The 70,435-nt window shown below is 38.4% G+C and overlaps 5 protein-coding genes across 15 annotated transcripts; all 5 read left to right on the top strand.

Annotated features, from left to right (window-relative positions):
* The first annotated feature begins 2,879 nt into the window (after nt 1–2,879).
* LOC115726034 (diaminopimelate decarboxylase 2, chloroplastic-like) lies at nt 2,880–8,374 on the top strand. The gene is made up of 8 exons (XM_030655746.2): nt 2,880–3,477; nt 4,927–5,101; nt 5,290–5,439; nt 5,663–5,824; nt 6,230–6,415; nt 6,956–7,078; nt 7,163–7,252; nt 8,278–8,374. The coding sequence occupies exons 1-8, from the start codon at nt 2,963–2,965 to the stop codon at nt 8,356–8,358; spliced, it is 1,482 nt and encodes a 493-aa protein (XP_030511606.1). The 5' UTR covers nt 2,880–2,962; the 3' UTR covers nt 8,359–8,374.
* Nucleotides 8,375–11,759: 3,385 nt separating this feature from the next.
* Nucleotides 11,760–15,239, top strand: LOC115726026 (non-specific phospholipase C3-like). The gene is made up of 5 exons (XM_030655732.2): nt 11,760–12,385; nt 13,723–14,132; nt 14,529–14,699; nt 14,793–15,148; nt 15,179–15,239. Exons 1-4 carry the CDS (start codon nt 11,760–11,762, stop codon nt 15,125–15,127), a joined length of 1,542 nt encoding a protein of 513 aa, XP_030511592.1. The 3' UTR covers nt 15,128–15,148; nt 15,179–15,239.
* A 2,100-nt stretch (nt 15,240–17,339) lies between these two features.
* LOC115726023 (putative acyl-activating enzyme 19) lies at nt 17,340–38,808 on the top strand. 2 transcript variants are annotated; one of them, XM_030655728.2, is made up of 17 exons: nt 17,340–17,857; nt 18,098–18,571; nt 21,667–21,863; nt 22,852–23,055; nt 23,717–24,424; nt 24,514–25,178; nt 25,717–25,792; nt 25,885–25,971; nt 28,306–28,349; nt 31,275–31,383; nt 31,917–31,976; nt 34,021–34,105; nt 34,194–34,258; nt 36,929–36,988; nt 37,366–37,410; nt 38,053–38,144; nt 38,209–38,808. In XM_030655728.2, exons 1-17 carry the CDS (start codon nt 17,518–17,520, stop codon nt 38,444–38,446), a joined length of 3,549 nt encoding a protein of 1,182 aa, XP_030511588.1. In that variant the 5' UTR covers nt 17,340–17,517; the 3' UTR covers nt 38,447–38,808. The 2 variants fall into 2 exon arrangements, 1 of the variants encoding a protein (XP_030511588.1); XR_007199688.1 differs by lacking the exons at nt 37,366–37,410; nt 38,053–38,144; nt 38,209–38,808 and adding an exon at nt 36,164–36,257 and having other exon boundaries at nt 36,929–36,982.
* Nucleotides 38,809–43,333: 4,525 nt separating this feature from the next.
* On the top strand, nt 43,334–48,631 carry LOC115726029 (glutathionyl-hydroquinone reductase YqjG-like). 6 transcript variants are annotated; one of them, XM_048285428.1, is made up of 7 exons: nt 43,464–43,479; nt 44,880–44,970; nt 45,060–45,284; nt 45,357–45,533; nt 45,662–45,886; nt 47,463–47,591; nt 48,158–48,631. In XM_048285428.1, exons 3-7 carry the CDS (start codon nt 45,072–45,074, stop codon nt 48,386–48,388), a joined length of 975 nt encoding a protein of 324 aa, XP_048141385.1. In that variant the 5' UTR covers nt 43,464–43,479; nt 44,880–44,970; nt 45,060–45,071; the 3' UTR covers nt 48,389–48,631. The 6 variants fall into 6 exon arrangements, with proteins under 6 accessions (XP_030511596.1, XP_030511597.1, XP_048141385.1 ...); XM_030655736.2 differs by lacking the exon at nt 44,880–44,970 and having other exon boundaries at nt 43,334–43,479; XM_030655737.2 differs by lacking the exon at nt 44,880–44,970 and having other exon boundaries at nt 43,354–43,479; nt 45,065–45,284.
* A 3,669-nt stretch (nt 48,632–52,300) lies between these two features.
* LOC115726032 lies at nt 52,301–55,415 on the top strand. 5 transcript variants are annotated; one of them, XM_048285784.1, is made up of 3 exons: nt 52,301–52,802; nt 53,122–53,214; nt 55,068–55,415. In XM_048285784.1, the coding sequence occupies exon 1, from the start codon at nt 52,504–52,506 to the stop codon at nt 52,762–52,764; it is 261 nt and encodes an 86-aa protein (XP_048141741.1). In that variant the 5' UTR covers nt 52,301–52,503; the 3' UTR covers nt 52,765–52,802; nt 53,122–53,214; nt 55,068–55,415. The 5 variants fall into 5 exon arrangements, with proteins under 5 accessions (XP_048141741.1, XP_048141743.1, XP_048141740.1 ...); XM_048285786.1 differs by lacking the exon at nt 55,068–55,415 and adding an exon at nt 54,597–54,927; XM_048285783.1 differs by having other exon boundaries at nt 52,304–52,802; nt 53,105–53,214; nt 55,256–55,415.
* The last annotated feature ends 15,020 nt before the right edge of the window (nt 55,416–70,435 follow it).

Genomic DNA, 70,435 nt, shown 5'->3' with positions numbered 1-70,435 from the left:
GCGTAGTTCGTGCGTTTCAATCGAAAAACACGTGCAACAAAGGGGTTTAACGGATTACCTCTTGAAGCGTGCTTGAAACGAAATAGGTTTAGATGTTCTTCGATCCGAGCCCCACAAGTGTCGGGCCTCTAGTTCAGACACACCACCAATCGCAATGTCAAACGGAAGAACGAACTTGCGAGAATCACCACTTGAATTGTGCTAGCAATATTGTGGAATCAATTCTCACAACTCTCAAAATTTCTGGTCTTTCGTTCAATGCAAGAAAAAATGTGCAGAGAGAAATTTCTGGTTTTTTCTCATGCCTTTTACGCACGCCAGTGCACACTTTCTCTTCGTTCTCGTTAATGGGCGCCGCACGTTGAGTGTTTTGCCGATCGTGTCACACGAGCACACGATCAGCAAAACCTGTTGTCCACGTTCGTCTCATGCACACGTTGCAGATCGTGCGAACAAGGCACACGATCTGTTCGTGGGCAAAACAGCACACGGTTAGCAACTTTTGCTGACCGTGTGCTTGCACTATTATTACCATTTTCTTTTTTTTTTTTAAATAAGAAATAAAACACATGGTCAGCACTTGTTGTGCTGACCATGTACGTTGCACGCACATCAATATGTGCGTGCAACATAAATTATATATAAATATATATATAACAATTATATATATATACATATAATTTAATAAAAAACATAATAGTGCGATTAAATGTGTGCATTTCGGATACATCAATTTGTGTCCACTATAAGAGTGCGTGTGCATCATATGCACGTACGTCGATGACCAAAAATAAGAATTAAATTAAATCTCATTTAATTTAATTGTTCGACTAATTCGGTATACGTAATTGCAAACATATTTGCAATATTGTCTTTCCGTTCAACGTCGTCATTTATTGGTTAAGGTGTGTGACATCCCTAGGTTCATCACCGAGCTAGCAGTAAGACATGCACTAACACGTTAGTACTTCTAAGAGAATTGATTGTCCCGATCAATCTCTAGGTCCTACAAGTCATGAGTGACATCTAGCAATATATCATGACTACCCGCACAGTGTGAATGCTTTAAGAACATAATGAACCCGTCGCCTTTGACTACAGTGTAATTCAATCCCTCCGTCTTACTATATCCCGATCGAACAAAGACCATGAAATATTTGTCAAGTCACCAATTCGATCATATGCACAAATCTAATCGACATGCATTCATACGAGACATGAACATTTCATTCTCGGTTATAACCCCGGCCGAGGATTTCAATACATTGTCATAATTAAATTGCATAGGATATCATACCTTGCATGTGACAAGGAGACAGATTCCATTTTGCGCACACGTGTGACTTCGTATGTGCATGAACTATGATCATCAAGTACAGAGACGGATCGACGAACCATCAATATGCGTCCTCGTGAACCATAGCCATCCAACACACAAGTCAACACTATGCCTCAAGTCTAAGGATTATTTACACAAGACCAAAGCATGAACGATTAGACATTGACCACGCTAAAAGCTTCCATGTCGCTAATCGTTCAATGCGTGTCATGTTCAATGAACTTGTCCGATACAAGCACCTGTGTTCTAACTCGGGTATCGCAATACCCAATGACTTGTGACTCGTCATTCCCTTAAGCATCCAATGCTCAATGGTGAAGTTAAGAACACACCGGTCTCAACAGGATCATTGATATCCATTCAATGATCCATCAACCGGAACAGCTTTAAAGATTCGGTCTAACCGTGAACTCGTCACACATATTCTCAACGTCTCAAGAATAGGTCCAGCCACAACCGATCTTGTGGAATTTATTCATATAAGTAAATAATTGGACAAATGAATAAATACGTCTTTGCCATTAATTAAATAATAAATTGAAAATATAACTGAAATCCCTAACATGTAACTATTACATAGTCGCTTTAGGGCATATCTCTAACACTTGGAAGACTTAACCGGTGGCATTGGCGCTCATACCCCCACTACCCCAAGGAATAGTCCATTACACGTGGGAAACCTCGGTTACAAAAAAAAAATTTATGAAAGTGTTTATGATTTGAAAGTAATTTTGTTGAAAGTATGAGCATAGACTACTAGAGAGATAAGCAATCGGGCTAGTTCAACTCGAGAACCGAACTTACCTAACCAATTCCATACCAGTTCACATAGGAATCACGTAGGCTCCTGGGAAAAAAAAAAAACCGAGGAACCCACCATAACCTGTTCGGATCCTTACAAGGCCGGTTCTTAGGTAAACCAGCTTCGAATCGGTTTTTAGCTTTTTTTTTTTTTAAATTGATTTTTACTTTGTTGAAAAAAGATATACGATGGAATGCGTTTTAGAACTTATAAAGTCTAGCAAATCATACCTTGATCACTATGCCATAAAAGTTACACGTGGCATATCTTACTAATAGCATTATTCTGTTGCATTAGTTGATTTGATCGTAATCTTTCCTTACGTAAAATTTGTGCGATAATCTTTATTTGGATCGAATCACATTAATTTTTATTTAAATGATTTATACCTTCTAAGCATTAGATTGTCTGTTTTGAAAAACCGATAGGTGTGGTGTCGCCAACCCTCATTTGACAAACTTGTGTCAAATTTTCTTTTGCCAAACGAATCACCTGTCTTCAAAGAACTCAACAAAATGTCAATTGTCAAGGGCCATTGCAACATTCAAAAGCATTCACTTCAAAAGGGGAGACTAAATAAAATATTAGATTAGGACTAATCATCGCTTAGACCATATGACTTGGGCCGAGATAGGCCCGACCCGAACCCAATATCCGGACGGACAAAACCCCTTTCTACAAAATAGGGCCGGGTCAATCGGATCATTGACTCCGTTGACTTCATAGAAGCACATGGAAGTAAGGAACGCAGTAGTCTCCACAACGTATCAACCTTAGTCTCACATCAGTCCCTCTCTGTCTCACACCTTCACTCTCCGACAATGGCTGCTCTTCCCATCTCCCGCCTCCTCTCAAGCCCCACCCACCGCCCCAAAACACTCGCAAACCACCCGCTCTCCCAAAACCCAACCGCCAATATCACCATTTCTCCGTTCAAAGCAGCGGCAAAACCCATAAGTCGCCACCAGCTGCGAGCCGCCTTCTCCCAGAACCCGGCGGAAAGCGGCGTCCGGGACCCACAGTCGACGACGTTCGAGCACTGCTTCTCCAAGTCCCGGGATGGGTTCCTGTACTGCGAGGACGTCAAGGTCCAGGACGTCATGGACAGCGTCGAGAGAAGGCCCTTTTACCTCTACAGCAAGAAGCAGATCACGAGGAATGTGAAGGCCTATAGGGACGCGTTGGAGGGTTTGGAGGGCGCGGTCATTGGGTACGCGATCAAGGCGAACAATAACTTTAAGATTTTGGAGCATTTGAGAGGGTTGGGCTGTGGGGCTGTGTTGGTCAGTGGTAATGAGCTGAGGTTGGCCCTTTGTGCTGGGTTCGATCCCACCAGGTAAAATAGAGTTTTGGCCATTGTTGTTCTTGAAGCATAAAGTCCAGTCTTTCTGTTAGCTATTGTGTATTTGCAATGTGGTTTAGTAGATAAGTTGAAAATGGATTTGCGTGTGCTTAGAGTTGTAGAATAGTCCTTTTTTTTTTCCTTAGTTTTGAGTGTAATGTGGTTAGCGTTTGTCCCTGCACAGGAAAATTCTTGAGACAGAAGTGATTAGGAAGCTGGCGCCGAGTCGAAAATGAGATGAGAGTAATGCTTTGATTCCCTGAATTTTCGCTGGTCGAAAAAAGTTTTATACAGTATTATGGGAATTTTTTGCCTGTTGATCATCCCCAAACCTGTAAAGGGAAAAGAATACATTAGGAATAGTATTTGTGGTGCTTTTGTTTCTTTGATATAGGGAGCTGATATGTGGGATCAGCTACAATGTGAGAACAGGACGATTCAATCATGCTTGAGCCAAAAATCTTTACTTTTAACGTTGAATGCATGTTCGTTATTGATGTTAATATGTACCTCACTTACGAAGGAGGAAAGAAGAAATGCAGAGACAAAGGTGGGTAAAGGACTATCGTTGAGGGTATCAAATGTTAGGTGAGTTACTATGGATGAATCACAGAAGGGACATCTGATTTTGGATCATAATGAAGTGACTAATGTGGCGGAGGATTATGCATCTTCTGATTGTGGAGCTGAAAAAGTCCCTTTAGTGGAAACATCTCATGCTTAAACATCATGTCTGTCTGAACAGTCATGGTCTTTCATCGCAGATTCAACAGGAATAGTTGAATACTGTTTTATTGAAGTTTAGTGCAGTAATATTGTAAGTAAGTGAGGAGGGAAGAAATACAGAGAAAAAGGTGGGTAAAGGAGTATCGTCGAGGGTGTCAAATGTTAGATGAGTTACTATGGATGAATTGCAGAAGGGTCAATTGATGTTAGATTGTATTGAAGTGACTATCGTGGCAAAGGATTATTTATCTGCTGATAGTGGAGCTGAAAAAGTCCCTCCTGTGGAAACATCAAATGCTTAAACATATCTGTCTGAACAGTCATGTTCTTTCAGTGCAGATTCGATAGGAACAGTTGAATACCTTTTTATGGAAGTTTAGTGCAGTACTATTGCATTGACCTTTCCAAAAGGTGGATTGATAAGGAAAGTCTAAAAGGTGTTCAGGTTGCTATTTCATATTTGTGAAATTTTCTGCTGGATTACCTCATAAGAGTAAGTTGTTTTATCTATTAGTTTCGAACTTCGTATTGTTGATGCAGTCAACGTGTAACTGTGTTCTGTCTTTGTATCTGAATGCTTGCCTTTTCATTTGTCAACGATGATTCGTGAAGAAGAAAATTGTGGGATAGTTTTGCTTACATTGTGGTTCTGTGCAGTTGTTTACAATTTTGGACAACAAAGTGAATTTATATATTGGTTTTGGCAACTGATGATAGATGCATTTTTAACGGAAACGGAAAACTCTTGGAAGATTTGGTTCTAGCAGCACAAGAAGGTGTCTTTGTCAACGTTGACAGCGAATTCGACTTGGAGAACTTAGTTGCAGCTGCAAGGATAGCTGACAAGAAGGTTAATATCCTTCTTCGTATTAATCCAGATGTGGATCCTCAGGTAATTTTTGGTTCTTCCATTCATAAGGCCTTTACATTTCATATCTTATATGCTATTCTCTGTCCAGCTCCAGCTCATTTTGTCACAGTATTTGTTGCGAGCAGTGCATATGAACATGGGTGGTGCAGCACCGGTTCTTCCTTCTCCTGAAAAATCTCACACTAATTATGTGGGGGTTTTCAATTCAGGTCCATCCATATGTAGCCACGGGAAACAAAAACTCTAAGTTTGGCATTAGGAACGAGAAGCTGCAGTGGTTTCTTGATGCTGTAAAATCACATCCAAATGAGCTGAAGCTTGTGGGAGCCCATTGCCATCTTGGTTCCACAATTACCAAGGTATGGACATAATCTTGTCTTGAATCATATTAAAGATTACAGCAGTTAAAGCTGTTATTGTCTAACAATTAGTTTACCTTTGACTGGTTGTACCAAACCAAGTGTGAGGATCATATTAATCTATCTGCACTTCTTGTGATTTGCCCATCTACCCCTCGATTCTAATTTACATGGAAATACACGCTTGTGGTGTTGAGAGGTTCCTTTTTCTTATAATTCTCAGGTTGACATATTCAGAGATGCTGCAGTGCTCATGGTAAATTATATTAACGTAATCCGTGAACAAGGATTTGAGGTTAATTATTTGAATATTGGAGGTGGTCTTGGAATAGATTATTACCACACCGGTGCTGCCCTTCCTACACCCAGAGATCTCATTGACACAGTGAGAATCATACCTTTAATTCTTCTTGTCATGTGTGATTTGAAAGACAATTCATAATGCTATTGCAGGCTTGATGTGGATCTATTTTTGTGGAGGCAACAAAACTTTGACATATGTGATTTGAAAGACAAGTATATTTACAATCATTATTTTTGAACTCGTAATAATTGCTCGTGCTACTTTTTTAATGATCCCAACATTTTTAGGTGTTTCCAACACTTTTAGGTGTCTTTACAGGTATTATGTTTAGTTTCTGGGCAATCAGATTACTTACTGGAATAGAATTGTTCAGAATCTCTTATTTAAGAGGGTTGCTACTTTATTGTAGTAAAACAAATGTGCTGATTGTCGATTGTACTGTCATCTCATCGCGCTTAACTTACATCTGTTTATAATTGCATGCAGGTCCGTGAACTGGTCCTTTCACGGAATCTCAAGCTCATTATTGAACCAGGACGATCGCTAATCGCAAATACTTGCTGTTTGGTTAATCGCGTAATTGGAGTTAAAACTAATGGAACAAAGAATTTCATTGTTATAGATGGTAGCATGGCAGAACTTATCCGTCCGAGCCTTTATGGTGCATATCAGGTTAGTGTATCTTCATGCATGCTTCTCAAACATATTTTAATGGCTCAGCTAATGTTTTTTCTTTGATGCTGTTGAATTTCCTCACTCATCATCATACGTCACTTTTGCCTTTGTTCGAAGTTTGAAAGCCTGGTTTAAGCCTTGGTCCTTATAATTTCACCATCAATTTGTCTTAGGGTGTAGCAGAAAAACTTCACTTATAGTTGCTCAGCGGAAAACTATCAGTGATTATTGTGCATATCCACATGGGATTGCAATAGTGGCTGAGCATAGCTAGTCTTGGCATTATTGTTGCTAGGAAGATGAAATTTTTGTAACTTCTATTTTGGTTAAACTTCTCATTCTTTTCTATAGATCTTTTCTTTTGGAAATTTTTTCATTATTTTTATTGGGGTTTTGGGGTGTGAGGGGCTTGGTGAAGTAGAAAACCCATATATTTGCTTTTGTTTTTGTCACTGCGGAGGTGACAGAAAGTAACAATACTATTTGTTCCCTTGGTCGCAAGATTGTCGCAAGATTGACCTTTAATGTTGGTTGCAGCACATAGAGTTGATCTCTCCTACACCACCCGATGCTGATGTTTTGACCTTCGATGTGGTGGGTCCTGTGTGCGAGTCTGCAGATTTCTTGGGGAAGGACAGAGACCTTCCAACACCCACTAAGGTAATGTTTATAGTTTTTACCTGCTTTATGATCTGTTCAATGAATATCAACAGGTTTCTGAGCAAGACAAGCGTTGTTGTGCAGGGAGCCGGCCTTGTTGTCCATGATGCAGGTGCATACTGCATGAGCATGGCCTCGACTTACAATCTCAAGATGCGGCCCCCCGAGTACTGGGTATGCGCCCCTTGCTCATTCCTGCTTTTGAAACTTATTGACATAATCCTCTGTTTCTCCTCGATTTTGCTTGGAAAAATTTACCTGGACACCCTTCCAGTTTCTTAACCTGTGCTAATCAACCCAATAAAAGAGTTAGTTTACTTAACTTTACATTGCTTTTACCAGTAAAAACAAAATAAAATGAAGGGGCTTTCAATGGAGTACTGTCTTCTTACAGAAATCATTTACTAGGAGTATCCAGTAAATCTAACGTAGAAGCTTTTCCTATCTCATGGGGCGCCTAAAGAAAAAAAGGAAAGGCGAGACTGATCAGGATAAGGGAATCATTGTGGGTGAAAAACCAGAAGAAATGCACTTTTGCGGAAGATTTTGTCTGATGTGCACTGATAAAGAAATCTTCGCGGGACAGAACTGTTATGGACATCAGAAAAAACTAATAAAACTCCTAAATAACTAAACCCAAAACTAGCAAGACACACCGCAAACGAGAGATTGGAGCATGAAACCATAAATGCTTAAAAGCAACTAAAAGTGAGGATGGCAATTCAGATCCTTCAAGTAGTCTTTCATTGTTTTGTATGCCGAATGCACTACCCAAGACTTGGATTTTAGCAGTTAGCTCTCAAGGATTTTTGGTTTATGTGATTATGGGAAGCAGTAGTATCTGTTCTCAAGCCATGTAGAAGAGTTATGCTTTCAAATCGAAGAAGGTTGATAAATCAATTGATCGAATAACTTTGACCCTTGACAGGGCTTCTAGGTTTGGAAGTATTGACTTGAAACTATAACATGGTTCTCTTATCATGGATGGTGTCACCGTCTTTTCCTCAACGTTAATCTCATCTTCAACTATACAATGATTCTTCTTTGCTTTTGGCCAAAACTTTTTCGTCGGATCCTTTGTTAGTAATCACTCTTTAGTGACTTCCATGGCTGCTTGAGCTTGCCTTCGAAATCATCTCTATTCTGGATTGGCATTTTGTCGACGGGCTAACCTTTGGAAACTGCATTGTACACCGCAGGTTGAAGAAGATGGGTCGATCCGCACAATCCGTCATGGCGAGACTTTTGAAGACCATTTGCGGTTCTTCGAGGGCCTCTGAACTCAACGTTCACGAATTCCTCCTTTATCAATCTACTGTAATTTGATCGAGTTGAGTTCGAGTGTCTGAGTCCTGCTCGAACATTCATCGTTTGCCACAGGGACATTAAACCTCTAGAGCTAGGACCTAAGATCTCCACGGTTTCAACGTGTACATTAATAATAAATGATTTCGCTACGATTACCTAAGGGTTTAGGAGTTCGATCTGTCCAGTTGACGCGAGTCCAGTGTGATTTTAAGTGTTTGATAATTTGCAACAGTTGATTAACCGAACTTCGTGCACTTAGGTGGTAAATGACTTCCCATCACTACCTAAGACTTTGGAAAATTAACTAAAGTCGAGGCGCTCCTCAGTTTGCAAAATTCGATGTGAGACGCATAGGCCAGGGAACAGGCAAGGATTCGGCTACATGATTGTTGAATTGTGTTATAGGTCACTTGTAATTCTATCGATTTCGTTCGATTAACACATTATGAAGGAGATAGAGAGGAAACTCCAAAAGAATTTGAAAGAACTGGTTCTACGACAAAGCGAATTGGCAAAACATTTTCTCCAAGGAATCTCGAATCTTGGATTTATTGCAAAGGATGTGCTAAGTGCACTGCGAGTCATAAAACTCATCGCGAAAGTGCAATTGAGTTATAAAACTTGCAAAAAAATGTAATCGAGTCTTAAAACTTGTCAAATTGGTTTTCGTTAACTCCATCACATTTGGCTAATGAAAAGTGTTGACGTGATTTTTTATTATTATCATTTTTTTATCCTACGTGGCGATAACATCGCTAAAACAATGTCTTTTTTTTTTTTATCTAAATTTGATTTTTAATTAAAAAATCCAAATTGAAAAAAAAAAAAGAGAGAAAAGAAAAACCTGGAAGCCAAGGCTTGTAGCCATCACAGCCGGCGCCCCCACACCATTGTCGGGAAGCTAGGGTCGGCGAGGGTGGAGGATGGCCGACGGGGATCGCTAGGCCCTGGCTAGGGACCGGCAACACTTGTTGACCCTCGTCCATCGTCTCCATCCTCATGGACCCTTCCCATGCAAGGGGGTTGGGGGGAACGGTGGCGGCGAGGTTTTTTTTTTTTTTTTAATTTTCAATAAAATTTTTCTTAAAATTTATATTTAAATAAAAAACGACGCCGTTTTGGCATTATATTTCATGATTTAATCATGCCATCGCCATGTAGAAAGAGAAAGTATTAAAAAAAAGAAGCCACATCGGTATTTTCCTTTAACTAAGTTGGATGGAGTTGACGGAAAGACTGAATTGAACTAATTTGACAAATTTTAAGATTTAATTGCATTTTTTGTTGCACTTTCGTGATAAGTTTTAGGATTTTTAATGCACTTATTCCTCTTTTTTTTTTTTTTGAAGGCGTGGCCCCAAATGAAATGTGGGTTGAGCATATCGATGTGTTCGGATTAATTCATGTTTTTCAAAAGGAGAAACTAGTTATTGCCTCTAGCTTCAATGATGATCGTAGGAGCTCTAGAATCTCATTGAACCACAAAGATTTACTCTTCCAAATGTTAGATCTGTATTTGTTCAATTTGCTTTGATCGTTTCCGTACGACGATGGTGCAGAGGAAATTGAAGCTAGGTGCACATCATGAACTGGCATCGCTGCAGTTACTGGAAAAAGGAATTTTCCGACGGCTGCCCATTATTGACGAAGATACGAGATCTGGTAATTAGCCATCCATTGTTTTGCTTGACAGATCCAGTCTTGTGGAACGAACATGTGCTTAACCCTATTGGCGCTCTGTCGATCGTCCTTATTTTCTAGATTTGGCTTTGTTTCGCAGTATTTTGGGCCTTGCTCTGTTTCGATTTGCTTTTCCGTAAAGTCTATGTGCTTCTCATGTATCAATTTCGAGCTACGTCACTTGAGAGAATCCAGAGGCTTACGGGGCCGTTGAATGGATTATAGTAATCCGACGGTAACATGGACCGACTGGGGCCTTTCTTGCTCGGCTCGGAAACCGGCGACGCCCACGGCACTCATTAAACTAATGAAGGCATATGCTTTTATTCCGTTGGCATCGCTTGTTCGAATTCAAAAGGACAGAGCTTTGATTTCGACTCGTAAAGTTTCCTTCTTTTCATTATGTTTCTTTCCAAGGCATTTCCAGCTCTTGGGACGAAGGAGCACCATGTGATCGAGTAGCATTCATTGGGCAGCGATTGGCCCAACGGCTACTTTCGATTTTGTGCAAAGATGGTGTTGCGACTTTTTATACGTTATATGGCGAATCGCTCGTAATCCCGACAGCTTTTGAGATGCTGCATCACTCGGTAATGAAGTTGGTATCTAGACACCGCGATAGATTCAGCCTTTTCATATCGTTTAGAGGACGGGGTTCGTGCAATAGTGTTACTTCGATTATCTCTTTGGACGCAATAAGAGTGTGTTCCGAGATTCCAGACTCCGATGAAGGACTCTCTCGTTCAAATATGAGGCTATTCGATGGAAACATTGTCCTACTTTCACACTCATTAGTTTTTTCCTTTCTATAGGTTGCCTACCATTTACTTCAAGAGATTTAATTGGACAGGCTAAGTGATTGAAGACGCAAACAAACCCGATGGAGTAAGAGCCATCCCTTACGTTCGATAGCCGCTTCCCAAGAAACAGGAAGCGTATCTCATTGATCTTTAATGCCACGTGTAACTACGGATGAGCAAGACGGATCGATTTAGTCGGAAATTGTTTGGATCCGACCAAACTGGCCGGGGTTGGCCTAGTTCCCAAGGGCACCAGTTCGGTTCCCGGTTCCATTATGAAACCGGTGATTTTCGGACTATTTCCTAACTCCAAGGGAAATAGGACCTGACTGATCATTGTTTAATTTTTTTTTATTTCCCAAATGTAAATCTTATAATCCACCGATTATTGTTGTCCACCGGTTCCATTGGACAACTTGAGGATCGGACCAATTTGTCCAATCCGGTTCCCTGTTCTTGGGTGACACTAGACTAGACCTGGAACCGACCTCTATGTATAATGCTGAAATAATGCCTCTCATAATAATAAAATTAGAAAACTTCTCATTGGTATTGCGTAAGCAAAAATATAGAAACACGATACTTCTAGTGGCACACGATAACATGAAACGTGATACGATCGACGTGAAAGATAATTTCTGGGAATTCATGAAAGATGATTTCTTGAAATTCATGCACTTTGGATTGCGACGCCAATTAATTGCACAATCTTATAACAAGTCCCGGACGAATTAAATTCCTAAAATAATTATAAAATTTTAGTCTGATCAGATCTTAGTTCCCCAGTTCCTTCTCTAGCTTCCTTATATAAACAAATCTTTCTTGACATGATAGCCGTTATATAAAGAAGAGACGAGAGAGAACCACAGATCGACCGACCAAAACACGCGACAATGGCTTCCGCGGCGACCACCTCGTACCCCATCAAAACGGTGGTCGTTTTGGTTCAAGAGAACCGCTCCTTCGACCACATGCTGGGGTGGATGAAGTCCCTCCACCCCAAGATCGACGGCGTCACGGGCCACGAGTCCAACCCCCTGTCCACGACAGACCCGAGCTCCGGCCGCGTCACGTTCGGCGACGGGGCCGCCTACGTGGACCCCGACCCGGGCCACTCGATCCAGGCCATCTACGAGCAGGTCTTCGGCGAGCCGTGGAGCGAGGAGTCCGCCGCCAAGAAGCTGGCCCCGAGGATGGAGGGGTTCGCGCAGAACGCGGAGCGGATCGAGAAGGGGATGTCCAAGACGGTGATGAGCGGGTTCACCCCAGAGTCGGTCCCGGTCTACAAGGAGCTGGTGGGCGAGTTCGCGGTGTGCGACCGGTGGTTCGCGTCGATGCCGGCGTCGACGCAGCCGAACCGGCTGTTCGTGCACTCGGCGACGTCGCACGGCGCGACGAGCAACGACAGCCTGAAGCTCATCGAAGGGTATCCGCAGAAGACGATATTCGAGTCGATGGACGAGGCCGGGTTCACGTTCGGGATCTACTACGAGTATCCTCCGGCCACTCTCTTCTATAGGTAATTACAATTCTATACAACGATTATGATACGTAATCACTAATTGATTATTTATTAAAATCGATATCTTGTATAACTCACAAATAACAATAAATAAAAAAAAATATTTCAATGTTCGTGAAATTATTTGAACATCAATTATTATCGATAATTACCGATTTGTCGACTACGTACCCTTGATTCAAACACACCGTGCGTGAAATTATTCGAACAATAATTATCATCGATAAAAAAAAAAAAATTTTACGGAACAAGTAAAAAATTATAGTTGACTAATTTTTTTATTCACGTAAGATTACCATCATGTGACATTTTCAGAATGACTACATTTTTCTTTCGGGTGTATGATTTAAAAGAATACGATATGAAACCTAAGGCGCAGGGTGACACGCGTGGGCACACGGACACATCGTACGCATTGTTGTGTGATGGTGTTTGCTATAGGTACGCTTCAATTTCATGGTAAATGAAATGGAGGGGGGGTTCGTTTTTATTTTTAGGAAAAATTTCATGATAAAATGAAAACTCTATTCTTTAAAAAAAATTATTTATGCAGAAAATGTTTTTTTTCTTTTTTTATTAGAGAATTCATTTTTCTTTGACCGTGATCCGTAAATGGTACGTTTTCGGCTAATCATTTTCGATGAACCGAACAAGTAAAAGTTCGAGAATATGATATGTGAAATTTTCCGCTTTTCTAGCTGATTGAAGCAGGGATAGCCCCCACGTAACTAACATGGCCGTCTTGAGCAAAGCAAACTCAGCCCTACCTAGCCCTACCTAATAGGGCAACACATATAAAGAAACCCGCCAGTAGTTAAAAGAAAAGAGAATTCCTACTACTATTACAAACAAAGTAAATAGTATTAATATAACAATGAAAAATAGCATAATTGGAGGTTTTGAATAAAACGACCTTTTCCTTTATCTTCCGAAAGAGAAAAAGATATCTGAGAGCTATGTAATGCGCAAAGGATGCTAGTATGGTTGCTTACCTACCACTTGCAAAGTTTGCTTGCAATAATAACTTTCCTCATTTTTCTCTTAGCCTTTATTTGGCAAGTTGCCGTGAGTTTTCGATGAGATCTTTAATACCGTTCTAGACATGATTTATTCATTTAAAAAAAAAAGCATTTTGCTTAAGATAAACACACCCGCAAGTTCCTTTCCTCTCCAAAAACAAAGAGAGACATAGAGGGGACAAAGATCAGTTTAGATGAGTCGAAATCCACGTGTCAAAATAAGAACACGTAGACGTAGCACTATGCTATGTTTGATTAATCTTTTAAGATTTTTGTCTAAACTTCTTGATTAACCTTCCCTCCACTTAATTTCAGGAACCTCAGAAAGCTGAAGTACTTGAAGAACTTCCATCAGTTCGATCTCCACTTCAAGGCGCATTGTAAAGAAGGGAAGCTGCCAAATTACGTGGTCGTGGAGCAGAGGTACTTCGACCTGTCGATATTACCTGGGAACGACGATCACCCTTCTCATGATGTCTCCCAAGGCCAGAAATTTGTCAAGGAAGTGTACGAAGCATTGAGATCCAGCCCCCAGTGGAACGAGATCTTGTTCGTAATCACGTACGACGAGCACGGTGGTTTCTACGATCATGTCCCGACTCCGGTGGATGGAGTCCCGAGCCCGGACGGCATCGTCGGGCCCGATCCGTACAAGTTCCAGTTCGACCGCCTTGGGGTCAGGGTCCCGGCCATCCTCATTTCCCCGTGGATTGAGCGTGGAACAGGTAATGCAACGAGCTCTCAAATGTGGGATCTTCGTCGTCATGGATAGTGACCCGATAACGGCTAAATTGCTCTCGACACTAATTATAGTTTAGCGAAAATAGCTCAGGTTATGGAAAGTAAGTACTAGATATGTGTCCCGTGGAAGCCGTAAAAGACTCGGGTTGTCACGAGTTTGAATCCTAAAACCTTCTAGGAAACGTGCAATCGAGCCTAAAGTGCCGTTGGCGGGGATCTGGTGTCCGAAAACCCGACATGGCTCACATTAAATCGAGCCACATCACAGTTTCCGACATGAAAATTGAACGACAGGCTTCGTTGCACATCTCCTAGGAATTTTTTTGTGCTTTAAACTGCGAGATCTAACTTGCTATTCATGTTCTAAAACATTGCCATAGTGTTGCATAAGCCGACAGGACCACATCCCACATCACAGTACGAGCACTCCTCCATAGCAGCAACGGTGAAGAAGATCTTCAACTTGAGGAGTTTCCTCACGAAACGCGACGAATGGGCGGGCACCTTCGAGGTGGTCTTGAACAGAAGTAGCCCAAGAACAGATTGTCCAGGTAAATCTCCAAACCGCACACGAACTTCTCTTCCCGATTTTGTCGAGCACTTTCTGCCTCGACCCAGAGTCCTAAAAGCATGTACATTCACAGTCACGTTATCCGAACCCGCGAGATTGAGAGAAGCCGGGGCTAAGGAAGAGTCGAAGCTGAACGATTTCCAGCAAATCCTGGTGCAAATGGCGGCGGCGCTGAACGGGGATCACAAGAAGGACATCTATCCGGACAAGCTGGTGGAGAACATGACCGTGGGCGAAGCTGTTAAGTACGTGAAGGACGCGCACGAGACGTTCTGCGATCACTGCGATAAAGCCAAGGAAAGTGGTGCGGAAGGAGATGAGATTGTTGTTCTGGGAAACAGACCGACCAGAGGAACGACCAAAAACTTTGCTCAGAAGTTGTTTTCCTGCATAATCTGCGACAACTGATTTGGCAATGTTGTGCTTCTCATTATTTGGCAATGTTGTGCTTTTTTTTGTTTCACTCATTTGATTCATGTGTCTCGTATGAAGCATGTCACTGGAAAATTCATATTTGACAGGTGATTTGTAATTTTCGTTTGGACTGCTCACATCTCAAGTTTCGTCCTTAATCCTAAAAATCCCTTAAGATTTGGCCACTGATGGACTGATCTTGATCTGGATTTGACCAATGATGGACCGATCATATACAAGACAAAATAAAGTCCTTTGAAATCCATATTACTACCCGGATCCGACAGTCAATTTTTGACCCCACTGCCGCCCGTTTTCCGCGATGTTGGGAAATTTGTGATTATCGGGTTTCAATTGCATGTAGTGAAATTAGAGATCGCAAGCGTTCTAACGCAATAGAAGTTGCGCCAATTAGATATTGGATTAAAAAAAAAAAGTTATTGCCGGTCAAATCTAGGTCAAATATTCCAATACTTGAAAAGGGTCCTGGAGCCAAAAATCAAACCTTGAGGTTTTGGACTTGAACAAAATTTTCCAGACCACTAAAATTTGATAAAATAATGACATTTGGAAATGTTAAATCACTAAAAATAAGTATTGGGCTCTATATGGGCCAAAGCCTTGGATCCATGAAAGCCCGATTTTACCTAAATATGTTGGGCTCAAAGATGGGTGGACATGGTCAAAAACCAATCTCCATCACAATTCAAACCCATGAACTGAGGCCCCTTGCATGTGATCATTCATTTCATAATAATTAAGGTTAGGTTGTTTCACGAAAAATAACTTTTTAGAAAATAATTTTCAGATTTTTTGGTATTTGGTTCGTGAAAAATAAGCTAGTCTATAAAAATATTTTCCACTTATAGAAAAAATCCCTTCAAAAGATGAGGAAAAAAAATCTTTTTCCTCGTCTTTTCTTCCTCCTCTCTTTCACACTTATTTTCTTTATAATTATTATTTCAATTATTTTTTAAAAAATCAATATTTATTTATTTTTTTAAATCTTTTTCTTTTTCTTTTTTCTTTTCTCCTTCTTCCTCCTTTCTCCTTCCTTCGCCCGCTACTGCTCCTTCCTCCGCCGATGGAGGACCTTAGCAATGGTAGCCACCTGATGAGGTAAGCTCAAGGCTCGATAAAGAGCGCAACAGCGAGGCCGAGCTTGCCGAATCTATTTTGGCCAAACTCGGCCTCGAGCGAACGAGGCAGGTGAGCCTCGGAGTCGCCGGCCTTGAGGGAGGCCTTGCCACGTCGAATTTGGCTCGATCAAGGTCGGTCTCTTTCGAGGCCACTAAGGCTCACCCCGAGTTCGGCGGCCTTCAACAAGGTTAAGCCGAGATTGAGGCTATCTTGTGGTCATTCACCGGTCACCGCCATGGCCGACAACCGATTGGGAAGAAATTATAGAAGGAAAAAAGAAGAAAAAAAAGTTAAATAAAAAATAAAAAAATTATAAATAAAAAATAATTTTTATTCCAAAAAATAAATAATAATTAAAAATTTGAATTAGTTAATTTTTTTTGGAAAATCAACTCCTTGACCAACGATGGAAATTGTTTTCCGGTTCGTTTTTAAGTATTGGTCAAACACAGGAAAATATCATCATTTTCTATGAAACAAACGGAGCCTTAAGTTCAATTATGATTACGTGTTTTGATAGGAAAGTGTGTGTTTTTTAGGGCCGAACATGATGGACTGCCCAAATTGAAAATCGTCCGAACTGGATCGGATCGGCTGGTTTAGTCCAATTCTCTAGGCCTTCGGTCTGGTTTTCGGTTCCATAAAATTGAATTCGATTATGGTTGGTCCAATTCTTGATTTCGGGAGGAACCCCACTCTTAGCTGACCCAGGCGGCGATCCACGATACATGCCGGCCCACACCATGACCATCTTTGAATTTCTTTTTCTTTTCTAGGTCCTTCTTTAAGTGAAGAAGGGGAAAAAATGATTTTTTTTAGAAGTGAAATACGAAAATGCTCTTGACCCTCTAGAATGTTATGTGCTTCTTTGAGATTGACTCAACTACGAGGCATTTATTTTAATAAGTTTCACTTCGAGCTCTTATTTAAAAATAAATAAAAGCATTTTAACCCGTTATTTGAAATAACGAATATTTCAAGCCCTAATTTAAAAAAAAAAAAAAGGGAAGTACTTGAGGCATTATTTGATATTTTTCCAATCATTTATTTTGGCACACCACCTTTTACGGCCACTGGAGTTCATCCTTCTCGATTAATCCCACTCAGCTTCAGCGGGAGCAGCCGGCGAGAGATGAATTCGAACCGTACGCTTCGCGTGCTCGAGCTCGAATCGTCTGGCTACCAAATGCAATGCGGAGAGAGCATTTACTCAAGGAACTAGAGTTTCCCATCCCGTGGAAGCAATGAGCGAGGCGGAGCAGCAGCAGCAGCAACGCCACTGCTGCTTGTCGCACCGGTTCTCCGCCGCCGCGTCCGAAAACCCTAGCAAAATCGCCGTCGTGCACGCGTCGGGCGGCGCCGTTCTTTCCGATGAGCTGCGCCGGAGGATCGCGGCAGTCTCCGGCTTCTCAGCTGGCGTCGATGGGTTCTACGATGAGCGGGCGCGGTCCCTGTCCCCTCCGCTCTACCCTGGGGACCAGTGCTTTACTTATTCCGATGTGTCGCTGGCCGTTGATCGTCTCAGCTCTCGTCTCCGCAATATCCTCAACGGCGGTGACGACCCCGGCCTCATAAAACCTTCAGGTGCGGAGTTTCCGTCCGTGCTAACGCTGTATTGCTGACATTTGGTTGCATTAGAACTTTGGTTTTAATAACTGTCGTTCAATTTAAGTGATTAGCGTTGCACAGCGCGTCTCCAACTTTAGAAGTTTTCTTCTATATATGATCTTTGGTGAAGGTCGAGTATTGTGGCAATCATTTCTTATCACATAGATGGCCTTGCTGATGATAGCAGCTGAATTGATATTTCAACATATTTTCTAGGTAAAAGCTATCACAGTGGCAACGAAGCGGCGTATACATTCATACCAGGTACAGCTCAATTGATGGAGTCAGGGGATGTCTATGTACCAAAAGTAGTTGGAATCTATGCACCTCCTTCGGTGGAGTACATTGTCTCTGTTCTCTCTGTTTTGAGGTGTGGGGAAGCTTTCTTAGCTATTGACCCGATGTGGCCAAAGGAAAGGATGTTGTCAATTGTCTCCCGTTCAAATCTTGCGCTCATTATTGCATCCAAGTCATCATTTGGTAAAAGCCACGGTCGGCAAACAGATTGGATAGTGGAATCGGGGAGTTGTCCTGTCGTGCTGTTCTCCATGGAAGAAAGTACCACAGAAATTAACAGGCATGGAAATGTCATTTGGCCTTGTGCCTGGGAGAAAAGAAGGTCATTTTGTTATTTGATGTACACCTCGGGATCAACTGGAAAGCCTAAAGGAGTTTGTGGCACTGAAGAAGGTGTGCAGTTTGCTTTTTCCATTTGCTTGCATTTTCACATCGTGAATTGTAGTATTTCATTTATTTGCCCCCTAAGTAAAACCATATTATTCAGCATTTCTTTGGTGCTATTGAGAGTCAATTTAAAAAAGCTTATGCTTTCAACTGTGGCTTTTCGCTTCTGTTGTATAATCTATTTATTGTGTTTTTGCCTTTCATCTTCATAATGTCAAAACACTAGTCGCTATAAGCATGTCCCAGTGACACTGTAGTAATTGACAACAACACTGGTGCGGTAAATGATGAGATGGCTCTCTTTTTGTATAATACTGTCAGTCTTTGAGAATTTCCAGTAGTAGCCAAGCATATGAGACTGCTTTCTCTGGAGCAAAATGTTTGTGTTAGCTTTGGTATTGCAGTTTGGGTAAATGAGGTACTTATAAAATAATTCGTTCATGAACATTTCTCGTTATCACTGGACCACTCGATAGGATCTTCTTTTGTAGAACTGTCAGATGGATCTCTTAGCATATCTCATTTTGATTGCCTGCCTTCCAACAGTTCTTTGACACATAAAGCCCGAGATAGTTCAGTTAGATCCATTACAATGTAATCTGAAGAAAGAAGTTTACCCTTCCCATTTGTTCTTTTCTCATAAGCTGAAATCATAAGAATTTGGTGCGTCATAGTCATGAGCTCACTATTGTCCCAGAGATCTGCAAACTTTTATGTCCCTTCTTAGAACTATTTTTTCAGTAATGGCTCTATGCAGTAATTTGAGGGAAGTGCCCCTTGAGAAACCTGATGCCACCCAAACTAACTTTCCATATTTTGGTGGTTTCCCAATTTGGTTAACTAGTATCTAACGATCAGAAGGTTTGTCTTGATTGGTCTAACTACCAGCTTGCCACCTCGATCAATGGGCCCTTCCTCTTCCTCCCCTCTAATTTTTTTTTTCCAATGAGTGCTCCCCACAAAATGCGAAGGTAATCACTACATGACCCGCTGGAAGTGTGGCAATTGCAAAGATCGACATTTAATTATAAACGTTGAAACTGGGTTGTGTGCAATTTTTTCGCTGGAGAATAGCTTTAGATGTGAATTTTGAAGAGTAGGCTAGCACACCAGCAATACTACCTGAATGGAGAACAATTTTTTGTCCTCATCTTAATCATACGTATGTGAAGTTAGTTTCTTTCCCTTCCTCGGGCTGCTCAGGTTTGTTATCTAATTACCTACTCTGCTGCTATTACCCTTTTTTTTCTGGATGAGATTTTGCACCTATAAAGCACTATAGCCATTTCAAAAGTTTTGACGAAATTGTGGGACCGAATATGTATAGGACCATTGTTTTTTCTGTACGTAAGTGTACCATTCCACAACAATACTGTGTCACTTCTCAAAATGTCTGGTCATTTTTTATATTGAAAACCAAAAATAACTTTCCAGGCAAGACTGCTGTCTTTGATGGAACTTTAAATTTGCAGAGTTGTTTCAAACTAGAGAAATTGGAAGAGGTGCATCAGAGAGTAGTATACTAGGATTCTATCTTGGAATTTCTTTCTCTTTGGGAGATCTGATAATAGTTTATATACCTCATTGACTGAGCAGGACTAAGCTCTGATGTGAATGGGAACAAAGTCTTCATCCTGGTTAGGGTGGGCTATAAGAATTGTATTTCTGTGATTCTTCCCCTACAATGCCTTTTTAGCTCCTGATGTATGAGATCCTTTAAAGTCTCGTCATCATATTTGAGCCTCCCATATCTTTTGATCCACCTTGACCATGCACAAGAACATCAAGTGCACTCTCAAGTTCTGTCCGTGTATCCTGAGGCTGACATATCTTTCAATGTCTTCACCTTTTTGCAACACGGACTCAACATCCCTAGAGGGTTCACTTTTGGCATAAGTTTTGCTACATTATTCAAGTTAAATATTTAGTCCACCTATCGTATTATTGTTTGCAGTATACCCTCTACCAGCCACAATCAACTAAACAGAATTTGATGTCGTTGAGTATGCTGCTTCAAAGAATTGGTTGTTGAAGGCTTTGAACTAGTTTATAATATGTTATATATGTGTAATTAGCTTCTTCCATACCGGCTTGACTTTGGAATAATTAGCAATGATCCCACAGAATCTTCTTGATTTTAGAGTAGTGAATTCGGGGTTAAAACCTTTCTAGGCCTTTTATTGTCTCCTCAATTGTATATTTCAGGGATCAAAAGCCTTAGGCCAAACTTAACCTAAACATGAGGGATAGTATTACAATATTTAATTATTGAATTATCCATTCCTTTAATAGCTTGGTCGAACTTTTTAACCACTAATGATTTTGGCATATGGTGATGGAATAGGAATAGGGAAGACACCATACTGGTAGAGCAGCACAAGGCTAGAGATTATCTATGGGAGAAAGAGACTTTTCCTGTTGTATGATATTATGTTTATTCTTTTTTGTTGGCTGGCTTGTATATCCTTCAATCATTAAAATTTTCTATAGAGAAAGCTCTGAGCGAATAAAAAAGCAAGTCTGAAGGTACTATGTGTGTGATGTTGTTTGAATCAGTACTCGGGTAAGTTCACAGTACCTATGAACAGTGATTGGAAATTTATGTTGCAAGATGATGAAAGATAATTGAAAATTTTGATGAAGCATCACCAGAAAAGTTTGATTAAAGTTTCTTGACTGAACATCATGCCTGTAGTTTCTTCAGTACTACACCACGCAATTGGAAAGAAAACAACTGCTTAAAACTTGGTGATTCAATACTTTCAGTCCTTCAAACTTCTGAATAGGGAGAGAACATGTCTATGGAATTTGCTAAAATTTCACTCCATGAAGAAGCTGAAAATCCTGGAATCTACAAGGAATAGAAGGCATTCACATTAACCTTGGAGAAGTAATTATGCACTTCACCATGGAATTGTGTGTTCAGGGCTCCGTTTCTCTTTCCTTTAATTTGTTGTTTGTGTGGCTTCCATCTAGTAAGAGAAACATTCTTTGTGGTACTTGTAAAGGAATCATCATGCTGACCAATTGTTCATTTTTGAAGTTGTTCTGCTATTAGATTACTCTGTAAAGAGTAATCACGCGTTTTCTCTCTCTTGCAGGTCTCTTAAATCGCTTTTCTTGGATGCAAAGACTTTATCCTTTGCATGGAAAAGAACTTCTGCTGTTCAAGACATCAATAAGCTTTGTTGACCACCTCCAGGAATTTTTAGCTTCTATGCTTTGTGCTTGTACATTGGTTGTTCCTCCACTCAATAAGCTAAAGCACAATGCTTTAGTTGTTGCTGATTTTCTTGAGGTATGAGGTACTTATTGTAGTATCTTGTTTCTATTTCTTAGGGTGCTTTGCTTTAAGGTTTTTCTTCTATCTTTTCCTCATTACCAAATATGTCAGTTATGACCTCTAGCCGTAAAATATTTCTTTCTGGTTTTTTAGTTCTACGTGGTTTTGAATTGCATGAATTGATTACTAAACCCAGTGTGGCATTTCTAATCTAATTTATTCAGTTTGTACTTGGCAGTCTACTTTTATTCTTTTGTTTTCATGACATATTACTTACTAGCATCTCAAATAGTTTGCAACTTTCCATTGTGTCATTAAAATACTTTCAGCTGGGAAATGCTTTTAGGCTAATTCAGAGAAATAAGATTTTCTCCCCTATCTACTACAGTGGCAAAGAATCCATTATTCTACACACGCACATACATACACACATACATATATCTAATTCCTTTTTCATTTCTTCCAAGTGTGGGATGAATCCAGAAATACAACACTGGGGGGGCCAAAATGTAAAAGAAAAAGTCCAACGTGCTGAAAATAATATAAGTTGCATCGATCTAATTGAACTTCACTGAAGCTCACTATGATTTTCAAAATTAAATAATGTGAAACTCACAGATAATAGCTTGATTGTGAATGGAATGCTCATTTTTGATAATCTACAACGTATTACTGACTGTGAGAGGTTACAAGAAATATATTACTGGCTTAGGATAACTTTCTTTGCAAGTATTGTCATATTTAGTGACTAATATTTAGTTCTCTTCTAGGTTTTTCATTTTTGTACAGCTTTCATAATACTGATGGTTATTTTGTCGATAATATTAACCTTTCCTTCTGAAGAGAGAATAGAATTCATCTCACTATATCAGGACAATATATGGAGCTTGCCAAGTTTCCTATCTTTTGATGTATTCCTATAATAAGTATGGTGTATTGTCAGCAGGGTCCATATCTGTATTCTCTCACTTGTTAATCTCCATTTATGTGAATGATTCTGCAGGCTTATCACATCAGCAGGCTAATTGCTGTTCCAACATTGATGAAGGCAATCATTCCTGCCATGCTAAGTCGACAGAACACGCGAGTCCTCTGCTCATTGGAGTTATTAGTGCTCAGTGGTGAAGAATTTTCTGTATCATTGTGGAAGGAACTTACTGGATTATTACCCAAGACCACTATATTGAATTTGTATGGAAGTACTGAGGTCTGGAATCAATATTCACACTTTTTCTTTTTGCTCAAGATAAATCTTAACAGCTTTAAACTACTTGTGGGTAAAGTTCTCATGATGTTCCCATATGGTATCTGGAAATAGCAATTTTAATTGGTTTGTGAAGTACGTTTAGAAGATGAGATTGGTTTTGCAAAAAAGTTACAGTGTATACCTCCTACGAGTCTTGCCTCATGTTTTCATATCATTGTACTTTTACAATTTGTGTGTCTTTACATCGCTACTTTCTTGATAGAATGATTTAATGAATACCTTTTCTCGTTTACTTTTATCAGTTGAAGCCTAAAATGTCAATGCTACTTTCGCACTGCCTTTTGTTATGCATTTTGCATTTTTTTCTCCCATCGGAAGCAGCACTATTCTGTGACATGACACTAGAGAAGCAAGATAGCTCTTGTCATACTGTTCACTGTGAAAGGATGTTGATGTGCTGCATGTCCAGTTTTAAGCCATAGTTAATTAAAAAAAAAAAGTTGCTCTATGAAGTTTGTCTTCTATACCACTTTGCTTCATAAATTTTATTGTTTCACTTTGCCAGCTAAACTTTCAAAGTCTGCATCAGCGTGCAGGACTTCTATTTTCTGAAAACCAATTACTTCCATATTTTAGTAAATGTATTTGACTTTTCTTGAAGGTGACTGGTGACTGTACATATTTTGATTGCAAAAGGTTGCCGATGATGTTGGAAGCAGAGATGTTATCCAATGTTCCAATTGGTCTTCCTATTTCTAATTGTGAAGTTGTGCTTGTTGGTGAAGATGATGAATTGAATCACGGAGAGATATATGTCGCTGGTGTCTGCATTTCAAGTGGATACCTGTCAGAATCCTCTGCAGACTGTTTAGAATATGTGGAATTGCCTCACAATTCATCCCTTTACTGTTCTAATGAAGAACATCAAAGACAATTATTCATCAGGACTGGTGATTTTGCAAAGCAGCTAGCAAGCAGTGACTTTGTTTTTCTTGGGCGGAAAGATCGTATTGTGAAGATTAACGGTCAACGAATAGCTCTGGGGGAAGTTGAAAGTATGCTTAGAGGACATGAAGCTGTTCTTGATGCTGCTGTGGTTTGTCATAAAGGTTCAGAGGAAGTGCAGCTTGAAGCATTTCTATTGTTGAATGAAAAGAAAAAACCTAGTGAAGTATCCAGATCCATTAGACATTGGATGGTTGAGAAGCTTCCCTATGCAATGGTTCCACACTATTTCATCTTTCTAGAATCATTTCCTAGGACTTCGAGTGGAAAAGTGGATTATGAGTTTCTTTCTGCTTCAGTCGTAATGCATTCCAAAGATAATATTGACACTGACAATAGCAATGTCTTGGAAGCTATAAAAAAGGTTCTCCCTTTGACCTCTCACACAGAAAATTTCTTTGTCTGATATAACTGCTCAATGCAGAAACGTAACCTGCAACATATTTTTGTCAGGCCTTTTGTGATGCTTTGATGATTGAAGAGGTCTCTGATGATGCCGATTTCTTTTCATTAGGCGGCAATTCTATTGCTGCAGCTCATGCTTCTCATAATCTTGGGATTAGCATGAAGTCACTTTACGATTTCCCTACTCCATCTAAGTTACAAATTGTCCTTCTAGAAAAGCAAGGATTAAGAAGTGTGGATCTCAATGGAACCGATGCTTTGGGAATGGGTTCTGAAGCTAATGAGGGGAAAAGCTCCCACGTAGATAAGTTAAAGTCATTCCAGCTTGTTGGCCTTGGACGGGAGAGGAGAATGATGAGGACCATCTCACGGGACTCCAACAATGACAAGCTTACATCAAAGCGCTTGAAGTTCAGCTCTGAAGTTTATCTTACTCCTGAGGGTCCATGGAAATCTATGTCATTGTCAGGGCTAAGTTCCTTAAGCCGGTGCAATAGGGTTATGTATGAAGACAAAAACAATGTGAAAGATGTAGATCGACAGAGTTTGCAATTAGATTTCTCAAGAGACTTAAAAGGAATGATGCATGAGGTATGGAAAGCTCCCATGGAGTCCTGCGTTGATGCATCACCACTGCTTGTGGTCCACGACCAAGAGATCTATGTGTTTATTGGCTCTCATTCACAAAGATTTGTCCGTGTCGATGCGAAAAGGTATGCATATGTTTTATTTTTCAGCTACTTCTGAAATTTCCGAATGCCTTAAATGAAGTTACTTTGTCCTCCTTTCCAATCTTTAATAATATATCAATATAATGTCAAAACTGTTTTTTTACTGAAAAAACATGTCAATTAGTGTGTGTTAGAAATTATTATCTGGTATTGTGATGAAGTGATCTATTTCAGCTACTCTTTCCTGTGTTCCAATTGTGCTAACATCAAGAAATGATATTCGGTTATAATCTTGTATTTGTTTCCTTTTCATAATTGATATTGTACCCATGACATATGGGATGAATAGCTAGCTGATCTTGTATCCATTTTCTGTGGAAGGTGGTAATCCTGAAGTCAAATCAAAAACTGATTTAGGCTGGCCAGTTAGAAGATTAGGCAAGAAGAATATAAAATATTCAGTGGCCTTAAGTCCTCTTCAAACATGGATTCATCATAATCATGTGCGATTTAATTCTTATTATCCATTGTCAATGGACTGTTAATTTTCTGAGTGTCGATTCTAACATGAATCATTTAGTGGTCATGTTCAGTGGGAGATTAAACTAGATGGAAGAATTGAATGTTCGGCCGCTGTTACAAGTGACTTTTCTCAGGTCTGTCATTAGTTTTGCATGCATAATTTGCCTTTGCGTCCTGTAAAGACTGATTTGTGGACACGACGCTTGATTATATTTGGTCTTTTCAGGTTGTAGTTGGATGTTATGAAGGGAAAATTTATTTCATTGATTTCTCAAGTGGTAAAATCCACTGGACTTTTCAAACTGGTGGTGAGGTACGACAGTTTTATACTTGTATCATTTTTCATTGATCTACTAATTGATGGATGGCAGTCACCATCGAAGACTCACAAGAGTGCAAATTTTGATGAAGCACAAGTTGCATCCTGAAACCTTTTTAGGATTAGCAGATCTGATGTAATTGGTAGTACCTATGACTGCTTTAAGTGGCTTCAAAGTAGTTGCCTCCATATGCAATCTGTGGAAGAGGTACAATCCGTTTCTCCTCTGTTGTTAAGAAAGTTTCACTAGAAGGTACCAAGGGGATAGCAGAAAGCTGTCAGAGAAGATACAAGCTATTGAATCTACAATGTCAAGTATGACATCTTGAGAAATTAATTTCTCTCAATATACGATACAACATCAACATCACCTTTATCCCAAACTAGTTGGGGTCGGCGTCTCTCAATATATGATAGAGAGATCTAAATTTGGTGGAGTTTTTTAAATCTTTCAAAAGCTATCTTTTTTCTTTGCGTAGGGGCGAAAATATGTAGAGAGACTCCTGGTAAATAAGTTTCTTCTTCAGCTTCCAAGTTCCAAAGTGCGAACAAGGGCCAATATGAAAGCAGTTGCTGCCTATATAACCTTATGCAGCGACTACCAGACCAGCTACATTATAGGAACTGATGATTTACTGTTTGTCCTTCTCTTTACAAAGAAAGCATCAGTAGTATACTGCAAAAGAGCTTAATATGTTCTCACCTCTATCTAATCTGTACTGATTCCGGAACAAGTGTGAACTGTCTTTGATCCATCACCATAACCCAGTACGTGAGCATTTTGTAGATTCTCGTATTCTTCGAACTAGACTACATTACCTCCATTGGTGATCTTTATCCTTGATGGAGTGCCACAATTACTTGCTTTAGGGAGAGCTTCGTCCTTGCTGAAGTGATATAATCACTTGCTCTAGGGAGAGAGTACCTCATCGTTCTTGCTGAAACATGAATGTTTAGCTGCGTACGCATTTACTTGACTAAATTCACTGCATGACATGCATCAAAACTCTGCCATGTTCCACTATTCAGCATGGCTGCCAACAAATGTCCATGGGAAATGTCTTCATTGTCCAAAATTGAGACATCGAATGACTTTCTAATGGACCTAAGTAAGGTGGTGTTGGTGATTAAATTTGAGGGGAAAATGATGCTGATCAGGGAGGGTAACATGCCTAGAAAGTTCCTACTTGAATGGTTGCATAATTCAGCTATTACAAATTTGCAAGCACATCTATTTCTTGAGGAGTAGATGGGTACAGATTTACACTGAAGGAGATGGTTACAGATTTACGGTGAAGACATCCAAGTTTCTAATGTGGAGCTCGTTTCTTTCCAAATGGGAGAATGATTCAGAGGCATCATTCATCCTGATTGTAGCCCTCTCTTTTTTGTTCTTTTGCTGCATTTTACTTTGCCGACTTTGTCAAAATGGTATCAGGTCCCTTGTTAGGGAACTACATCAATTTTAGTACAGAGCAAAAGAATGGAGAAAAACAACAACAAAATAATGAGGGCTAGAATCGACATGAATGAAGCTGGAGTAGAGTGAATACATTTAGGGTGGTTTCTCGATGTTTATAGAATCAGAAAAACTAATGGCAAAGTGACATGAAGGCCTATTTGTACTAGGGTTACAGATGGATCTAACATGAATATCTGATCTCAAACAGTGGAGCTCATTAAAAGTCATAGGACTTCCACATGACCACTTTTGAACCATAAAAGCCCAAGTAAACAAGAATTAAAATTATGCTCCTACATCAGAAAAATTAGCTACAGGTCTTTCCTCCTTTTTCTTACATTATTTTTTTATTAGTATGAGCTCCAATCAGTTTTCAGCGAAAATAAAGAAAAAGCTACTTAGTTTGATACTGACAATGGGATGCACTGGCTTTGACGTAATCATGATGAAGGATGAGAACATGCCATAAAGCTTTTGTAAGAAAAATTGCATCACAGGCATGCATATAGTGCTTGAAAAACTCACGTGCAACTGAGATATGTGTCTTGTCAACACAGAATATACATATGGTTTTATGTTTTGGTTGAGGTCCAATGATGGATACCCCCCTATTGTCTTGTAATTCAAGTCTTGTGCAATGTCTGTCTGTGATAATGATGAATTTTTAATGATTCAGGAGGCATTTTATTATCTTTGTTATACTGGTCTTTTACAAATTGCCCACTTAATGTGTCCTCCATCAAGTGGGCAATTTGTTCGATTTTTTTTTTTAGATTTCCTTTCTTTTGAAGGTTCGCTCTATATGCTTATTATATCCTTTATTTTGACTTAGTTTGTTCACCAGATCCCTTTTCCTTGCTCCGTAGGTAAAATCACAGCCAGTTGCAGATGGGCTACGGCAATTGATATGGTAATTCCAGTTCTCTGTTAATAATTTTTTTCTTTTACTTGTATTTTGGCATGTTTAGTCCTCGGAACATGGGGAGGGCGACCAATACTAGATATCTGCCAAAGAATTATTGCCAGGCTGTGAGACTGTACCGCAATTTTGTTTTTTCCGTAAGCAAATACACTTTATTACAAGAAACATTGTTCTAGCACAAAAATATAACATAGGATACAAGAAACACAAAACTCAATATTCAAATAACAGAGAAGAAGAGTTACAACACGAAACCAAACAATACTGAAAACCATAAAGATAAAAAGAAGCTGTGGACTCTTGTTATATTCCCTCCAAAATTCAACATACGAGACAATATGGAGGATTTCCTTGATTTGCATGACCCAAAGGAATACTTCAAGGATTGAGATTGTTGCAGGACAGTTGTTAGCATCACATGATAAAGGGATCGATGATGGGTTGTTCTCTATTTGAGTATATCTATGTATTGTTTTTTTGGTCAGAGTATATCTATGTATTTTAGGTGGTAGTTAGTAGGTGGTTATAAATAAGGAAATTAGAGTTTTGTTACTGTCTCTCATGCTCTGTAGATAGAGCCATCTCATGTACTCTATCGGTCAGTCATCTAGTAATCAAGAGAGTGGGATCTAAGGCAACAAAAGATAAATTTACATAGCACTAGAGCACCAGGAGAGTGGATCTGAGGCAACAAAAGATAAAATTAGAACCTTGAACTCCAAAATTTTTACTGTCTTTCTTCTACCTGGAAGTCTTATATAAAATAAAAAAACTTGTCTCTGCCATAATCTTTTCTACCTCGTCAACCTCGAGAGCAGCATCATCATTTAATGTTTGTTGCGGTTTCTTTGGTTGTCTCTGAAAGCAGAGCTCTCTTGGGAGTCGGTGGTTTCTCCGTCTCCATTGTAGTCAAGGGGGAGTCGTGGTCGTTCACTGCGGGCCTCATCAATTTTATGCCAAGATCCTTATCCCTGATGAAAACTACCCCAAGTTGAGGCTCTGTGTTCTCTAGTCCTTCTGTCCTGTACTCATTCTCGGTCATGGTTATTGGTTCTACTTCTCCATCACAATCAAGCTACTGTTCTCATCCGTTGCTGTTTTTGGTCTTAGGTTTGTATAGTTGTCTTTTCCAATTACCAAAAAAAAAAAAAGAAAGGCTTTCTAGGGTGTGTTAGTGTTCCAATCTGCAGCACCATGTCTCCAAAAAGTTCCCTAATAAAACTCTCAACAAGCCTACTGTGGATGATATTCGTTGTGAGGCTCTTCATCAATTGGGAGCGTCATTGACTAGTGAAGCCTCCATCAAGTTTCCAGGCAGCTGTGAGCTCAAGAGTCGAGCACACATTTGTTGAGCAGCCAGAATCAAGAGTTGTAGGGTGATGAAGTTCAGTTTGCCTGAATTCATGAAGGCTGGTTATCTTGATGTTATCTTCGCTGTTTGAGGGAGAGAGGTGTCAACTTTCCGATCTCGATTTGTCTCCGCAGCTATTTTGTCAAATCTGGTGTTGATATACATTCAGTTTGTCGTGTAAGGTCAGGCTTGCACAATTGTCATAGTCTCAACTCTGTTTGATTTATCCACATCCCTTATCTAGTGTAAATTATGGCTTGCACAGCGCTTTAGTCACAGACTATGGAAGAAAGTTCTTCTTGTCATATGCAGCATGGATGCTCTAGCTTGAAGGGGAGTGTTAATAGATACATCTATGGATATTAGCTAGTTGCTGGTAGGTGGTCCTAAAGAAGGACATTAGGGTTTTATTAGTGTCGCTCATTCTCTATAAGCAAAGCCATCATATTTACTTTTTCATTAAGTCTTTTAGTAAAGATGTAGTTTCATACTTCCCCTCTCCCTCACTCTTGAAGGTCCTAGAATATTTACATTCTCCATATGCACTGCATAAGTAGCACCATTTGATTAAATGTTCTTCAGTCAGATATTTTCAACAATGAGAACTCTATTCCAAGTAGCTGCCCAGTAGAAAAGGATGTCTTCAGGGGCACATAAGGACCAAATGGCTTTAGCATGAATTGTCTGAAGGAATCAATGGAGAGATTTCCAATGGCTAAATAATAAGATTTAATAGAGAAGGCTCTGCATTTAACAGAATTCTAGAGGAGATTGTCCTTCTCCAATACCTATAACCTTGGGCTATAAAGAGACATGAATGTGCAGACCACATCAAGCTCCCTCAAAATATAAATTAAGGTGGGAATTCAGAGTGCAGTGATGGTGTTGACGCACAAGATGCTAGAAAGCATCCTGGTCAGTAGAGAGAGAAAAAAGAGTGGGGAAACAATGTTTAAGATGAATGTCTGTGCACCAATCACTTTTCATTGATAAAGAGAAATTCACTATAGGGTGCTAAATGGGTTCAAACCCACGTACAAAAGAAGGTCAAGATTCGAAAGAGCTCAACTACAAGATAAAGTATATATTGAGATCAATGCATTTGCATCTGTAAGTAGTTCCATTATGCTAAAATCAGTAGTTTTGCACCATTTATGAAATATTACAGAGGTTGAAGAGGCTCGTTTCTTGGCTTTTTCCAAACCAGCTAGAAAACAGAGCGGATACTGACAAGATAGGGATCTCCAACCCTTGTCTTATTGCACTCAGCACCCAACTGTTTGACACGGTTCTATCAAATACGATATTAAGACTTTCGATTCCTCTTTCTAGGCCATCTTGTATCGTGGCACTTATCTCCCTTTTAATTGCATAATTCTGTAGCTGGTTTTAGATTTTTTTCATGAAGGTTTTGCATCTTCACTGCATTATGCGCTCTTTTTGTACGTCGTTTGTTCCAATATCCTAGGTAGCCTAGATTTTCATTTGTCCTATTATCTTTTATCAATTTCAAAGCTCTATGTCTTGCTTCTAGACAATTGACGCAAAAAGGATTTGTGCAGGTGTGGATCTCACGACCATAGCCTCTATGCTCTTGACTACAAGAATCGTCAATGTCTTTTTAATATTAGCTGTGGTGGGAGTATCTTTGGTTCACCTGCGATCGACGAGGTGAGTCTGGCATTCCTGATGCTAGGTTGTGATTTGTTTGCAAAACATCTACAATTTTTTGAGTTTTGAGGAATGGGATGGAATGGAGGAAGGAATGAAATATAACTCGGAAGGGAAAATGAGAAGAAAATGTCAAAGGATATGATGGAAAATCGAATAGCTGTGTGTTTGTGTCTGTGTTGAGGCAAATTTGAGAGGAAGTTGCCAATTCTTGATATAGAGAGAATGGGCCTCCATTGGGAATGTCCTGTTCAATTCTACAATATGACTGAACAACTAGAACAAGAGAAAAAGCCTGGAGTAGGTAATCATGATGGCATTCCATTCCTTGTGCCAAACATAGCCTAAGGACCTGTGTGATTTATTCACAATTGGTTCATATTCGATGCTTTAGGTTTTTCTTGAATTTTCAGATGAAAAGCTTTTATGCTTTGAATAGGTCACTTCCCAGTATAATAAGTTTTCCCTTGATTACCGTCTAGTTGCTTGAAAACCATCCTTGAGAAAATCAAAATTCAATTGATTCAACGCAGGTGCGCGACACTCTTTATGTAGGATCTACCAGTGGTCGCGTAACAGCTCTTTGTATTAAGGTACATATGAACTCTCTTATCCGTATTGCTTCCTTGAAGTTTAAATACCTAGATGACCGATGCTGAATTGTCCACTTTTTACCTCCAAATACCATTAAAGACCACATCCAATCATAAAATATCCCAAGCTGCTTATGACAGATAAAACTTTGACCAAAGAAAATGTAGTAGATGTTTGCTTGCTAGGATGATTATTGTGGAATGGTTGGCTAGTTTTATACAGTGAAAGGAGCAATCTTGGGGTCTTTGATATCAAGATGTACACCACCACCAGTATGCAGAGTCCTGATCCAAACTTGAATTGTTTTTGTATGTATCTGTCAATGCAAGAATGTTAAATTGCTAGATATGAAATGTGACTGTCTTTCATGGGAGGACCACCTTATAATTCATCTTCATTCAAGTTAAGAACATTGGGTATGGTTCTGATGATCTTTCTTTATCCACCTAATAAAGTTGTTCAACCTCTGAAGTTAGTTAATGAGAAGTCCTTGTATCAAATTTGAATGGATGATTGATGAATTATCCCATTATGGATTATCCCGTCATTTTCTTTTTAAGTTTCACTCAATTAGGTATTTATCTTAATCCAAACAATTGAATTGGGTTTCTTGTTTACAATTCTCTCATTATTGATTTTCAAAATAGAATGTTTTTCATGACCTTTTTTTTTCTTTACTTTGGAAAGGTTTATAAAGGATCTATTCTTTCTTTTAAAACCTGTATAACTAAAAGAGATCTCTCTTGCAATTTTAATATTTTCTGAGTTCCTTAAAAAAGGGTTCAATAGAGTCATAAATGCTTCAAAAAATGCAATCTAGTCCTAAACCTCTAAAATTAGTGCAGTCAATTCTTATACCTTTTGAAATTAGTGCAATCAACAAATATCCCCGTTGTGGCATTCATGGGAAAACCATCTGCATCACCAGATTAGGCATGGTTTCTACCATAATTGTGTCAAAGGAAAACGGGGTTTTTGTTGTCTAGTGAGAGTATGACTTGATCATGAGTGTTAATTAAAAGTAAAACTCCATTTTAAATTAAAATCGATCCAAAAGGTAAAACTAGAGTCAGTGCTTAAATCTGAAATTCAACAACAAACGATTCGTTAATGGTTAACCATTCTTAGATGCTGCAGCTGATTAGAGTAATAATACCTCCTAGTTTAATTTCAGTAGAACAATCAAAATCAACAAATTTATTACTTCGAGTCACCAAAATCCTAGATGTAATTCAAATCACTGAAATCAGGATGAAAAAACTAAAATGAATAGTAACGAACAACCGATGCATGATTTTAGGCACCTAGTTGGTCAATAGAAATTTTGTTTTGAGTTTTTGATTCAATTTTGAGATTTCGTGACCAAATTTAGACTGCTACCAAAACTCTATTTTTTCTCAATTTCACATGATATTGCAGTCTTATCTTCCATAATCAAGGCATATAACCAACAGGCGACGAAAACACCGGGTGCTTGGATAGGATGGAAATTATGCTAAATTTGGTGAAGGGTCCAATTTTCTCATGATTTGACATCACCAACGGCATGTTAAGATTTGATTGCACGAATTTCAAAAGGTTTAGGATTTGGTTGCACGTTTTGAAACATTTAGAAATTGATTGCACTCTGTACAGAAAGTTTAGGACTTCTAGAATAGTTTTCCCATGGTGGAAAGTAGTAGCAACAGGAACAGAATGAGTTTAGGTGGCCATCATCTTTCAATAGCTCTTCCCTTCTAAGAGAAGGTAAGCCAGTAGCCAGTGTTGTTGTTATTTATGCAATGATCCTTTGGTGGCTTGGAATTTGTTTTTTAACCCAGCTATAGTAACCAGTTGCAGTAGATTTGCCTATCGTTGTCGGTGCCGTGGTTGCAATTTTTGTTATTTGATATTGTGTTCTCTAAAGTATATGCCTAATCATATGATCGTTGGCTAGTATATGCTTAATCATATGATCGTTGGCTAGTATATGCCTAATCATATGATCATTGGCCCTAGCATGTTTATGGGATTCTGATCCAGAAGTTAACATGAAACGTGCAGGCTGTACCATTTTATGTTCTCTGGCTTTGTGAATTTGAAGTGCCAGTGTTCGGATCTCTCTCCGTGTGTTCTCCTTCTGGTCTAGGTAGTCCGCGAAATTTCTTTACTTGATTGTTTTGTCTACTTTTTCTTATTTTACGTGGTATTTTCTAAACTAGCATATTCTGCAACAGTTATTTGCTGCTTGGTTGATGGATCTGTTGTGGCTTTAGATGCTACTGGAACCATTATTTGGAAGGTACAACATAATTTTCTTACTTACTGTTTTTGGATTTTTCTTTTTTAAGTTTTTCACTAGATAGAAGTCAGCAGTCCCAATGATTGCAGCTCATGCGAATTTCTGGAAATTCACTTTTGATGATCATTTCCATATTTGAGTTATTGGTGTTGTGATTCTAATGAACTAGAATCTGTCAAGCGAGAGAATGATCAGGGCAATGTGTCAGAGACTATACATCTGCATTTTGTGGTCTCATAAGTTTGGCATATCTGATTAATGCATCATGGCTGCCAATCTGTGCTCGCGATAAAAGGTTCCTACCTTTTATTCTGCTCCGTAGAAAACATTCGCTGTCCATGGATGTTGACTTTCATGGAAGCAAACAAATGTCACATCAGTGAGAACAAATTTGTCAACAGATTTTCTTCTCATAGTTAGAGCATTGATGGTTCAGCTGGAAACTTCATGTGACAGTTTGCTTGTTAGTAGGATAGGCTTAACGCGCTTTAATTGGGTAATCCAGCAACAAGTCCATGTTGTTGTTCCATGGAGTAGCATCTGTAGATGAAGTGGCAGAGATGCATGTACATGCATTTACATGTAGTAAGCACAGACATAAATATAGCTTGGCCAGCAAGCGCACACTGATATAGATGGTCTTATCATGTCTTTTCAAGTAATTGGCAATCTATATTGTGTTGTTTCCCTTGCATTGTGGACCTACCTCGATGTGCAATAGAAACGCCTGCTCCGCAGGGTCTGGTGTTATGCTAGTCCTTGGAATTTAATTAACAGTGCATTATAGCTTCTCCTCCCTATATATTGTCTCAGCAAGAGAGCTTACTTTCCTGTGTTTTACCTCTGTTATGTTGGTCATGTTGTCAGTCCCTTGTCCAGGCCAAATGTAGCTGCAGTGATAGTTTCAAATTAAGGCGTAAATTGGAAGGCTCATTTTTTCAGTCAGAATCTCTTGTGAGTCGGTAAACAGTTGTAGGATAGCTGGAAAACGAATCAAAACTCACTGAAAACAGGTTATAGCTTAAAAAATCTGGAAATATAATTCACATATGTGCCATTTAATGAAATTCATTAATGCTAGCTTGTGGATGACATATTAATTGTCAAATTGTCACTTTCTCTGCGTGAAATGGCAATTTTTCTAGAGTGTCCCTCTTTAGGAAAGGGTTAATGATGTAATTATGTGATGGCTTTTATCCCACATAATTGGCAGTATTGTAACTAAGTATTACCAATGAGAAGATGGAGTATCCTCCATAAATTAGAAAGATGAGAATGTCTCACAAGTTTTAATGGGTTGATCTCTCGAATATGGGGTTTTTAAAACCACCAGTGTAATTAATCCAAAGGTTGCTTAAGTGGTTAGCATGTTTGTCCTTGCTCAAAGCCTGGTTCAAATCACCCCACTTAAGCATTTTCTCTGACCACCCCCAGGAGCACAGGCCTACATGTCTTCTGTAATTTCCTGCTGTATGTATGATGGGTTGGGTGGACTTTCACACCCAGTGGAAATTAATTGGTTGCCCAAGAAGCTCCGAGGACCGACCTTATAGTTGTGTTGGCAATGTAGTTAGAATCCAGTCTGAAATCATGTCCATTTTAGATCTTAAGTCTCCCTTACTCTCTAGACTTGAGAAAAACCACGAAGCTTAGCTTGTAATTCTATGGTGACGTTTTAACAAGCTGCACTTAATTGGCGTTTCTCTAGAAAGTTGTGGATCCAATCAAATTATGAATTGATTGTTGTTGAATTGCATTATTCTTGCTCGTATTCTCTTCCCACCTTTGAATACTGAACTGGATCACATGGTTAGAATACTGAGTTTCTACAATTGCTACAACCATCATGTTGTGCATCTATAAATACTTAAGGAAGGTTTGACTGCTAGGATGTGTAATTCACAGAATGACGAATAGCTGTTGGATGGACCCACCACTTGGCAAACATGTGCACCGTATCTACAGCCATATGGGATGTAGGGAAGAAAACCCCAACAAGGTGTGTAACACCAATAACGGAATTGAAGGAGCAAATAGGAATCATTCACAAAGAACTGCACGATATAAAAAGATGCTCTTCTGGACATCAAAGCCAGGGAAAGGAAAGAACCAACTTTGTAAAAGAAACTTCATTCTATAATGGAAAAATACTCTAATATGAAAACAACTCTTCAAAATTAATAAATGGGGATAAGAACTATATTCTTAGGACTCTCCAAATAATTAAAGTCCTCAACAGACCTTAAAAGCAATATTAAGTCAAAGCTACAGTGATCATAACAATAACTTGAGAAAATAAATAAAATATTCTGCTACGCTCCTCCATCATTGTCACTGCAGTTATCATTTGGATTAATCTTCATGCAAGTTGTCAAGGTTGTGTTTTTCATCGTTTTCCAGTGGATAATCTGTATTTTTATCATAGGATCTTATGATGCTATGATCCCAGACATTAAGTAGGATATTGGTTTAGTAAAATAATAGCAGCATTTATAAAACTATGAAATCAATATGGTCCTATAGATTTTACTGACCTATTTCCTGTTAATATTCTAAATACTTTTGTTTACTAAATGGATGCAAGTTATCCTGCTTCACTTTGCATTGTCTTTCCGACTTATCAAATGCATTCTTCTTTGTAATCTTATCCTAATTATTAACTTTGAGCAGCGGAGAACTGGTGGTCCTATTTTTGCTGGTGCAAGCATAGCTTCTGTTCTCCCTACTCAGGTAAAGCACTTCATTTAGATAATTGGTTTTGCAAAGTCCATTCTATGTACAAGATGTGACCTGGGTAGCATAAGGAAAATCGTGGACAATTCTCCTGTAAGGGTGTGATGAGGCAATAAAGTAACATGAGCAAAAGAATCCATGTAAAATCAAACTGCCAAAAACATTTTTAACAGAAAAAAGACCATCAGTTTATATCAACAAATCCTTGATCTCACTCATCTACAAATAAAATTACAGTTGCATGTTGTGCTGCACCAGCATTGGCAATTTTGGATGCAGTATGACAACATGATCAGATATCTTTGAAAAAGCATAAATCGTGGACAGGTCTCTTGTTCTTGATGTGGCTCTTTCGGAAATTCCCTTGTATGCAGGTGCTTATTTGCTCCAGAAGTGGAAGTATTCTTTCGCTAGAACCAGTACGGTCCAATTCTTATCTTATTCACTTCTACTTGATTTGTCCAAGAATTTGTATCGATCTAGTTTCACCATTTGTTTTTAAGCGTATTGACCAAGTCTGTGGGGCTAGCTGGTAAGTTTATGCATTAGTTGCTACGGTTTTACCACAATCTTCTGAGAACTTCTGCAGTTAGTTTTGCATATAGATTGCATTGCCACCTAGTACCAGTGTCTTCTCTAGTTCCTACTGAACTTTCCAATTTGATAAACTTCATTGCAGTTTCACAATACTGCAAGAGTCTTTGACTTTTGATTTGCATCAAGGACAGCATCTTCCCCCACAGAAGTTTTTATGTCATTTAACCATACAAAACGGTTGTTGTGATTATCTTTTTTTCTAATCAATTTATTGCTGTTTCTTGGCGAAATCACTGCTTGTAGACAAACCTCAAACTTCTGCAATATGCATGTCACCCGTTACCAAACTTCGCAGCGCCACAGCTATCTTCGCATCACCTACTTTCATCAGTTTGTCTTAAGTTGAAGTGGGATATTCAAATAAATGATATTCAGATAAAAAATTTCTCACCAGTCTATTCTTAAATTTTGACCTTTGATCAACTTGCTGTCATATTTTCTCATCATTTTTGGGGATTCTTCAGGAAAATGGGAAGCTATACTGGGAATACGATGCTGGCTATCCAATAACTGCATCTGCTTATCTTGATGAGCATTTGCGACTTTCAGAGGACAGGTAAAGACACTTCATAAGCTTGTTGGCCTAATGCTTGCCATTTATAACATCACTGCTTTTTCAGGCTGGTTTGCATTTGTACCAGCTCGGGATCTGTGTTGGTGCTTCGCGTTGAGGAGGATGCAGCTAGGGAAAGGAACCAGCAGAAAGAGTATAGGTGCAGGGTTCAAGAGTTTGCAAGGTTGGAGCTGGCAGGAGACGTATTTTCCTCACCTGTGATGATTGGTGGCGTCATTTTCGTTGGTTGCAGGGACGATAATTTACATTGCATTGCTGTTGGATCGCAAAGTGCAGTGATTTGAGTAGTGTGATGAAACAGTATGGTGCTATTCCAATCTTTGCCCCACCCGGTTGCTGCATCGCCGCTCCGAGCGGTGGTGGGCGGCATCTCATTGTAGGTCGCAGGTGGGGGGTCCTGTCGGCTACCCCAGACTGGGTGGCTGTGATTTTGAGCAACCTGCCGCAGCCCCTAGTCCAATTGGCCATGGTCCACGAGCCAATGTGTGAAGGGTAGTCGGGTCGGGTCCAAAGAGCCGGTACCTAGGTCTGACAGTCCGTGACTCAGGAGTCCTGAGTCAGGACCCACGGTACTTCATTCTAAGATAAATTTGTTTTGCGGACAACAATTTAAATCTAATTATGCCAAGGAGTTCGGTTCCTGGAATTGAATGAACTTTGAAGATCATCTACATGGGTCCTCTCATTTCGCGTGGTTAAAAAATTATGTCCTATTTAAATGGGCAAAATTCTCAAAAAGTCATAAATATTTTGCTCTTTTGTCTATTTAGTCTTAAACCTTTTAAATTTACCGATTCAGTCCTAAATTTTTCACCTTTTGTTGAGTTGGCAGTAGCTTAGAACTTGCTTGGACTGCTTGAATGGCTAGATAGTTTTCTGTTTTTTGGTCAGGCCTTTTATATACTAGCCACTGTAAAACATGTCGCATGTGTGCTAGAAATTGGCATTTAAAAGATTAAGTTTGTGACACAGAATTTAAATCACTTTATTATGGAGTCGTTTATTGATGAAAACACACAATACCAATGAATTGTATTTACGGAAAGAGGAAATTAGAAATTGGAAATCTTTTTAAAACGTTTTTTCTAGGACAGAAAATATCGGAAATTTATTATCCAAGAATTGTGGAATAAAATAAAGTTATGAATTTACACAGCAGTCCATAGGCGGAATGTTTGTAAAATAAGTAACTAAGAATAGCTTAAGGGGAAAAAAAGACGATTGAATTCCCGAGACTCTCTTTGTTTTTATATAATCCGTATAAATATATGTCGCATAGATGGATCTTGGAATTTCATAAATGAAAAAGTAGAATTGAATAGAAGTGGCAAAAAATGTTAAATGTTGGGCTAGGCTTGAATCAGCTGAATCGAACTTGTGGGCCAAGTTGTGTCGATTTGAACCGGACCCATAGATCAAGTTCAGGTCCCCGAAAGAATTAATACGTGGTATGCCGAAGATTATTGGTAATTTGCTAAACGTGTTGGTAAGTGTAACGAGAAGAGAACAATGACTCGGTTGAATTATCTCAGTCCGGTGATAAATTTATTTAGGGTTAGTACCATGAAATACCTTAATCCGGCACATATGTGACAAATTTACCATAAATTAATTTTTTGACCACAAAAAATTCTAACCTAGTACATAAATAAATTTACCCCAAACTAATTTTTAATCACAAAAAAATCCTCAAATTACTACACCTGTTACAAATTTACCATTGTTAGTTTCCGTTAAGTTAGGTTAATATCATGAAAAACTACAAGTTGGTATATATGTGATAAACGAAGGGTAAAAATCCAAAATTGGTACACTCATCAATTGTCACGTGTCATCCGACTCAGCAATTTAATGGTAAAATTTAACAGATTGTCACATATGTACTCGTTTGGGATTTTTCTTGATAAAAAATTAATTTTTGAGGTAAATTTGTCACAAGTATACTTTTTTGGGATTTTTAATGGCATTAATCCTTTATTTTAACATACTAGATTGTACTTTTTACAAAATGTAGTGATTGCTACATTTTCTACTAACTTTCTAAAGTCTTTATAATTTAAACACTCTAGTGGATATGTTTGATGTGCATACAGAAGTTGACATTTTACTAGGTTTTGATAACCAATAGTAAATTTTGCCCTTACAAATTACTAGGTTTTGATCTTTATTAATCAAATAAACATTGATAAATTTAGGTTCAAGTTGGTCACTTATCAACAAGTAATCAACTAAGCACATTGTCGGTCACCCAATCCAACATCATATTGACAAACACATTAAAAAGTAAACCATTCATCGAAGTTTATTTTAGCCCGTTGCTTGAGTCATAGACTCATGGAACTTAGCATTTCGAATAGAAGCATGCTAGGTCGTTATGATTGTAATTTGGAATGTTAGATTCTAATATACATTATTATGCTTCCTGTTTAGAAATAGGAATTACACATAGGCTGTCTTCGTGCCGAAATCAAAACTCGTCTTAATTCTATCGAAATTAAGTAGCGCATGTTGCTAGTTGTTGTAATCGCAAATTAAATATTGGATCCGAATTAGGTCGTTATGCTGTCAAATTAAATGATGCATGTTACTAGTAGACATCCAAGGCGCCGTGCATGCAAACAATCATTTTATCATTTAGAAATTCGATTTTTCGAAACATGATTCCACACGAATTTCAAAATAAGACTAGTACTTTTTTATATTTCATGTCATATGTCACATGAATTCATTCAACATTTTCTCGATTGATGTGTTGCTCTTGCTATATTCGATTATCACGCCATTATACATGTCATTTACTCCTACCGTAGTGGATTGCCACATCATTATGCACGTCATTCGCACATGTCATATTCAATCGCCACTTCATCTTGCATGTCATTCACGAGTGTCATATTTGATTGCCGCGTCATCATGCATGTCATATTCGATGCATGTCATCCATATGTCATTCAATTACTACGTTATCATACGACACTTGCTCATTTCATATTTACACAACATGTCATTCGCTCGTGCCATATTTAAATCCTACATAACTACACACGTCTTTTATATAGGTAATGTTGGATTGACATTCGTGCATTTCATATTTGATTCTGCAAACCCGTATCCCGTCACAGTCGTCGACGAAGGAAGTCAAGAAATCATTGAAAAAAATTATCCATGAAGTTGCCGGAGCTGGAAGTCGACCCAACACCGACGGCGGGGCCGCAGGAAGTTGAAGCCAAGCCGTTGGAGTCTAAGCACCATTTGCTGAGTTTCTTTCGCAAGACATTCCCACCTCTCTATCCTCTCATTCTTGAGTTCAAGCTCACTCTACCGGAGGATTGGCGGTGGAGTTGGGCTTACGGTGGTGGTGTCGCTTGCTGTGGTGGTGAACCAGGGGTTGCTCATGGTCCGGTGATGCGAGGAGAGCGAGAAGCGTTGCGGATGTACTAATTTGGAGACAAATGTACGATGTCAATAGTTTTTTTCTTCTTAAGTCTTGATGTGGGGAATGGATGCTCATGCAAGGCATGTCCTCCTTATAAAAGGAAAATTAAAAGGTTAGACACCATGAAAAGAGTTATCTCTACGGAAGTCATTATGATATTATTCATCTAAAATGATCTGAATCAATTAGTTTTCACACTATTTTTGAAGCGTGAAAATATTTATCCGATGAAAGTTTTCGAAAGTATATTTATCTATTCATTCATTACATTATATTCCCGTATTGGAAGCAACTAAGCAAGTGAAAAGATTGTTCATCTAGCTTATTCTATTGTTGGAGCCAAACAAAAGATCGGGAATATTACTCACACCCATTACGCACAAATGTGCATGGCTATAGTGCCATATTCGCCAATAGGCATGCGGTCCTGCTATTAAATGAATTAGGAGAGGTGATGATGTTAGTATAATAGGTGCGGGGTTTGACTCCTGCGATGCAGAGCAAAAGTTAGAGAGAATATGATTCTTTCTCCGTGTTATGGCAAATTGAGTGTGTAGGGTTATGTTTACTACAATGTCAAATGCAATTTCTCATATCTTAGTTCATTTAAATTTGGGTTATCTAGTTTCACGATGATTAATCTCCTTCGTATCATGTTTTTTTTTTAGTTCAACGAAGAGTAAAGCATTTTCCTTTTGGAAATAAAAAGGACCAATCTTTAGTAATTTCAGTTGTTACAAATATAAACACTGAAACATTCGGCCCATGCAGGGCCATTTGGGCTTGGCCCAAAACAAATTATATAAACAGGCCTGAAGACTAGCCCGACCATTTTGAGCCTGTGAATTTCGGGCCGAGTTGGGCTTTCGAGCTTCTGCTCTTTTATTTGCACCCCAATTCGTGGGTGGTGGGCCGGCGGCAGTTGGTGGGGATGTTGAGGGGAGACTCATGATTTCGAAGTCGAGCAAGATCGGGAAATTATATGACAGTACTCTTGGTTTTGTTCACTCCTTTTTTTGTCTTTCTGGAAAAATGGTAGGACAAGTCTTGAAACTCGTAATTTTCGTGAAATTGAGTCCTAAAGCTTATTCCTTTCCTTGAAATCCTGAAACCGAGTCATTTTGCACTATGCATGTGGTGTTCTTTTAGGGGTTGATATGGTAAATAAGCTTAACGCCGAGAGAACAGACATGCTTTGCTTTGCTAGACGAAAACTCTGAATGACATTTTAAATTTTTTGGCATTTCTTCACCAACAGATGATGAGAAACAAGGTTAAGAGGGAGATCACTATGCTGGCTTATGACAACTTGGTAAACCCATTTCAATGGGGATCTCTTCTGTCCATCGAACAACACTTGCGCTCTCAAAGTAACTCTTTACTCTTGAGTTCAATAGAGCTTTCATGTTTTCCGATGAAAAACAAGTGAACAAGCTGCATTGCATCATCCAAGCTTTGAGTCAAAAAAATACATCTGATCTTGCTCCGCGGCTGCTTTCTACCAGCCCTTCAGAGCTCTTGGAAGTCTACTGGTGAATTTGAGAAGTACCTTATATGTATTGCGCTCCTTAAGATACTTAGTACTTAATCAAGCATGAAACTCTTGGAGTCGTTCGGGCTATTTATAGTTAGGGGATATCATCTAAGGCGAATTTCTGATTGGATTCGAACAGGTGTGATAGGCCGACACAGCCCACGGCTGAAGACAAAGCCTATATAACCAGACAAAATCAATCTCCACTTTTGTCGTGGCAAGCGTGCCATGAACGAAGTATAAGAAACGGGACCATGATCGCATCTTGTTTCAAGCCCAACTTTGCATCTCCACTTGGTCCCAGGTCCAACTTCTCTCTCTTGCTGCGCTCTCGGATTCCGTCGAAGGTATCGCTGCCATCTTTGTCGTGTCGTCCTTTGCTGCTGAAGTTTGAATCCATCTTTGAACTTCAATGATCGAACGCCCCGCAAAAGTTCTTTTTGTTTTCTTCCACTGAGACCGAGTGTCTTTCCCAGATGTCGACCGGCTGTCTTTTTCATCGGTCTTTCTTGTTTCGGTGGAGTTTTTGGATGGGGATTTTGGTCGGTGTCGGCCTGTCGGGTACTTAATTTTGCGCTGCGTTTAGCTGGTCGCTCGTGATCGTTCCCATGTGACTGGATGAGGGAGGGCTGATAACTTTCGTGCAAATATGAATGATTTTTTTGCCACTGCTGGTGCCTGAACTTGTGATCAAAACTTTTGGTTTTGGCTCGCCGTGTCAGAGAATCCCATCTTTGGTTAGAATTGATGGGAAAATTCCATGTGTTGCGGTCGAGTTGATGACGGCTTTGTGGCTGTTGAGGGTGTGGCTTTCAGTGGCCATAATGGTTCCTTTCTTAAATCTATCGGTCTTAAGCGGTGGATCATGGAGCCATTGGTCCATCTGGTTCAAACCCATCCAGCAGATTCCAACGTTCTGGATGGATCGGGGTTTCATATACCCGGTCGTACCCAGTAAATTTTGTGTATCGTGTCGATGTCAACTTCCATGAAGTTTCTGCTGACTGTGAGTTGGAGGCTGTCTACAGCCACAGGCCTACAAAGTTGCTGTCAATGGCGATTTGGCGGCCATTACCACTTGCAGTTGATGGCAACTTTTCTGGGTGTTGATGCTACTTCTTAGCTTCGCTTGCACTTTGTGTTTTTTTTTTTTTTCGTTTCCCTGCAATAGTAAAGGTTGAAGTGCAGTAGATGCTGATTGGAAGTCTGCAAATATCAAAGGACTCGAGCCTTGTCACTTCGATTTGGCTTCACTTCATTGTTGGAGATTGTTGAAAGGCAATTTTGGTGGAAAAACCTGCAGAGAGATAGTGGATTTTTCTTTTTCTGGACATTTTTTAACTTTTAACAATTACTAGATTCCTCCTTACTGAATACTTTTTTTTTTTTTTGGGGGGGATCAAAACCTTACTGAATAGTTAAGAGGAACCAAATGCTTGGAATTTGGTGTTACCGATTTTTATCCCATGTTCAGCAAAATTTTTGCATAAAATTCCATCTACTTATTCCAAACTCTTGTTTACGCTTTTTGTTTCTTTCCATTAATTTGAGCTGACTGTATGGTTGGATTTCTCTCTCCCTTCAAGTGTTTTTTCATTTGTGTTATTTGTTGAATTATCATAAAAATTGCCTCAGAAATTAATCAGAAGAGAAAAAATATTTCTAGATAAATTCCTAAGTGTGTGGATTATGTGAGAACTAAGTATAAACTTTATAGAATATCCTTATTCCATGTGTTTTCCTGTTGGTGTTTTGAGCTCTAAACTTCCACAATAGCAGCTTCAGAATTTGTTTAATCAGTTGGTGAATTTGTAAGGAAAGAAATGTTTTAATTGCTTGTAAGATCTCTTTCTTTCCAGTGTAGCTACTTCTGTGTTTTGAGATGATAGACTCTTTAGCTGATCATGTTTTCCTGTTGAGTCCCCAGAACAGTATTCAGATGGCTCGGTCTGCGCTTGATGAGATGTCCGATTCTGGTGCTTTTCTCAGAACGGCTTCAACATTTCGTAATTTTATTTCAAGGGATCATAGTTCACAGTTTCCAGCAGAATCTGGACGGTATCATCTTTATATATCATATGCCTGTCCGTGGGCGTCCCGGTGTCTTGCATACTTGAAGATCAAAGGACTCGACAAGGCCATCAGTTTCACGGTAAATTGGATTTTGGGTTTGGGTTAAATAAGCATTGACTTTACTTAATTGGGATTTCCAAACATTTTTCAGTCAGTCAAACCTCAGTGGGAGAGAACAAAGGAAGGCGACGAGCATATGGGATGGGTTTTTCCTTCTTCAGATACTGAGGAAGCCGGAGCTGAACCTGATCCTCTTAATGGCGCAAAAAGTATTAGAGAGCTTTACGAGTTAGCTAGCACCAATTACACTGGGAAATATACAGTCCCTGTAAGTGACCTTATCCTGATCAGTGTTGCTATTTTTTCTTTCTTTCTTCTCAAGATCGGCGTTCATTTCTCTGATCTTTTTCATTTGTTGTCTCATCTGATGAGGTAAAACTTCTTCTTTTGGATTAGGTTCTATGGGATAAGAAACTCAAAACAATTGTTAACAATGAAAGCTCTGAGATCATTCGCATGTTCAACACCGAGTTCAATCACATAGCAGAGAATGCTGCTTTGGACCTATATCCTCCTCACTTGCAAGCTTGTATTGATGAAACCAACGAATGGATATATGATGCCATCAATAATGGTGTCTACAAGTGTGGCTTTGCCCAGAAGCAGGGGCCTTATGATGAGGTAATTATCTCTTAGTTTGTACTTGCATGCAAGAATTGTCATTCCATTTGTTACTTAAAGCAAGAAAGAGTAACTTCATCTGGAGACCCGTTAAAACCACTTTCTACTGATGATAAGAGCCTTCGTGTCCCAGCGAAAATAGCTAATTTGTTGATTACAGTGTAGAAAATGAAATCCCCTATGCCACAGAAGCCAGGTCAAGGACCATTCCCTCTGAGCACATTTTCATCTGATAAAAACTATGTTGGGAAATCTCCGTCCCCAGGTTCTGGCACTGAAAGACCCTCATTAGCGCCGCAGGGAAGAGCAGGACAGGTGCAAAAGCCAGGTTCTTTAATCAAATAATTAGATAGATGTTTACATAAAAAGCAAAACTAAAGAATGAAAATTGACTACCACAAATAATCACCTCCCTCCCTTCTCTGCTTTCTAAAACACTGCTCATTATGTAAATGCTTAATTCCATTTGTCTGCTTCCTGTTTCCTGAATAAGAGTTCGTGGGTGGTGTGGTTGTTGGTGATTTTTCAGAAAATTATGCTGGCGACACCATAAAATACAGTACGTCCGGTTATATGAACCCAGTTGAGGGCCCTATCCCTAAGTCTTGATATATGACCATTTCCTTAAGTCTTGGAATATGGAACCAGTCGAGGGACCTATCCCTATTGATTTCACATGCTTACTTTAAGAGAGGCAGTTGTCTTGTTCTTAGGGCCGTGGCCGGTGGAGGCAAAAAGGTGGTTTATTTGTGGACTTGGGAAGAATATGATGAATTAGCTTGGGAGGTTGTGTTCGCCCTATCATGTGATTCAGCGTGCATGCATATGCATAGGAGATATTGGGAAGTTAATTAAAAGATACAAGTTGTGGTGGGCATGGTGGCTGGCCGTAAGACAGTGCTCCAAGAACAAGAGAGAACTTTGACTTTTGATGCTGAATAACAGCAACCATATTCCCAGATGACGGGTTTGCATTGCTTACCTATGTAGAGATTTATTCAGGTGTTTGATGGCTGGTCTAGCTAGAGAAGTATAGAGAATTTGATTTGATTTTGTGCTTCTTTTTCCCTATTTGATTAGCTTTTACGATGCAAGAATTGACTATCTAATTATCTCTAGTTGGTGCACATGGCTGATTATTCTTTGAGTGTTGATTGAGTTGGCGACTATGAGTCTTTAATGATGTCATGTCAGCAAACGCTTAGTGCTAAAATTTTGATCCGTCTTGTCAGCCAGGTGTATTAGTATGGTTCTTTAATAGACAGGTTTGGTTGCTGTGAATCAGGCTTTGTACTGTAAACACTACCTGTCAAAACTGGTCTTAATCAACATTCACTTCTTCACGTCAAAAAACATTCACTTCTTGGTTTTCCATTTAAGTGTGACTACCTTTAATTTTGCTTGAATGGTGATTGAGACTGCTCACGGAGAATCTTTTTTCCAGCGGCAGTGTCTAAACTTAAATCCCTGAATTGCCAGGTTGTGTGGGTGGATAATTTTAATTTACCCAAATAATAAGTCTGGTGATTGTAATTTTTAATGAATCTTTTATGATTAAGTGTCCTTTTCCCTTCAGGCCGTAAACAAATTGTTTGATGCTCTGGACAAGTGTGAAGAACTACTTGGCAAGCAAAGATATATATGTGGGAATACACTCTCTGAAACGGATATTCGGTTATTTGTCACCCTGATAAGATTTGATGAGGTATGGCCCTTATTATTTTGATATATTCGGGAATTTCGGGGTCATTTCTTTGATTTAAACAAGCTAGCACTAAAGCTTAAAAAGCTATATGAATCTCATTTTACAAGAACTAGGATAATCGTGTCTCAGTTGAATGACTTCCATTGTCATAGAAAGACAAGGGACAAGTATTCAATAATCTTTTCTCTAAGGAAAGCTCTTTTCTTGGACCAACCAACGTCTAAATCTTAATGTTCTCTGAGAAAATAAGTTTGGTAAGATAAAAATGAAAACTATACTTCTTTTTATGTTTTTCGATAATCATTTGTAAGTTTCTTGATAATCATGCCAGGAAACTACCCTTGTTGTTTTCTGTTTTTCTTTTTTCTTTTCCTTTTGAAAGAGAAACAAGTGGATGAGCAAAGTGAACGCATGTCAAAATCATTAGAGAATGCCAAAATAAAAAAAATTAGGATGACTTTAGGTTTATGAGGATCTACAATCACTATTTTCTGTGGAACTCTTCCGAAGATCCTTTGACTGTATCAATTCAATTATCTTTTGACTTTGCCATGACTTGATGACAGGTTTATGTGGTTCATTTCAAGTGCAACAAAAAGTCGCTTCATGAGTACCCGAATCTGTTCAATTACACCAAAGACATTTTCCAAGTGCCCGGCATGAGTAGCACTGTCCATATGGAGCACATCAAGCGGCATTATTATGGAAGCCATCCGACTATCAATCCGTTTGGTATCATCCCTATTGGCCCCAACATCGACTACTCTTCCCCTCATGACAGAGATAGATTTCCCTAATCGACGATCCCCTCTTCTACGGAGGCATTGGGATGTTGTGATGTTATTTGCAGTCTTACAGTGTGCTGAACACAATCTAATAATGGGTCGGGGACTGCCCGAGGGTTCGTAAGGTTTGACATCTGTGGTCCCAGCCCGTGCTGGAACATTCTGTGATTTTCATGCGTTGTGTACCATATGTGTTGTGTTGTGTATGTTGTGGATAGTACCATGGATATGATGTAGAATTTGTGGATTGTGGTATCTTGAGTTGTAATATTTGTCATATTAGCTGCATCTTGGTTCTTCAATAAGCATTGGTTAAGCCAAGAATTCTTCTGGGAATATTGCTGAAGACAGGTTTGTGTGAGCTATCTACATATATGGTCATAGACAGATGCTTTTGGACCTGGAAGGATTTGATTGACAGAGTTATGCGAGTTCAAGGATTTGATTAAACAAATTTAAATTTAATGACTTGATTGAAAAAATGAATTCATAAGTTCAAGGCCCAAAAGTGATTTTTAAAAAAAAAGTTTTAAGGTCCGATTGCATTATTTTTGTCAAAAACTGGTTTTTTTTTTTTTAATTTTAGGACTTGATTTTTGTTTTTTTTTTTTTAAAGTTTTAGGATTTAGATTGCACTTTCGTAACAAGTTTTAGGGTTTAATTGAACGTTTTGAACGTTTTATGTTTCAATTGCATTTTTGTGATAAGTTTTAAGACTTTCAATGCATTTATTTCTTATAAGAATAACTAACTGAAATTTGGAAGAAACTATCACGTAAATTTTTTTAGAAGCAAAAAAGTTCGAAAAATAGTTTATCCAATCCCCCAACATATTAGGAAATTGCATGAAAATATCAAGTTTCCTTAAAAAGATTGAAAGAGGGCAACTAGTGTATTTGGATTGAGGGAAGTAGGAGGAGATGAAGGGGAACAAAAAAAATTAGGAAAATTATTTCTGTTATTGGGCTAAATAAAATTAAAGGGAAATAGAGGGAATGCGCTCTGTTAGTAATATATGGGATGGAAATCGTATGATATAAAATAGGGATGAGTATATACTGTCAATTTTCTCAAAAGTATGTAATAAAATTTGGTATTACTTTGATGATAAATAAATGTGATTTTATCAAAATTTTATACTAATTGTATGACGATTGAGGAAAACTACAGGACCATTCGAATTGCGGGATTTTGTAAAACCTTGCTTCTAATAAATTTATTGTCTCGGAACTTCTTACTATCTAATGAGAAATCAAACGGAACTGGACTTTACATGACCTAATGTATCATAATAGAATCAAATTTTGATATGCAATTGATAATTGACATTGATACATCATTAATTGACCGACGAAAAGATGTCAACTATATTGGAAATCGAAGTATTTTTTTTTTCCGAGTGTAATTCAACAAGTTTTTTCTACGTGTATAGCACATTATATTTCAAGAGAACAAGTATTTCTCCACAAATTCAGCAAAAGTGGCCGGAGACGAAATTTTTTATATATTGGAAATCATGTATATGAGCATAATACAAATAAAAGTACTAGTATTTTCCAATAGAGAAAATGAGAACTGACAATTTCCTCCCGGTGCATATTTTATTTTCTAAAAAAGCGGGATTAAGGAAAGGAGGTGACACGACTGAGCATTTTATTTTCAGACTACCTTCTACTTGATCTATAAATATGATTAGGCAACTTTCCGGTTGGTAGCTATGTTACACAGACATGCCCCCTTAAACCATTTTTCATGTGTCCAACACGTGTCGATATGTGACACCTGTGTGACACCCATCCGACATGCTGGGACATGCTCCGAAACATGATCAAGGTGTCCTAGCTAGGACATGTTCCGACACGCGGTCAAGGCCTCCTAAGACACACTTAGACTCACGAGTCCAAAGATTAATTCATGCAAATTTCATACTTCAAAACCGAAATTTGCACTCGCCCCATAAGCCTTTCTGATGGACCACATCAAGCCCGTCCAACCTAGTAATTTGCAACGATGACTGAGCCGGCACTTTATAGGATGTTGTCCCTCTTTTTCTCCGGGACTTTTGTGTTGGTCATGATCCAAATACACAGCCCCAATCTCATTTTCTTGCCTCGGGACGTCTTTTGCAAGAAATATGCTGGCAAATCCTCGACGTCTTTCAGTGTAAATTCATTTTAGGGATTTTTTTATTATTTATTTATCTGTGAAATCAAAAAAATAATAATTTATTATATATAAATATAAATCTAATATATAACGTGTCTCAACGATTCAAAATTCTCTATTTTTTTGAGAAATCATGTGCCGGCGTATAGTGTCGTGTCCCATGTCCTGTGTTATGTCGGTGCAACACAGGTGTATAGTCCTTAACGGTCAAAAGGAGCCTAAAGCAATTTTATTTTTTGGATAAGGATATCGAGAGTGCTAAAAATTGTGTCGGTATTGTGTCAATGGGGCACTTTAATTTTAGTTTCTTTTATGTGCATTGAAGTACCAAAATTCTGTCACCCTTTGTTGCATTGTCGGCAGGGAGGTTGGTGCTCACTCGGTGGTGGTCGTGCAATAGAGCTCGCTGCCATCGGGACGAGTGTAAGCTAACCCTTGTGATTGCCATTCGAGGGTCGGTCGACCCTCGCTCGATGCTAGCGAGCTTTGTCAAGGCTGCCACTAAGCGCGGCCCTTGCCCTGTTCGATGGCCAATCATCATCGCCGTGACCTCGAGTTGAATCCCCAACCATGTCCGAGACCCGTGCTGCCCTCTTTCGTGTCCCACTCCACTTCAATATTTTTCTCAATTTTTTTGTTCTCTTATTTTTTTTTAAAAAAAATTATACAAATTCTTTTATGATATGGCGTCATCAGCATTATTTACACAAAATATACTAAAAAATTAATATAAAAAAATTTGCAATACAGATTTCTCGTGCGTTAAAAGCCAACAATACGGCTTCTTTGAAAATATCTTTTTAAAAGCAATCAATTGTATCATTTGAAATAATTAATTAATTAATTTTTTTTTATTGTCGACAATAATTTATATCTGCAAAATTTCGTGGACGATGAAAATATTTTTTACTTATTCATATGACATAAAATGTCATTTTAAGAAAATATTTTTTAAATCGTTCATTTTCCCGAAATAAGTAGAGCATCTTATTGATATCATTTTCTTTAAGGAAAATTTCAAATAAGGGGCAAGGATGCAATCATTTTTCAGATAAGAGCTTGAAGTGATCTTTGTTTCAAAGAAGAGCTTGAAATGCGCTCTTCGTCTCAAATAAGGGCCTGAAGTGGCAATGAATATATCAAATAAGGGCCTGATCTTGCTGGCCAGGTGGCTAGCCGGCTAAATAATCCGATTGATCAAGGGTATTTCCGTCAAAATACAATTTTAATCTAATTTTCAGTCAAATTAATTAAAGATTTTAAAAAATGAAAGTGAAAAATGCGAAAGAAAAAGACAAAAATGCCCTTCGATTAGGCCCTTTTTTGATATAATGATGGCACTTTAGGTCTTTATTTGAGAGAACGAAGGCACTTCAACTCTTATTTGAAAATTTTCCTTGAAACAATATTTATTTCAAGCCTTTTTTGAGACAATGAAGACATTTTTGGCTCTTATTTAAAACAAATTAAGTTTGAGATCCTTATTTGAGAAAATAAATGGATTTTGAGTCTTTACGTGAAATTTTACCTTGTATTTATGTAATTTTGCCAATGTAGAAGGGAAGTCGCTAGCCTGATAGTTTGATGATACTGTCATTATTTCTGATCCCATGATATTCTAATTAATGGAGTGTGCTTTATGCAAAATAGACGGCAATGACGTGTGGATCTATAATAAAAAAATAAGTGATCGTGCTGAGAGTAACATTTTTCATGGTGAAGTCTATGACATACCCCAACGTCGGAAGGCCAAACGCAATGTGCCGACGTTGCCAATTGCACCGCTGTGAAGCTGCGCACCTGCGCGCAAGTAGGGGTCACGGGAACGGCTGTCTCCCCTCCGCCGTCGCGGTCCTCCGAAACGCCGTCGTTCCCTGCGCGAGTGCGCGATTTTGCGTTTTCCAGCTGTATCCCTCGGACCACCCACGCGCCACCTCGGTCCTCCACAGAAAAGGCATGCCATGGATGCTCGCGGGTGCGAGCGGCTGCACCGCGCGCTCATCGAGTGCCACCGCCGCGTCCCGTCTGATCTCGCCCGCGCTTCGGCGTGCCGGCACCTGAACAGCGCCCTAGCGCAGTGCCTGGTGTCCGAGGTCTGCCCCGACGAGTCGGAGGCCGTCCGCAGCCTCTGCGCCAGCGGCGGGACCGACCTCAAGCGTTCCCAGTGCCGGCAAGCGCAGCTGGATCTCTCCGTCTGTCTCGCTTCCCATCAACGCGATTGATCCTCCTCGAGAACCTTAGATACCGCGATTTCCTCCGGGTGATTTCCCCTTTCAGAATTCACTTCCTCTGTTGCGTTCCTCATCGACTTCACCCTCTAGTGCGATTCTGCGTTTGTGTATCTTGATCATGGTTGTTGTTATGATCCCATTGTCTTCGGTCAATCATTCAATTTTAGTTGGAGTTCTGTGGAATTGATATGATGCGTGTGCTTATTAGTGGGTTGAACGCAGGCCTTTTGGGACTTGTAGTCTGTCTTTCTCTCCATGAATTGCTGCTTGCTTTCATGTTTGTTTTGAGCTAAAGGCCGTCAATGGTCGAGTACTGATTCCTTCTTACCAGTCACTTAAAACCTGCAGATAGAGCAAAGCAGTCTGGCAGGGTGACTGATTAGTGGGGATCTTCCTATGGTCCCATGAAGGTTGCGTTTCAGGCTCCTAGTGGACCTTCGGGTTAGTACTTTACATCTTGAGCATCATTGCTTCACCATGATCAATAACATTTTTCTCCTCTACGAATGAGTATTTGTGTAACTTCAACGAAGGCATTTGAGGACGCATTATGATTTCATTGTTTGGCTCTCCATGGAATGATCAAACTTCCCCTGATTGGTGATGTACTGTAAAATGTGCGCACATAAGTTGCCTAGTGGGGATCATTGCACTTATGTTGTGCTGTCAAAAGATTAGAAAGAGGGCGAATCAAAAGGGTGATATTGCCTTGTTGGAATGTGGCATCATTTTTGAGTCTATAAACATTGTCCTGGTTTTATACTTGCGTTGGTCAATGCATATTATTAGTGGATGTAAAGTTTTAGTCTACAGGCCTCGTATGTTGTGTTCTGACGTCGGGAAGTTACCTCCCATCTGGAAACAGAAGAGATGCACAGTTCCATGGATGCTATGCGCAGTGTGGATTCTGCAGAAAATTTCAGTTTCTCATCTATGAACAGTGTCGATGAACAGGCACAAAGTTGACTGAGGAATCAAGTTTGCCCTATGGCCTGCCTGAAGATTCCTTGACAGTTTTAGTTGTCTAAGAACATGTAACAACTTTGACTTCCTTGGCTGCTGGAGACAGCTTTGACGAGTTATTTGACACGACCAGTGCATTTGCTTTCCATGATGCAGCCATTGCACATGTTCTATCGCTTTTTTGTTCTCCTCACCTTTCTTTTCTCCTTAGCCAGTATGAAAGAGCAATGAAGGAATAGCTAAATAAAAATTAACATGTGAAGTTTCTGCCTGAATTAAATGAAGTACTGTCCTGGATCACCCTAGTTGAATCTCTGGCAACTTGGCGAAGTCCTCTTGCACACTGTTGGTCAGTACCGTGATCACCAAATTGGAAAGCATTTATATCACCACAACTTAGATGCTCATTAGACCCTAGAGAGAATCTTGGAAACTAGAAATTCCACTCACTTTTTGTTCTCACACAGTGTGCTCAGCAATAAAAAGTTTTGCTTTAATATTGTTACTTTTCTTCATTGTGTACATCCTGTTAATCTTTTTTGTCTCCTTTCACCTGTGATTGCTACAGCCTCTGCTGGTAGATGCATTCAGTAATACATGTTTTAGAAGTGTTGTGGCGGATTAGTGTGCAGTACCATCCGCATTGGAGATATTGATAATTCAACATTCTTGACATAATTTCGAGTTTGTTTAATAACTCAACGATTATTAAGGATTTTGGAAGTAAGGCTTCTAAGATTAGTTAAAATAGGAACTCTTCTAATTTACGAACGGCGAAGAGTAATGGTGGACCAGCACCTGTTGATGACTTATCTAAAATCTAATTTGCAAAATTCTGATTCTACTGGTGCCTCTGTCAGACACTACTGTGGAGTTGCAAACAATAAGGCAGGAGTCTCATCATTAGGAGTTGGGCTAGACAGGCATCCACTCTTCAATTGATTGTAATTTTACCGTATTTATGGAACTTAAAACTGTTCAGTTAGACATGGATACTGCTATAGTGAACTCTTGAAAGTTTTCATGCATATCCATGATAGGACATCACACCTTTTTTTAACTAGGAACTGTGTTTTCGAGTCTGCACGATTGGTATTAGCCTGCTTTTTCCTCTTTGTAGCCTTCGAAAATGCACAAGATAATATTTCCTTGAGGAACTAGCTTGCAAAGTATGCTTAGTAATTTCTGGAAGCCAGTGTCATCACTAGTCCACCAATTTCTCTCTTTAATTGCAGGTTTCTAAGTAATTCTTTATGTAGTCATTTTGGAGTGTTCACTCTGAGTTTCTCTCTTTGACTAAATGCTTGTTCCTTTGAATTGCGACATTGCAGATTGTACGAGTGAGAGGAACTGAAGCCATATTGTCCATTACACTGCTTCTGGCAGCCCGCCTTTCAATCTTTTATGAAGGAATATTGCATGCATATTTCTTGGGGAGGTTGCCTTTGATTTTGCACCGTATTTTCCCTTGTATATATGGATCTCTAGTTTGATCTTTAGTCTTATGGTGGGTGAGTAGGTTGACTTGCATACTTCCAGCAAACAGGTGTAAACTAGATTAACGTCTTACTTGGGGGATGCAGTTCTCACATCATAGGTGCTGAGAAGGCATGTGCGACACTTGCTCTAATGACCAGTTTCAACTTGCACCGAAGGATCGTGTTCGATCCTGTGTCAAATGATGCTTCGGAGTTATCTCTACTCTTTTTTTGGATTTAATCTTCTAATGTACTTTCTAGACAACATGTAATTTGTCCCAAGAGTGCAAGAAAGCGTGCGGTTGCATCAAATAGGGCAGGAGACTGTCAATGGCACAACAGGTAAAACAACAATTCATCAATGTCTGTTCAGCTGAAATTCCTCTGCATAGTTGAGAGCTCTTCTATGTCAATCTGCCAAAAGATCTGGATTTTCCATATTTTTTCCCTAATCTCTTTACCGGTCTGCCGCAAGTCTTTCCCTATTCTTTTGGATGATCTCTGCTATTGAGTCGTGTCTTCTCATCTGAGTGTGCGAAAGCCAATGAGCTTCTCTCTCCCTTCATCCTATTGAAGATACTTATTGTGGAGTGCCATCCTTAAATGAGTGTCCCCAAACATCATCCAATGTAACATTCTCATTCCTGCTATTTGCTCCTTTGGCATATAACACATTGGGCCTTCACCCACAATTGCTTCGTGCCGTAGAACCATCAAAAACTTTTTTTTTTGGTAAAGGTAAGAAACCATCAATAACTTTATTGCCATTTGCTTTTTAAATATCATTTTAGAATGGAAAATTTTCAAATAAGGGTCTGAATTGCTTTCACTAATTTAAAGAAAGGCTTGACCAATATGTCATTTATATTTTCTATTTTTTTATTTTTCTCTTTTTCCCTTCCTTTTCTATTGGCCACAAGGGAGGGCTGCTCGAGACCGGCCATCGACAAGGGTTGGGGGGCCTTGCCTATGGCCGCCCATCGCTTGAGATCGGCTATCGGCGAAAAGGAAGGGAAAAAAAAGGAAAAAAAGAAAGAAAATAAAAAAGAAAAAAAATCAGAAAATGTAGACGACGAAAATATCCTTGGCCTTTTCCTTACCAAAAAAAAAAAAATATATATATATATATATATATATATATATATATATATATCCTTGGCCTTTCTTTGAAATAATAAGGATACTTTATGCTATTATTTAAAGTAAGGTCGACTTCAGGCCCTTACTTGAGAAAATGAGGGTGTTTCGTACCTTTGTCCGGAAATTTCCCTTCTAGAATCACAAAAAAGAATCACATGCTTTTTTCGACTTAGAACGTTGGATGTGTATCCATGATATTTCTACTAGCCGATTTCCACCGGCGGAGGACGCAGTACAAAATCCTTTCATCTTTCTCGCAGACTCATGATATTTCCCGTGAATTCTCGTGATGAGTAGATTGTTTGCAATTTCTATTCCTTAAGTCGATCTCCTTAATATGAACTCAAAAAACTATTTCTCCGCAATCTTTGCATTTTCGCCTGAACTTCACGTTTCCCACAACATTATCATACGGTTTATCAACTTAATCCCTCTTTGCGAGTGTCGGTACAAGTTTTCGAATACAGTTCTTGGGTTCCCTCAAGCTACAGTTGACAAAAATAATTTGAGGCATGGAGCTTGCAGGAGACAAGTCTACCAGATCAAAGGAGACGAAAAACTGCGGGAGACAGATATCAGGAAAGGCTCATCCCTTTCCTTTTCAAGGCTCTTTTCTCTTTTTATCTGTTGGGGGGGGTGCTGCTTTGTGGGGTCTGGTGTTTCGTGGACTTTGGAAAAATCGCTCAGCGTGCTTTTCTACAGCTAAAAAAAATCCAGTTTTGGCTGAAAATACACTACGAAATATCTGCTCAAAAGTTGCTGCTGCCATGGGTCCAAAAAAGTTTTGTTTCGCTGCGGGAAGTTCTCATAATCTATGTTAGAATGTGGTTTAAACTCCCTTGCAATAAGAAAGCACGTGAATCCCACTCCACGCTAAACGGACGGGAATCTCAAGAGGGTAGTTTGGACAACAATGGAGAAACCAAATCGAATAGGCCTATCGGCATCTTTAATATCCGGCGTTTGCTCTCTCGAGAGGAGAATTCTTTTCTCCGGCGAACACATCTTTAATTCGATTGATTACTCCTCCTTTTCTTTCTCGATATTAAAGTCCACAATTCGAACCCTTGACATCACTCTCCTTTCAGCTAAAAGACGTGTGGCACAGCAACTGCTTTTTTGGCACATATTTAATTAGAGAATTCAACGGTAAGATCGTGCAATGACATGATGGTTGAAAAGATGGGGATAAAGGTGATGTGATTGAGGACAAGGTCGAGATAACATAGAGTGAGAGAGAAGAGAGAGACTGCTTGGACGTCTCCCATTAGAATGATGACAGAGGGTGAAGTAAAGGTTGCAATGATTGCAGATGATTGGGAGGGTCTAAAGCTTTTCCAAGTTAGGCTTTTGTTGGCCACGTAAATTTATCATCTATTATCATCTTTAAATTTTAATTTAATGCGTAATATCGTTTTTAAGTGTTTTAATCTGTACAATATTATTCATAAATTATATATATTTATTTTAGTCTTTGAACTGTATAAAAATATTCAATGTCGTCTTTTCATTAAATTAAGTGGATGGATGACATAAAAAAATTTCATACAGTTCAAGAGCTAAATTGAATATTTATTAAAAGTCTAGGGACCACATTAAAAAAAGTAAAATTTCAAGAAAGACATTGCATATGGAGTTAAAGTTTATGGACCATATTGAATAAATATAAAAGTCAATAATCACATTATATATTATGTCAAAGTTTAAAAACTATTTGTTTCATTCACTATTTTTTTCATCCCATGCGTCACAACCCTACAATATTGCACTCTAGATGAACGCCCATCTTGGTGTAGAAGATGATATCTCTTCAAGCTAGTCATGAAGGCACTTCACTGTTCTGCTTGACCTAAGTTAGTAGTTTCTTTGGGTCATCATGCACTTCCGATGTGAAAAGTTAGTCCATCAAATAGAGGTGGTCGCGTGATTGAATTACATTCATCCACGCTTGTCCGACGACGATTTCAATTCGACCTCTGAAAATTTGAGTAGAAAGCTCTGGCATCAAATGTCGGTTCTAGATGTAAAATCAAGAGAGGGGTGAATCGAACGTGACATAACCAAGTATAGACTTTTAGTGTGAGTGCAATTTTTTTTTTTTTTAACACTTCAAAACTATAGACTTTAAAAATTATGCAGGCAGTTGTGTCAGTGCAACAATAGAAGCAATCCATGCAAGTATACGCAATAATGAATAGAGACAGGAATAAATAGGATCGAGACAACATTGCTAGCGGTTTGGCTTTGATTGTGCCTACTCCACTCTCTAAACTCTAGCAGTCTAATTGGGGCTTATCCACTTGCATTAACAAGTATTACGAATTGATTTCGCATGGGACTTGTTTCTCCTGCATTCCTGCGTTGGTGCTTAAAAAAAATGAAAAAATTACTAAAAAAAGTCCTAAACCTATCGTAATTATATCAATCCAATTCTACACCTTTAATTGGCATTAAAGTAAAAGATTTAGGACTCAAATGATAAAAAAAAAAATTAGGATTGGTTTGGTTCAATTTCAATAAGTTCATGATTTTTTTTTATATAATTCTCCCCAAAAAAATAAGTCTTTTTCTTTTTGCCAGTACCCCACAACAGCACTAGAGCTCTCACCCCATCTCCACTGATCCCACAGTGGATTTGCAGATCTCTTTGTCAAACACTGAGACAAAATTACAACATCATGCGTTTGCAAAACTGATAGCTTTCTGCAAGCACTTATCACAACCTTTTTTATTTTTTATTTTTTACTTTTAATTTTTTATCTCTCTCACACTAACGAGGGTTTACAAATGACTGGGTGAATCTCCTTCACATTATTTGTCTTTGAAGGCTCCCCCTTTGCGCTCTCCTTCTTCTTTCTTTTCTCAACACTGGGTATTAACATTGAACCCTTCTCCTTGGGCTCATACTAGCTCCTTCTCGCAGCTTTTCTCTTAGAACAAATCTTTTTCTTTTACTATATCTATCTTTCATCATCTCCATCACCAATATGAACAATCTCATGGACATTAACATTCATAAGTTTTGAACCATCCATACTCGAAGATGGGGCGACACCCCCCATCCATCCACAGTAGGCATCCTGGGCGTCGTCTCCTTTCCAATCTCCAAGTTGATCATTTGGTCCTATTTCATTTCGTCAGGGATTTGTGTCCCCTCATATTCGAAAATGTTGGAATTGATTTTGCCAACAAAGGGAAAATCAATAATTGCCTTTAATGTATTAATTGATTGCAATCAAGGGATTTTATTTCCTATTCCATAAGTGAGAAGATTGCATATTGCATATTCTCTCAATTGAACGTAGGTCGTTCATAAGAGGAAAAAAAAAAGAGAAACTCTCTCAAAAAATTCTAAGTTAAAACTCTCTCGAAGAATGATTGATCGGTGGATCCGGAGAGTTTTCTGTCTTGTATTTTGGGGTTTTTAATTTGTGGCTATCAATGTATGTTCATTAATCGTGATATATTTCTCCGATCGGTGATTCAAGATAATTCTTAGGCTTGTAATTTAGTGTAATCCGCTGTGTATATGTACATATACGTTATTGGGATATGTTCCCTTTATTGGTATCATAGCATAATCATTCTTGTTTCTTGATTGTATTGTGTTTTGTCATTAATTCGAGTGTAAAAAACTTTTTTTTGTCGATACTGTTCATGATTCGTTTGTCATTTTCTATGCAATAAAAATGATTTTTTAAACACACAATGGAACAGGCTCGGAGAGACGAGAAAATTTGAGTGGTTGCCCATCGCTAGGTGACATTGGTAGAGGTCGAACGCGTGCCACGTGTGGTGACGGGATCGGGTTCCCCGAGGCAGCGATGAAACGTTGCCTTTTCGTGTAATTTCGCTCGGTGAAAATGGAATATGAGTATACCATTAGATTTGTATCGACAAGACGAGTGTTTTGAGGGGTTGACTACCACCAGAGGCCGCTGGAGGAGGTCGTAAGCCCCGCACGCGCCGAAGTGGTTCGGTGCGCGTGGGCTTTACGCGCCCACGTGCGCGGCACATGCACATACCTTAGACTCGGTTTCGACTATCCCAAAACCAGTTCAGCTTATTCTAGACCAGGCGTAGGGTACCTAAACCCTTTCCGTCCTGTTCCGACCCGGTTAATCCCTAAACTTTCCGAAAGTTGCAATTTCGTCTTCGAATTTTCAAGAAATTGCTTTTTGACCAACGTTGACCTCGTTGATCGACCGTTGACTAGTCAATGTAGAAGGTTTGACCGACGTGTGGAGGCACGCATGAGCTCTGTTGGGGGGCATGTGAGGTACCATTGTGTTCATTTTTGGATTATCTAAACTATGGTATAGATATTGTACATTTTTGATGCATTTAAAGTTGTGAAAATACATATAAAGCTCATGATACACATATTTTGGGGCGCTTTTCGAGTATTTTTACATGTATATCTCTATCTTTTTGAAAAATACAGAATATATATCACATGTGGATAGCTACATAGAGATTGTGTAGAGCATATTTTGTCGGTAGCATGTATAAAGTTTCGTGTACTTGCTATTTATTTATTGTATTTCATGATTTGAGTATAATTTGATGATTGAATTATTTGTATATTAGCTCAAATCATGTCATGCAATTTTATTATTACAAGATGAGGAGATCATTTTTTAATTTATGATCTTTATTCGAGTGGGGAGTTCTAGAAAGTTTTAGTAACTTTAATGAACTCAATTTTACATAAATGATTATATTAATGGTAATTGCAAATGAGGATTCTTAGACGATGTTTGAGAACATAGTGAACTTTCGAATCCGAGACCTTATATGAAATTATTCATTAATGTAATTAGTTAGTGTAAAATAGATGCATAAATGTTAGGCATTAATAGTTCATGAATACATGTCTATAGAACTTCGTATTCGGATACAATGGCTACAGCATTTTAGAATATTATAGCCGAGCTAAACAAAGGAGAGCATTTGAATGGCGAAAATTATGAAAATTGGACTATGAGAATCCAAGATGGGCTAGAAAAGCAAAAAGCACTAGAAGCTCTTAACCTAGTTATGGAAGAACCCGACAATGAGAATATTGGACAATATAGAAGGGAAAGAAAGGCATTTGCTGCATGGAAAAAAATGAGCTTTATTACTCACATTATGTTGTTGAGCAACGTGGAAAATGATTTCATGCGTGAGTTCAGGTATTTATGAAAATGGTTAATACTATGAAAAACCCTAAACTGGTACGCTTGTGACAAATTTACCCCAAACTATTTTTTTAATCACAAAAAATCTCACACTGGTACACATATAATAAATTTACTCCAAACTATTTTTTTGACCACCAAAAACCATAAACTGGTATATCTGTGATAAATTTACACTACATTAATCTTTTAATCACGAAATACCCCAAACCGGTACATCTATGACAAATTTATCCTCTATTAAATTGAGTTAATATCACGAAAAATTCTAAATTGATAAACCTGTGAGAAATAGAGGGTAAAAAACCTAAATTGATATACCCATCAACTGTCACATGTCATTCAATTCAGCAATTTAACGTATAAATTTAACGAAAAATAACGGAGGGTAAATTTGTCACGGGGATACTAATTTAGAGTAAATATGTCACAAAAGTACCAATTTGGGATTTTTTGTGGTTAAAAAATTAGTTTGGGATAAATTTGTCATAGGTATACCAGTTTAGGTTTTTCGTGGTATTAATCTTTATGAAAATGCCAAAGTCAAGTGGGAGGTATTAAAAACTAAGTTTGGTTGGACATTGGTCACCAACTTAAGATAGATCAGTATAAGGTTTGACACTTATATGTCGCCTCATAGACAGAATATGAAATAACTTTTGTGGCCTATGTCAAACATGATAAGTGAATTGTAAGATGTGAGCCACATTTTGACCGATGAACAGCTAGTGCAAGCAGTAATCTATTCTTTATCTCATAGTTATGTGCATATGAAAATTCTCTTGATCCACAATAAAAAGTAAAGACTTTTGCGGATGCTATGCATTGTCTTGAACTAGAGGTGGATCGCCTTCCGGCAGCTAAATTAGAAATTAACATGGCAATTGAGCCTTAAAGTTTATGTTTTTATGTGATCGTAACATCAAAAAGAAAGTCTAAATTTTCCATGGAAGCAAGCCGAGGTTGCTCTGCTTCGTAGACAAGGTCCGTACTTGACTTACGAGCTTGTGTAGTACTCCCCCTATCTCTAAAGAGGCTTCTGCAAATCCAAGAAAAAAAAAATGTTTGTTATGCTTAATATCTTTAGTTTGATCTTGGACGAGAACGAGACAGAGGGGGTTCTCTATGGAGCATTTAAATTGGCCCTTTCTGTTGGAATATCACCCTCGAGGGAAGACATTGCTTGTGAGCCCTTTACCCTTCTCGCTCGGTGTTTGCAACGGCCCATGATCCAAGGGACCCGCAAGTAGCATAATTCTTTTACGCTATTAGCAGGATTTGTTTCTATATTCCCCTCTTCATTCTCTATAGGTTCCAAACCTTTCTTCAACATAGGTGACAAGGAGCGATGCGCCGGACGTAAGCGTCGGGGTGGGTTCGAGAAGTGGAAGAGCAAGGGAACATATTCTTTAGGATAGAAATCGAAGTTTAATCGACATGGAAAGGAAAGTGTCCTTTCAAGAAAAATATCTCAAAGGTGAAATGTTTTAACCACGGCAATAAGGATTACTTTGATCATGATTGTGGTGAGCCAAAGAAGTTAGAAACCATTTATGCACTCGAGAGTGTTACTTATGTCTCCGGTTCGGTTTTCATAACTGAATTTCATCTTTTGTGGATTGTAGACTTAGGGGCCGCAGACCATATAACGAAAGATAGAAATGCCTTCGTGGTATTTCAATGAGTTCTACATGGAGCAAAATCAATAAATGTGGAAAACAATTCTTGAGTGGAAGTTAAATGGATTGGCACCTACCAATTCAATATGCGTGGTGGCCGCCCATTCCTACATGATATATTATATGATCCAAAAACTCAACGGGATTTAGTTTCTGTGTTTGGATTAGTTAAATTTGGTTTCAGTTTGAACTTTCATAATGATGGTGATGACTCGTCGTTGGGAACAAGTAATTATGGTTATGGATATTTTATGAATAGTTTCATTGTGCTGATTGTTTAGTGCAATAATGTGAATGTTAGTTATTTCCTATTTACATCTTCCGTAATGATGTGAATATATGGCATGATAGGTTAGGTTATATTGGCTAATAGCAAATATTTAGATAAGCCAAAGAGGGCCTATTGGGCAATATTGAAAAAGTCAATTTGCCTTTTTGTGAGCATTGCTTGGCGGGATAAACAATGAGGAAATCATTTGAAAAAGGAACAAGAGTTGAATTTCCTTTGTATTTGATCCATTCGGACATATGTGGTTCAATGAATGTGAGAGCAATGCATGAGGCTGTTTATTTCAGCACATTTATAGATGATCACACTCAATTCGGACATGTTATTTTGATTTCTCATAAATCTAAGGCATGAGTTGCTTTGAAATTTTTTTGAACTTTTAGAAAATCAATTTAAAAAAATTAAGATCCAATCAAGGCCGAGAAAATCTATTTGATCAATTTAGATGTTTATGTGATGAAAAACGAGTAAAAGACAGTTGACTATTCCAACGATTGCTCAATAGAATGGAGTTGCAAAGAGAAGAAATGGGTCCCAATGGAAATGGTTGGGGGTGTGATAGCACATGTTAATTCTTTTTTTGTCGAAAGCACAAAGCTAATTTGCCTATCACCTTTTGAGGTAAAGCTTTGTTGATTCCTATCTAGACACTTAACCATGTGTCTTCTAAATCGATTACTTACACTCCATATAAGTTGTGGTCGGGTCGAAAAAAAGATTTGAGATTTCATATACCTTAGGGATGCGCATCCTATACACATGAGTCCTCCTACGGGCATGAGAAATTGGGCTCAAGAGGCAAAAATAGTCCATTCATGAGATACTGAGGGCACTTGAAAGGGTAAATGAGTTATAGGTGAGCAAGAAACTGGGATATAACTGAATTTGAATCACAAGATGTTATATTCTTAGTGAATGAATTTCCGAAAAAGAGCTAGATAGGCAAAGACTATTATCTGTTTGAAATCTTGGACAGTGATAATGATTTTACTAGGACATTTCATCCAAGTGGGAGCAATGTGAGAAGTGAGAAATTTGTTTCAAACCAATCTCAATTGCAACCATTTGATGTGAAGATGTCATCGTTATCTAATCCGAGTATGAGTATAATAGAGAATGATGTACTAAGTGTACGATCTCCAATACGGCGAATAAGTAGCCAAGTGGGAGCGTAATGGAGCATGATGTACTAAGTGTACAATCTCCAATTTGGTGAACAAGTCGCAAAAGCGTTCTTCGTCGACTCGTTGACTTTTAGTTATTAAAGGTGAAGCTTTCATGGTCACTTCACAAAAAGAGAATGAGCCAAGGAATGTAAATGAAGCTCTGATTTGCCCCGATAAGGAAAAAGAGATACAAGCAATGATAGAAGATATGGAGTCAATTAGATCAAATCAAGTTTGGAAATCGGTTGATTTTTTGAACGGATGTAAAACCATTGGGAACAAGTGGGATCTCAAAATAAAGCGTAAAGGCGATGGCTCGATTGAGAGATATAAGACTCGCCTTGTGGTGAAATGGTATAATCAATTAGAAGGAATTGATTATGAAGAGGTTTTTTCTCCCGTAGTGCGATTTACCTCAATTCACTTTATTCTAGCAATAGTGATTAGTATGGATCTTGAATTACATTAAATGGATGTCAAGACTACAATTCTCAATGGAGAATTAAAAGAAGAAATTCATATGAAATAATCGGTTAGGTTTGTTATAGAAAGCCAAGAACAAAAAGTATGTTGACTTTTAATATGCCCCTATATGCCTTGGTTAATACAAGGGATAATAAATGGAAATCGAAATAACCTAAGGTTTCCATAACTATATCACATGCATTCAAAATTATTTTAAAAAAATCTCACATGACTTGTGCAATACAGGAAACTTACCTTGATTGGGAATAACCAAGGGCACTTAACAAGCGAGGCCAGGATGGCCGATAAGGCTCGATAGACAGCCGATGGATTGGAAGTATGCCGATTCGACAATGCAACCCAGCAGTAGAACTTTCTCGAAAACTAGTGATTGGCATAGTGAAGAGAGCACTGAGCAGTGTTTGGTTAGCGATTGCGCGAGGGATACAAGTATTGTGGACGTAATAGAGGACCTCCTAGAAGCCGTGAAGCTACTGGACTATCACCGAAGATTGATGGGGATAGCTGGGTGCTTGCCGAGACTTGTAGGCATTGTTAGGAGCTTGTCGGTGCTGCTGGGCAGTGGTGACTATTGAGAAAAACCTATATTTGATTTTGAAGTTGACAAAACAATCAATATTATCTAATATCTAAGTTAATGCAATGAAATACTTATTTTACATATTGTCTTTATTACACTTAAAAGATGAATGGTATATAGGAATTAATCATGTAAGTTAAACTCATACTCTGTTTGTGGAGTTTAGACGCTAAAGCATAAATTCAGGCTTTGAGGAAGTATTTTAGATGCAACAACCAGATTATTGTGAGACAAAATCAAGACGTTAATGTTGAGATGTTATATTATCACAACGACTATCAATCATGAAGATTATTGAATGTCAATCAAGGTCGTGGATTAAAGAAGAAGGGGATTTATTACCAAAAGAAGAATTCTATCTTTAAGAAATCCATATCTTGAATGTATTGGCAATCAGATAAACTAGGGATTCTAATCTTATTTTTCAACGGTTACGAAATCCTTTGTATACAATATTCCAAACGAAAAGCTTGGAGAGTGATCCTCTGAAAACTTTGCAACGGCTAGTTTGAAGATTGAGGAGTATAAAAAGAGACATCAAGCCATAAGAGAGAACGGGAGTCTAGAATGAAAATTCTAAACACTATAATACTCAATCCATTCTTAATCCAAACACCGTAATACTTAGAGGTTCTTATCTATAGTGAGTGGGTATTCGATGAGAAGTCTTTTGACTCGGGAAAGATCACCAAGTTGTAACCTCCGAGATATTCACTAGTTAAATCCAATCAATTCACCGTCAACGTGAAAAAGTAGACGTAGGCTTGAACAAAACCGAATTACTATAAACTTTCTATGCAAATTCTCTATCCTTAAACTCTTTCTCATTATACTAGATAGTTGAATTGTGCATAGATAGACTCTGAAGTCATCTCAAATCTTGTTCTTGATCAAACTCTGAACTAAAATATGAGCTTGTTTATTTTAATTTCATATTATTTTCAAAATAAGTTTCAAAATCACCTGTTCACCCCCTCTAGGTGATAACTCTAGTCTCAACCATTGGTATCAGAGCTTGGTGCTCTTTATTTTCAAATGTTATTACTTCTGAGCTCACGATCTATTATGGCTAGCAATTTTGTTCTAGTCTTTGTAAATGGGCGAAGCAACACAAGACCTTCCTATTTTGATGGAAAAGAATACAATGCTTGGCAAAACTAATTCAAGGCCTTCACTGGATGCCAAGACACTCAAATATGGGATGTTATTCAAAGAGGAGTTGACCCAAATGCAAATATGTTCAGCAATAAACAAATAACAACACTCTTGTCACTACTTTTCCTGCAATAGAATTGGCGAAAAGAGACACTCTAGATGCCAAAGTTGTTTACTCATTCTATTGTGTTTTATCTCCTATTGAATATAAATGTGTTGCAAACTGTCTTTCATCAACAGCAAATTGGGATAAACTTCATGTGACTAATGAAGGAACAGATGAGTCAACGAAATCAAGATCAACATTCTTCTTGGTCAATATGAATCATTCAAGATGAAGCCAGATGAGCCTGTGAAAAAAACATCCATTCGAGAGATTTAAAGTATGCCATTATCCGTCGATGAGCTTATTGGGACTCTCCAATCATACGAAGATGAAAGAGTCAATGAAGAAGCCAACTCAAAAGGTAAGATAGCTATTACCTTAAAATCTTATATTGATTCTAATGTCTCAAACTCTGTGGACAAAGACGACAAGGAACTTGTACTCATGGTGAAAAAGTTTAGAAGAATGGCTAAAAGAGGCAGGAACTTTAATGGAAAAAGTGATTTCAAGCAGTATGATAAAAAAAAAAAAATCATACAATAGCAAAAAAAAAAGCAAAGACATAATTTGTTTTGAATGCAAAAAGAAAGGGCTCATCAAACCAAATTGCCCTCTTCTGCAAAAGAAAAGAAAGAGATGAGAAATCTAAAAAAGCTTTGAAGGGAAAAACTTGCAGTGATACAAAATGCAAGGAAAGTGATGAGGATTATTCAAACATCTGTTTGATGGCAAACTCAGACTCACATGAAAAAACTGAAGTAATCCATTCTAATATTCCTTTTGAAGTATCCGACTATATTAAGGAAATATGCTTAGACTATAAAATTGCTCTAAAGAAAATTTTAGAATTAAAAAGGGAGAATGCTCGGCTAAATCAACATGATACTTCCAAAAAGGTTAAAATCAATTTTTTGCAAAATGAGTTTGTTCAAATCAAAGACAAATTTGATTTGATTTCAAAGGAAAATGAATCTTTAAAAAAAAAGTGAATCTTTGAGAAAAGAAAACGTAACTTTGAAAAAGGAAATGTTAGATATAAATAAAAAGTTTTTCAGGGTTCGAAAACTCTTGAACATATTCTTTCTATACAAGCTCCAAACTATAACAAGTCCGGACTTGGTAGAAAAAGAAAGTGAATTAACAAATGAGTTTCCAAAAGCTAGAGACAGACTTAGAAAAAGATCTTCAAGATTTGCTTACAAAAATCATTTTCAAAAGCAATTTATATAGCATGCTGGTCAAAGTTTCTAAGTCCTCAAATTGTGGTGATTCAAATCACTATAGGAATTATTGTTTTAAATTTTGGAGACCTATTTGTGTTGATCTGAGATTGACAAAGACTTTTAACCCAAAAGAACCCAAACAATATTGGTACCAAAGAAAGCTTGCATGTTATCGACTTCTACATGTACCAAAAAGAAGAATAAATAAATAGTACCTAAGTAGTGGATGCTCAAGGAACATGATTGTAGATGTGAAAAGATTTATCAATTTGACAAAATTTGATGGTGGTAGTGTTTCTTTTGGTGGAAATAATGAAAGAATCATAGGAAAAAGGAACTGTGAAAATTTTCAATCTTATTATAAACGATGTGTCACTGGTTAAAGGGCTTAATTATAATCTAATTAGCATGAGTCAATTATGTGATATTGGATTTAAGATTTGCTTTCAGGAAGATGAATGCTCAGGAACCAGCAAGGACAACAAACAATCCTTTACCGGGTGAAGACATGATAACATGTATCTTCTTAACACAGGGTCTAAGGAGCTTAAATGTCTTGTATCCATTAAGGATGAATCCGAGCTCTGACATAAGAAGCTTGAACACATAAGTTACAAGCAAATTTCAAAGCTTTCTTCTAAAAAGCTTGTAAGAGGTCTTCCCAATGTGAAGTTTGAGAAAACAAAACTTTGATTGTTTGCACCCTTGGCAAATAGGTAATGAACTCATTCAAATCTATAAATCAAGTTGTTACTAATTGTTTCTTTGAGCTACTTCAAATGGATGTATTTGGACCTACTCGAAGCCAAAACATTGGATGTAAAAAGCATTGACTTGTAATAGTAGATGACTATATTAGATTTACTTGGGTATTCTTCCTTACTCATAAAAATGATGCATTTTCATATTTTGAAGTCTTTACAAAGAAAGTTCAAAGTGAAAAAGATTATTCATTTTCAAGCATTAAAACAGATCATGGGGAAGAATTTGAAAATCAAATTTTTTTAGACTTTTGTGACAAAAATGATTTTCAACACAACTTTTCTTCTCCTCATACACCTCAACAAAATGGAGAAATTCAAAGGAAGAATCATTTGTTGCAAGAAATGGCTCAATCCCTCCCGATTGAAAACAAAATTCCCTCTCACTTTTGGGCAGAAGCTATCTCAACTGCGTATCATATCATAAATCAAGTTTTTGTAAGATCATTGCTTGAGAAAACTTCCTATGAGCTTTACAAAGGTCGCAACCCAAGTATTTAATACTTGTATGTGTTTGGATGTAAATGTTTCATTCTTAAAAATTCAAATGATCATCCGGGTAAGTTTGATAAGAGATCATACAAAGGAATATTTCTTGGATACTCTACTTCAAGCAAAGCTTACAAGGTCTACAACAAGTCATCAAGAACGGTTGTAGAGTCAATGAATGTAAAGTTTGAAGAAGTAAAAGAAATTCAAAAGGATGGCAGGCTCTAAGGAAGTATTTCAGATGCAACAACCCAATTATTGTGAGACAAAATCAATTATTGTGAGAAAAAATCAAGATATTGATGTTGAGATATTATATTATCACAACGGCTAGCAAATCTTGTTGGATTTATTCTTAAAGACTATCAATCATGAAGATTGTTGAATGTCAATCAAGGACATGGATTAAGGAAGAAGATGATTTATTATCAAAAGAAGAATTCTATCTTTTGAAAATGCGGATCTTGATTGTATGGGCGAGTGGATCAACTGGGGATGTTAATCTTATTTCTCCATGGCTACAAAATCTTTCGTATACAATCTCGTCCAAATGGGAAGCTTGGAGAGTGATCCTATGAAGACCTTGTAATGGTTAGTTTGAAGGTGGAGGAGCATAAAAGGAGACCTTAAGGCTAAAGAGAGTATGAGAGTCCGTATCAAAATTTCAAAGTTCGAGAAAACTTCACTATTCTCAATTCATTCTTGATCAAAATACTATAATACTTAGAGGGTTCTTATCTAGAGTGAGTGAGTATTAGACGGAAAGTTTTTTGACTCAAGAATCGACACCAAGTTGTAACCTTTGAGCTATTTACTAGTGGAATACAACCGATTGGCTATTAGCGTGAAGAATTGGATGTAGGCCTGAACAAAATCAAACCACTATAAACTCTATGTGCAAATTTCTATCCTTAAACTCTTTGTCGGTATTCTAGATAGTTGAATTGTGCGCAGATAGATTCCG

This window comes from Rhodamnia argentea, chromosome 9 (assembly GCF_020921035.1).
Source record: "Rhodamnia argentea isolate NSW1041297 chromosome 9, ASM2092103v1, whole genome shotgun sequence".
Taxonomy (NCBI): Eukaryota; Viridiplantae; Streptophyta; class Magnoliopsida; order Myrtales; family Myrtaceae; genus Rhodamnia; species Rhodamnia argentea.
Note: the sequence above shows the minus strand (reverse complement) of the source record. Positions and strands in the feature narration are given on the sequence as shown.

What these genes read in the sequence shown, in the direction of transcription:
- LOC115726032 (XM_048285784.1), top strand. Translation starts at nt 52,504, where the DNA reads ATGGATGCTCGCGGGTGCGAGCGGCTGCACCGCGCGCTCATCGAGTGC.
- LOC115726023 (XM_030655728.2), top strand. Translation starts at nt 17,518, where the DNA reads ATGAGCGAGGCGGAGCAGCAGCAGCAGCAACGCCACTGCTGCTTGTCG. An exon ending in AGTTTGTGGCACTGAAGAAG is followed by an intron (nt 18,572 to 21,666) that starts GTGTGCAGTTTG and finishes TCTCTCTTGCAG; the next exon opens with GTCTCTTAAATCGCTTTTCT. An exon ending in TTGTTGCTGATTTTCTTGAG is followed by an intron (nt 21,864 to 22,851) that starts GTATGAGGTACT and finishes ATGATTCTGCAG; the next exon opens with GCTTATCACATCAGCAGGCT.
- LOC115726026 (XM_030655732.2), top strand. Translation starts at nt 11,760, where the DNA reads ATGGCTTCCGCGGCGACCACCTCGTACCCCATCAAAACGGTGGTCGTT. An exon ending in CCGGCCACTCTCTTCTATAG is followed by an intron (nt 12,386 to 13,722) that starts GTAATTACAATT and finishes ACTTAATTTCAG; the next exon opens with GAACCTCAGAAAGCTGAAGT. An exon ending in GTGGATTGAGCGTGGAACAG is followed by an intron (nt 14,133 to 14,528) that starts GTAATGCAACGA and finishes ACATTGCCATAG; the next exon opens with TGTTGCATAAGCCGACAGGA.
- LOC115726034 (XM_030655746.2), top strand. Translation starts at nt 2,963, where the DNA reads ATGGCTGCTCTTCCCATCTCCCGCCTCCTCTCAAGCCCCACCCACCGC. An exon ending in GCTGGGTTCGATCCCACCAG is followed by an intron (nt 3,478 to 4,926) that starts GTAAAATAGAGT and finishes AACTGATGATAG; the next exon opens with ATGCATTTTTAACGGAAACG. An exon ending in CCAGAGATCTCATTGACACA is followed by an intron (nt 5,825 to 6,229) that starts GTGAGAATCATA and finishes AATTGCATGCAG; the next exon opens with GTCCGTGAACTGGTCCTTTC.
- LOC115726029 (XM_048285426.1), top strand. Translation starts at nt 44,109, where the DNA reads ATGTCAACTTCCATGAAGTTTCTGCTGACTGTGAGTTGGAGGCTGTCT. An exon ending in TGATGGCAACTTTTCTGGGT is followed by an intron (nt 44,238 to 45,059) that starts GTTGATGCTACT and finishes TTGAGTCCCCAG; the next exon opens with AACAGTATTCAGATGGCTCG. An exon ending in ACAAGGCCATCAGTTTCACG is followed by an intron (nt 45,285 to 45,356) that starts GTAAATTGGATT and finishes AACATTTTTCAG; the next exon opens with TCAGTCAAACCTCAGTGGGA.